At 42.8% G+C, this 71,883-nt stretch overlaps 3 protein-coding genes across 6 annotated transcripts; 1 reads left to right on the top strand and 2 right to left on the bottom strand.

Annotated features, from left to right (window-relative positions):
• Positions 1-41,169: 41,169 nt before the first annotated feature.
• On the bottom strand, positions 41,170-42,264 carry LOC115164993 (tyrosyl-DNA phosphodiesterase 2-like). Its single transcript, XM_029717988.1, has 3 exons — positions 42,054-42,264; positions 41,715-41,885; positions 41,170-41,632 (listed from the first exon to the last, which is right to left on the bottom strand). The coding sequence occupies exons 1-3, from the start codon at positions 42,237-42,239 to the stop codon at positions 41,369-41,371; spliced, it is 621 nt and encodes a 206-aa protein (XP_029573848.1). The 5' UTR covers positions 42,240-42,264; the 3' UTR covers positions 41,170-41,368.
• Positions 42,265-45,334: 3,070 nt separating this feature from the next.
• On the top strand, positions 45,335-64,278 carry kiaa0319 (KIAA0319 ortholog). 4 transcript variants are annotated; one of them, XM_029741351.1, is made up of 18 exons: positions 45,335-45,736; positions 46,718-46,795; positions 47,762-48,414; positions 49,044-49,215; positions 49,383-49,445; positions 49,584-49,676; positions 51,851-51,983; positions 52,376-52,581; positions 52,769-52,934; positions 53,046-53,194; positions 53,486-53,637; positions 53,770-53,908; positions 54,296-54,455; positions 54,546-54,682; positions 54,919-55,041; positions 55,151-55,241; positions 62,507-62,598; positions 62,689-64,278. In XM_029741351.1, the coding sequence occupies exons 2-18, from the start codon at positions 46,744-46,746 to the stop codon at positions 62,844-62,846; spliced, it is 2,739 nt and encodes a 912-aa protein (XP_029597211.1). In that variant the 5' UTR covers positions 45,335-45,736; positions 46,718-46,743; the 3' UTR covers positions 62,847-64,278. The 4 variants fall into 4 exon arrangements, with proteins under 4 accessions (XP_029597211.1, XP_029597201.1, XP_029597192.1 ...); XM_029741341.1 differs by having other exon boundaries at positions 45,347-45,410; positions 62,510-62,598; XM_029741332.1 differs by having other exon boundaries at positions 45,347-45,410.
• A 1,434-nt stretch (positions 64,279-65,712) lies between these two features.
• On the bottom strand, positions 65,713-71,029 carry aldh5a1 (aldehyde dehydrogenase 5 family, member A1 (succinate-semialdehyde dehydrogenase)). The gene is made up of 10 exons (XM_029741369.1): positions 70,576-71,029; positions 69,556-69,639; positions 69,281-69,451; positions 69,029-69,145; positions 68,782-68,925; positions 68,487-68,630; positions 68,164-68,322; positions 67,882-68,045; positions 67,708-67,766; positions 65,713-67,524 (listed from the first exon to the last, which is right to left on the bottom strand). Exons 1-10 carry the CDS (start codon positions 70,855-70,857, stop codon positions 67,313-67,315), a joined length of 1,536 nt encoding a protein of 511 aa, XP_029597229.1. The 5' UTR covers positions 70,858-71,029; the 3' UTR covers positions 65,713-67,312.
• Between the last annotated feature and the right edge of the window lie 854 nt (positions 71,030-71,883).

The raw sequence follows: 71,883 nt of genomic DNA, 5'->3' as shown, positions 1-71,883 counted from the left end.
ATAGGATTCATTTCAGTCCAGTGTTCTACAGACAAAAAACAATCAGATACGGAATATCTTGTTTATTGTCGTAGAACGAGAATTGTGAGTGTGTAGGTTTGTGTGTGTGTGTGTGTGTGTGTGTGTGTGTGTGTGTGTGTGTGTGTGTGTGTGTGTGTGTGTGTGTGTGTGTGTGTGTGTGTGTGTGTGTGTGTGTGTGTGCGCGTGGAAGTTGTTTAATGTCATAGAATGAGAATTTCCTCCGAAACTGCTTAATGATCCTTGAATGGAATTTTCTGCTGGTATATCCTTTTACTTTTTGTCTCAACGAAATGTCTATGTCTCAGGTGAAATTGCCTCCTTATAAAAGGAATGCTTGAAATGAGAGACTCTCTAACTCAAGATGGGATTATATCATAGTCCAGATGGATCTGCTGGCAATCACTTTGGACTGCTTGAGTTCATACTTCTTCACCGGTGTTATAAATGTATTTGTTTTGAACAAGTAATAAATCATTTTTGCAACTTCACCAACAAATAGTTCTAATGAATGCAACAATACATAACATGCCAAGTTAGACTAAACAAGGAAAGCTGAACCTCAAGGAAGTGTGTTGATTTAGCTGATTATGACATTGTGACGGTCTGTAGTATTCAAGTCTACAATGTCCCTTCAAACATAACACCATCCAATCAACAGGAGCTGATTGGGCAGCAGAAGGCAATTCATCTGGGCCACATTCTCACGTGAGAGACGTGTTCTGATGTTACTGATGAGGGTGGGCTCCAAGGGCTCCAAGGGCTCCACTTGAAGAGCTAAATACACAAAGAGGGAGATTGAAAGAGCCATAAAAGAGACAACAATGTGTGGAATTGAAATGGTTAAATAATGGATTACACACTTCCGTAATTGTATCCATAAAGCAAGGGCAATTTTTGTAATCAATCACTTTTTTCGCAACTTTGGTAACCACGTGTCCATTTTGGTCATTTATCCATCTTGATTTCTGGGCATGGAAGGATAGATAGATTCAGGGCATAATGTACAGACAGGGGTATGGTAGGGTACGGGTACAGTGGAGGTAAACCTAGGCATTGAGTGGCGGTAAGAGAGGTTGCATCTCTGGACGCACTAGTTATGCTGGGTGAGGTCACCGCATGTGTGGGAGGTGGGACAAAAGAGGTATCTGAGGCAACATTTGTTGTTGAAGTAGAAGTCCTGGGAGTGCATTCTGACGAAGAACAGCAAAGGTAATCAAATTTTTCTTATAGTAAATCTGAGTTTGGTGAGTGCCAAATTTGGTGGGTGTCAAATTAGCTAGCCGTGATGGCCGGGCTATCTACTCAGAATATTGCAAAATGTGCTTTCACCGAAAAGCTATTTTAAAATCTGACACCGCGATTGCATAAAGGAGTTCTGTATCTATAATTCTTAAAATAATTGTTATGTTTTTTGTGAACGTTTATCGTGAGAAATTTAGTAAATTCACCAGAAGTTTGCGGTGGGTATGCTAGTTCTGAACAACACATGCTAATGTAAAAAGCAGTTTTTTGATATAAATATGAACTTGATTGAACAAAACATGCATGTATTGTATAACATAATGTCCTAGGAGTGTCATCTGATGAAGATCATCAAAGGTTAGTGCTGCATTTAGCTGTGGTTTTGGTTTTTGTGACATATATGCTTGCTTTGAAAATGGCTGTGTGATTATTTTTGGGAGGGTACTCTCCTGACATAATCTAATGTTTTGCTTTCGTTGTAAAGCCTTTTTGAAATTGGACAATGTGGTTAGATAAAGCAGAGTCTTGTCTTTAAAATGGTGTAAAATAGTCATATGTTTGAGAAATGGAAGTTTTTGCATTTTTTAGGTATTTGTAAATCGCGCCACTCTATACCATTGGATATTGGTGAGGCGTTCCGCTAGTCCCTAACAGGTTTAAGGCTAATCTGAAGATGGTGCTGGCTAAAGCTAAAACTAGCGAGTGTAGAGAGTATAGGGATATTGTTATCCACGTCGGTACCAACGATGTTAGGATGAAACAGTCAGAGGTCACCAAGGGCAACATAGCTTCAGCGTGTAAATCAGCTAGAAAGATGTGTCGGCATCGAGTAATTGTCTCTGGCCTCCTCCCAGGTGGGGGGAGTGATGAGCTCTACAGCTGAGTCTCACAACTCAATCGCTGGTTGAAAACTGTTTTCTGCCCTTCCCAAAAGATAGAATTTGTAGATAATTATCCCTCTTTCTAGGACTCACCCACAAACAGGACCAAGCCTTGCCTGTTGAGAAGTGACGGACTCCATCCTAGCTGGAGGGGTGCTCTCATCTTATCTACGAACATAGACAGGACTCTAACTCCCCTAGCTCCACAATGAGATAGGGTGCAGGCCAGGCTGTTAGCCAGCTTAGTGGAGTCTGCCACTAGCACAGTCAGTGTAGTCAGCTCAGCTATCCCCATTGAGACCGTGTCTGTGCCTCGACCTAGCTTGGGCAAAACTAAACATGGCGGTGTTCACCTTAGCAATCTCACTGGAATAAAGACCTCCTCCATTCCTGCCATTATTGAAAGAGATTGTGATACCTCACATCTCAAAATAGGGCTACTTAACGTTAGATCCCTCACTTCCAAGGCAGTTATAGTCAATAAACGAATCACTGATTATAATCTTGATGTGATTGGCCTGACTGAAACATGGCTTAAGCCTGATGAATTTGTCGTGTTAAATGAGGCCTCACCTCCTGGTTACACTAGTGACCATATCCCCCGTGCATCCCGCAAAGGTGGAGGTGTTGCTAACATTTATGATAGGAAATTTCAATTTACAAAAAAAACAACAGTTTTCATCTTTTGAGCTTCTAGTCATGAAATCTATGCAGCCTACTCAATCACCTTTTTATAGCTACTGTTTACAGGTCTCCTGGGCCATATACAGCATTCCTCACTGAGTTCCCTGAATTCCTATCGGACCTTGTAGTCATGGCAGATAATATTCTAATTATTGGTGACTTTAATATTCACATGGAAAAGTCCACAGACCCACTCCAAAAGGCTTTCGGAGCCATCATCGACTCAGTGGGTTTTGTCCAACAAGTCTCCGGACCTACTCACTGCCACAGTCATACTCTGGACCTAGTTTTGTCCCGTGTAGTAAATGTTGTGGATCTTAATGTTTTTCCTCATAATCCTGGACTATCGGACCACCATTTTATTATGTTTGCAATCACAACAAATAATTTGCTCAGACCCCAACCAAGGATCATCAAAAGTTGTGTTATAAATTGTCAGACAACCCAAAGATTCCTAGATGCCCTTCCAGACTCCCTCCGCCTACCCAAGGACGTCAGAGTACAAAAATGTGTTAACCACCTAACTGAGGAAATCAATTTAACCTTGCGCAATACCCTAAATGCAGTCGCACCCCTAAAAACAAAAAACATTTGTCATAAGAAACTAGCTCCCTGGTATACAGAAAATACCCGAGCTCTGAAGCAAGCTTCCAGAAAATTGGAACGGAAATGGCACCACACCAAACTGGAAGTCTTCCGACTAGCTTGGAAAGACAGTACCGTACAGTATCGAAGAGCCCTCACTGCTGCTCTGTCATCCTATTTTTCCAACTTAATTGAGGAAAATAAGAACAATCCAAAATGTATTTTTGATACTGTCGCAAAGCTAACTAAAAAGCAGCATTCCCCAAGAGAGGATGGCTTTCACTTCAGCAGGGATAAATTCATGAACTTCTTTGAGGAAAAGATCATGATCATTAGAAAGCAAATTACGGACTCCTCTTTAAATCTGCGTATTCCTCCAAAGCTCAGTTGTCCTGAGTCTGCACAACTCTGCCAGGACCTAGGATCAAGGGAGACACTCAAGTTTTTTAGTACTATATCTCTTGACACCTTGATGAAAATAATCATGGCCTCTAAACCTTAAAGCTGCATACTGGACCCTATTCCAACTAAACTACTGAAAGAGCTGCTTCCTGTGCTTGGCCCTCCTATGTTGAACATAAGAAACAGCTCTCTATCCACCGGATGTGTACCAAACTCACTAAAAGTGGCAGTAATAAAGCCTCTCTTGAAAAAGCCAACCTTGACCTAGAAAATATACAAAATTATCGGCCTATATCGAATCTCCCATTCCTCTCAAAACAAAAAAGCTGTTGCACAGCAACTCACTGCCTTCCTGAAGACTAACAACGTATACGAAACGCTTCAGTCTGGTTTTAGACCCCATCATAGCACTGAGACTGCACTTGTGAAGGTGGTAAATGACCTTTTAATGGCATCAGACCGAGGCTCTGCATCTGTTCTCGTGCTCCTAGACCTTAGTGCTGCTTTTGATACCATCGATCACCACATTCTTTTGGAGAGATTGGAAACCCAAATTGGTCTACACGGACAAGTTCTGGCCTGGTTTAGATCTTATCTGTCGGAAAGATATCAGTTTGTCTCTGTGGATGGTTTGTCTTCTGACAAATCAACTGTAAATTTCGGTGTTCCTCAAAGTTCCGTTTTAGGTCCACTATTGTTTTCACTATATATTTTACCTCTTGGTGATGTCATTTGGAGACATAATGTTAACCTTCACTGCTATGCGGATGACACACAGCTGTACATTTTGATGAAACATGGTGAAGCCCCAAAATTGCCCTCCCTGGAAGCCTGTGTTTCAGACATAAGGAAGTGGGTGGCTGCAAATGTTCTACTTTTAAACTCGGACAAAACAGAGATGCTTGTTCTAGGTCCCAAGAAACAAAGAGATCTTCTTGATGGTTGTACAGTCGTCTCAAATAAAACTGTGAAGGACGTCAGCGTTACTCTGGACACTGATCTCTCTTTTGACGAACATATCAAGACTGTTTCAAGGACAGCTTTTTTCCATCTACGCAACATTGCAAAATTCAGAAACTTTCTGTCCAAAAATAATGCCGAAAAATTAATCCATGCTTTTGTCACTTCTAGGTTAGACTACTGCAATGCTCTACTTTCCAACTACCCGGATAAAGCACTAAATATACTTCAGTTAGTGCTAAACACGGCTGCTAGAATCTTGACTAGAACCAAAACATTTGATCATATTGTTAGCCTCTCTACACTGGCTTCCTGTTAAGGTTTTCAAGATTTTACTGCTAACCTACAAAGCATTACATGGGCTTGCTCCTACCTATCTTTCCGATTTGGTCCTGCCGTACATACCTACACATACGCTACGGTCACAAGACGCAGGCCTCCTTACTGTCCCTAGAATTTCTAAGCAAACAGCTGGAGGCAGGGCTTTCTCCTATAGAGCTCCATTTTTATGGAATGGTCTGCCTACCCATGTGAGAGATGCAGACTCGGCCTCAACTTTTAAGTCTTTATTGAAGACTCATCTCTTCGGTAGGTACTATGATTGAGTGTAGTCTGGCCCAGGAGTGTGAAGGTGAACGGAAAGGCACTGGAGCAACGAACTGCCCTTGCTGTTTCTGCCTGGCCGGTTCCCCTCTCTTCACTGGGATTCTCTGCCTCTAACCCTATTACAGGGGCTGAGTCACTGGCTTACTGGTGCTCTTCCATGCTGTCCCTAGGAGGGTTGCGTCACTTGAGTGGGTTGAGTCACTGACGTGATCTTCCTGTCCGGGTTGGCGCCCCCCCTTGGGTTGTGTCGTGGCGGAGAACTTAGGCTACACTCGGCCTTGTCTCAGGATGGTAAGTTGGTGGTTGAAGATATCCCTCTAGTGGTGTGGGGGTTGTGCTTTGGCAAAGTGGGTGGGGTTATATCCTGCCTGTTTGGCCCTGTCCGGGGATATCGTCGGATGGAGCCACAGTGTCTCCCGATCCCTCCTGTCTCAGCCTCCAGTATTTATGCTGAAGTAGTTTATGTGTCAGGGGGCTAGGGTCAGTCTGTTATATTTGGAGTATTTCTCCTGTCTTATCCGGTGTCCTGTGTGAATTTAAGTATGCTCTCTCTAATTCTATCTCTTTCTCTCTTTCTTTTTTTCTCTCTCTCTCTCTCTCTCTCTTGGAGGACCTGAGCCTTAGGACCATGCCTCAGGACTACCTGACCTGATGACTCCTTGCTCTACTATACTATTTGCACCTGGCCATGGGGCTGCTCCAGTTGCAACTGTTCTGCCTGTGGCTATGGAACCCTGACCTGTTCACCGGACGTGCTACCTGTCCCAGACCTGCTGTTTTCAACTCTCTAGAGACTGCAGGAGCGGTAGAGATACTCTGAATGATTGGCTATGAAAAGCCAAATGACATTTACTCCTGAGGTGTTGACCTGTTGCACCCTCAACAACCGCTGTGATTATTATTATTTGACCCTGCTGGTCATCTATGAACATTTGAACATCTTGGCCATGTTCTGTTATAATCTCCACCCGGCACAGCCAGAAGAGGACTGGCCACCCCTCATAGCCTGGTTCCTCTCTAGGTTTCTTCCTAGGTTCTGGCCTTTCTAGGGAGTTTTTCCTAGCCACCGTGCTTCTATACCTGCATTGCTTGCTGTTTGGGGTTTTAGGCTGGGTTTCTGTACAGCACTTTGTGACATCAGCTGATGTAAGAAGGGCTTTATGAATAAATGTGATAGCTCAAGCTATATTTCTTTCCTGTAATTTCTCAGACAATTAATGAGTGAACCAAGAATTATATCTGTTTTATACCCTTAGCCTTTTGTACGGTGCACGTTTATCAGGAGTTAAACAGGAAAATAAAACAATGAAGGGCCTGATCCGAGTCAGTGATAGTTGACACAACCCACCAGTCACTCAACTCCAGCTCAGACCAAAAACTTTTTGGTGATTCAAATTAAAAAAATGTATCTTTGTAATAATGCGTAAGCGAGATTTAGGTAGCTTAACGTCTCTTATGCAGGCAACGGGACAATGGTCACTGAACTCATGAGCAAATGTCCTATTATTTTTTCACATTAAAAGAAGAGCTTATTAATAAATATCCTCTGTAGTGGACATCAGGATGAGCTAACTATGTTTTTTTACTGTAATGTTAAATTTAGCATATTTACTATCAACCGAGTCCTAATGACCACAGGTGTACAGATTTTTTGTAAAAAAAAAAAATCGCCCCAAACACTTGTGATATTTCAATAGATTTTTTATTATTATTATTTTTAAATGTTTTAAATGTAACTTTTATTTAATTTTTAATATAATATATATATGTATAAAAACATATAAAAATTGCTGGGTCTCAGGGGGATATTTCCCCTTTTCTGTGAGCAGTAATCTCGATAGCTTGCATACAGTGGGATGAGTACTTTCGCAGAAAAGAAAGGCCTATTCTAAAATAATATAATGTTACATATAAAATGTTGACAAAGATCTGTGCACAAACATAGTTCAAACAAACTACATGGTTCAATCAAACTGTTCTCAAGAAAATTCTTAGAATTGACTCATCATCTTAAAAATCATATTCATTGTCTATACAGATGTCTGTCTCTACCTACAACATGAATGCATTGTGGCTGGCAGGATGTACAAGGAATTTGAATTAATTTGAATGTGTGCAATATCAATGAATATGAACTGCACTTGAGCAGACTTCATGAAGCACATTCTCTGACCATTGACATAATATACTGTAAATTACATCCTATATAGACAAACAAAATACTATAGAATATCCATATTGTTTTTTAAGCTGTAGTAGGCTACTAAATGTGAATGAATAGAGAGGGGTTAGTTTGACAATACAGTAGATGCTCTTAGGTCTCATGTTCTACTCCATGTAAACCCACTACATCATTTCATCGGAACTTGAAGAAAACTAAATTAAACTAAATGTAATATGAATACATGGCTCTTATTAAAAGGTTTTGCGTACATTCTTTATTTTTTATTCTGACTTAATGGACGACTAAGTTCAAAGACACAAACATCAACTGTGAGTTGATAAATGCTTTGGTAGCTTGCTTACAGTAGGATGAGGTTTTTCTTCAGAAAAGTCCTATGCTAAAATAATATAATGTTAAATATAAAATGTGGACAAAGGTCTGTGCACGGACATAGTTCAAACAAACTACATGGTTCAATCAAACTGTTCTCAAGAAAATATTATTTATAATTTCTGCACTTTCATACAATTGATTCATCGTCTCAAGAATCATATTCATTGTCCCTACAGATGTCTGTCTCTACCTACAACATGAATGTTGTTAAAATGGCCTGCTTCAGCCAGTTGATTCTAGCCATCCTTCATGGTTTGCTCTAGTCGGGCAGCTTAGTCTCATATTTAGAGGTCCCCCACTTTTGTTAGTGTCTTATTGTTCAAGGTCACGCCAAATACTTATCACCACATCTCGTTCAGCCTATCAGCAGGATTCCCGGGACATCAGTTTCAGTTGGTCTATGACCCAAGCTCGCTGTGTGGTCAGAAACGTGCTTTCTCCAGCCTGATGAGCACTTCCACAGTTTTCCCTCCTGCTGAACTTTTATTTATGTCTGATGTTTAATTGTGCATCCATCTAAACGAACACATAGTCAATGTCCGTTCTCACTGGACAGGATTCTCAGTTATCTGAACCATGAGTGGTCAGATGTGTGTGTGTGAGTGTGATGTGTGTGTGAATGTGGACATCTTCTGTTACACTCCCCTTAACTTGGACATCCACCTCATCCTTGTTCTGACCGGACATTCTGTAGTGGTTCCTACCGGCCTTAACCCGGCACCTAAGATTTCTTATTATATTCATGGTCTTTCAATTCTCTAAAACCCTACCCCTAATTTTCAAATACATTGTAGCTGGCAGAATGTACTAGGAGTTTAAATTAATTTGAATGTGTGCAATACCAGTGAATATGAACTGCACTTGAGCAAACTTCATGAAGTAAATTTACATAATATACTGTAAATGACATCCTATGTAGACAAACAAAATACTATACTATTTGCACATTGTATTTTAAGCTGTAGTAGGCTACTAAATGTGAGTGATCTGGCTGAAATAAAATATCAGATAACGATGTTGGGCGCAACAGGTGACAAACTGATTGAAAGTCTGCAACAGACTGAACACTGTAAATCATGAATGAATTAGAATGAAGAATCTACCTCATATGAGTTACACTGTGGTTACTGTGTAGAAATGCCTACACTGTGTAGATACACTGTGTAGATACATGGTATCTTTGCAACTTAATGTAAAGTGTCATTAAATGCCCTCTGGCTTGAATATCTTTTAGTTTTGCTGGGCACTATTTCTCAAGCACACCTTGCCATCACTGTCACATTAAAAGGGAGGATTATTGTTCTAGGTGAGTGTGGCACAGGAGAGATCTCCAGCTCAAGGATAAAAACACATCTTGATACTGTTGAGACCAAAGGAGCCAGATTACCTGCGACAGCCCCATTGTTGGCCTCTATCTGGGAGACAGCTCTGGATGTCTATGGGGTGACTGACTGCTCAATGATGGGACCAGTAGATGAAACTCTGTCACCCACGCTATCAGGGCCTACACCCTGCTAATACCATGGATCAGACAGGACTGGGGTGCAGGGGTAGGGGTGAGGGCGAGGTGACAGAGGACCCTCGGGGTGTGCTCTGTAGTCTCCCATCAGAGATGAACAAATCCTCCGCCCTCTGACAAATTACAGCCTTAATATTTACATTTCTTCTCACTTCGGACTCAAAGGATAAGGTCCCCCTACAGTCAGATATGGAGGGGAAAAGAGAAATGGGTTGAGCTTGATATGACATATATGTATTTGTAATAGCAGCAATCATCCTTAAGAGTCTATTGATGCACCCGTGTGTCAATCTAAGTAACATAATAAAAAAATACCTAAAATCCGTCAGTTTAAGCTAGATATATCAGATAGCATTGGCTGCATCTCAATCCACCGCATCGGCCTAGGACGGCCTTCCCCATCTGCGGTGGAAGGTGACCAAGCTACAGCGGTGTTTGTCAGACCATGAGACATCCCGAAAATCGGTCTTCTCACGGAAACATCTGTAGCGTCCATTTGCTCTACGACCCCCGCAAGTGTCACGGGACTTGTCTGAAGGTAATCCATACAAGCGAATGGAAGTATGGAGGTAGTTGTGTGCAAACAAAAATAAGGGGTTAAATGTGTCCCCCCCCCCAAAAAAAATCCCTGAGCTTTCTTATATCTCCTAGATATAGGACAGACACTTCAAAACCTTATTCCTTATTATACATTTTTTGCCTGCCTTTTTTGCACATTGAATGTGTTATTCAATGCGTTTCTATAGTCTATAGTAGTAAAGTAGTAAAGGCCAAATTGTATAAAGGGGTCATAAAAATCTAAATCCAATAGCTAAATGATCCATGGTATCACTATCTTAAAGCAAGTCCATAATATGAATTGTTTTAAGATGGTCATAAATAACACTTTCCCATTGTTCCTCAACTGCAGTGTATGACATACAGTTTTTTTTTTTAGCTCTGAGTCTCTACTTTTATCCAATGTAAAAAAAATACAATTTAAAATTTTGCTACATAAGACTGAATCGAGGCGGTTGGTCACATATTTGGTATTTTATTAGGATCCCCATTAGCTGTTGCAAAAGCAGCAGCTACTCTTCCTGGGGTCCACACAAAACATGAAACAACATAATACAGAACATTAATAGACAAGAACAGCTCAAGGACAGAACTACATTAAAAGAAATTAAAGGCACACGTAGCCTACATATCAATACATAAACACAAACTATCTAGGTCAGGGGTTCTTAAACTTTTTCAGCATGGGACCCAAATGAGAAATTCTGTGTTTTCCTGGGACCCAAGCTTGGGAAAATATGCAACTATACGTAAATATCGGTACATTTCATTGCCCTTATGCCTAAAAAATGCAATATAGACCAAAAACAAATAACAATGAAATACCCATAAATATCTTTTCATGTTTATTTTTTCCCATTAAAAATACTCTTACATACCTGTTTAGGTTGGAACTGTTGCTGTTAAAATACAATAAATAATTTCAATCTGAACTGGAATAAACGGACTGATCACATCACACAGATGTATAACAGAACACACACACACACAGGCTTTTTGATCGTGCAACCCTAAGTAACAGTACAGATGAAAAATTATCTGGCCTACTGTACATCTTACTGTATCAATTATTGTTGATAGAAAGTCTAGGTTGGAACTGTTGCTGTTAAAATACATATTTTTTATTCTGAACTGGAATAAACTCATTGATCACATCACACAGATGTAGACCAGAAAACACACACACAGTCCTAATGAGAGGTGTGTGGCTGGTTGAAGTTTCAACAAGCATGTCTATTCTGGGCTCAGTTTTAGACAGTGCAACACTGAGGTCATGCTCAGCATTGACACTGTTTCTGTACTTGAGAACCCTGACCTGCATAGGTATGTGGGGCCAAACTGGATTAGAACATCTACTGCCTTCTCAGTCAGGCAGGAGACCGCTTCCTGCTGCAGATGAATAACCCAGAACCGTGCGAGTGTTTGCCTCAAAAAGCATCTTGCTTCAATCAGTTTATTCCAGTTCAGAATAAAAAGTATTACTTGTAACTGCAACAGTTCCAACCTAGACTTGTTTTCAACAATCATTTCTACAGTAAAATGTACAGTAGGCTTGTTCCTTTTTCATCTTCATCTGTACTGTTTCTTAGGGTTGCACTATCAGTAGCTAGTTAACTTGCTTTGGCTAACGTTAGCTATTAGCTGTGTTACTTTACAAGGCCAGGGGATTGTTTGAAAGAGAAACTCACATCTACTACTATGAGAGATAGTACTCCCTTATTCTGCTTATGATCACCTGTTATAAAATGACAACAATGTCTTGCTAGTTGACTTATATTTCCATTTTCGAAGCACTGTTTCCTGAAGCATTCTGCCCTGTTCTGAAAGAACTCCCTTGGTTTACCGTAATGTTGTGCCTGGATGTTTTGTCAGGACGTGTCATTTTATTAATTTGTTCGTTTTGAGAAACTCATTACTAAGCACTTCCCCACACAAAATACATTGTGGGCGCTCCTCGTTATTTCTCAAAGTTTGTATGAAAGAGACAAAAAGTCATCACTGTATTTGTGTTTCATGACGATTGAGCTCAGTCAGAACTTGTGGCTAGCATGAGTCCATTTCATGGTAGCGGTGAGTGATGGCGAGTGGGAATAACAAGCCAGTGGCTTGAACGACAGCAATGCAACGTGTGGGTCGTGGAGTGATCTTCAAGAAAACTGCACAAAAAAGATCCGGTAAACCGCGAAGCACACGGGTATCTCCCTCTACCTCACCCACTCGCGTAGCTGCCAAACTGAGCAGAGACCGCTGATTAACAGAGATCGCACTGAACCGAGAGCGCAGTTGCACTTGGACAAATCAATTCCAGTAATTAATGAAATAATTATACATTTACGTCACGCCCCACCATTAACAGGTCTGCGACCCACTTTGGGTCACGACCCATACTTTAAGAAACGCTGATCTAAGTCAAGTAGGGGAGAGGCGTTGTGCCGGGAGGTGTTGCTTTATCTGTTTTTTTAAACCAGGTTTGCTGTTAATTTGAGCAATATGAGATGGAACGGAGTTCCATGCAATAATGGCTCTATATAATACTGTACACTTTCTTGAATTTGGGGACTGTGAAAAAGACCCTGGGGGCATGTCTGGTGGGGTAAGTGTGTGTGTGTCAGAGCTGTGTGTATGTTGACTATGCAAACAATTTGGGATTTTCAACACATGAATGTTTCTTATAAAAAGAAGAAGTGATGCAGTCAGTCTCTCCACAACTCTTAGCCAAGAGACCCTGGCATGCATAGTATTTATATCAGCCCTCTGATTACAATGAAGAGCAAGACATGCTGCTCTGTTCTGGGCCAGCTGCAGCTTAACTAGGTCTTTCCTTGCACCACTGGACCACACGACTGGATAATAATCAAGATTAGACAAAACTAGAGCCTGCAGAACTTGCTTTTTGGAGTGTGGTGCTAAAAAATCAGAGCATCTCTTTATTACGGACAGACCTCTCCCCATCTTTACAACCACTGAATCTATATGTTTCGACCATGACCGTTTACAATCTAAGGTAATGCCAAGTAAATTAATCTCCTCAACTTGTTCAACAGCCACACCATTCATTACCAGATTCAGCTGAGGTCTAGACCTTAGGGAATGATTTGTACGAAATACAATGTTCTTAGTTTTAGAGATGTTCAGGACCAGTTTATTACTGGCCACCCATTCCAAAACAGACTGCAACACTTTGTTAAGGGTTTCAGTGACTTCCTTAGCTGTGGTTGCTGATGTGTATATGGTTTAATCATCAACATACATGGACACACATGCTTTGTTTAATGCCAGTGGCAGGTCATTGGTAAAAATAGAAAAGGGTAGAGGGCCTAGAGAACTGCCCTGCAGTACACCACACTTTACATGTTTAACATTAAAGAAGCATCCATTAAAGAAAACCCTTTGAGTTCTATTAGATAGATTACCATATCGTGGATTAAGAGCTGAGGTTGAAAAGCCATAAGATAAGTTCTCAACAACAGGTTATGGTCAATAATATCAAAGGCTGCACTGAAATCTACCAGTACAGCTCCCACAATCTTATTATTAATTTCTTTCAACCAATCATCAGTAATTTGTGTCTGTGCAGTACATGTTGAGTGCCCTTCTCTATAAGCATGCTAATTTGTTTACAGAGAAATAGCATTGTATTTGGTCAAGCGCCATTTTTTCCAACAGTTTGCTAAGAGCTGGTAGCAAACATATAGGTCTGCTGTTAGAACCATTAAAGACCGCCTTACCACTCTTGGGTAGCGGAATTACTTTGGCCTCCATCCAGGCCTGAGGACAAAGACTTTCCTCTAGGCTCAGATTAAAGATTTGACAGATAGGAGTGGCTATAGAGTCAGCTACCATCCTCAGTAGCTTTCCATCTAAATTGTCAATGCAGGAGGTTTGTCATTATTGATCGATAACAATTTTTCCACCTCTCCCACACTAACATTACAAAATTCCAACTTGCAATGCTTTTCTTTCATTCTTTTTTTTTATACATGAATATGATGGCTCACTGTTCGTTGTTGGCATTTTCTGCCTAAGTCTGCCCACTTGCCAATTAAGTAATCATTAAAATAACTGGCAACATCAAATGGTTTTGTGATGAATAAGCCATCTGATTTGATGAAAGATGGAGTTGAATTTGTCTTTCTGCCCATAATTTCATTTAAAGTACATTTAAAGTAGTTTTTTACATCGTTCTTTATATCATTGATCTTGGCTACATAATACAGTTTCTTCTTCTTTTTTGTTGGGTTTAGTCACATAATTTCTCAATTTGTAGTAAGTCAGCCAGTCAGATGTGCAGCCAGACTTATTAGCCACTCCTTTTGCCCCATCTTTTTCAACCATACAGTTTTTACATTCTTCACCAATCCATGGAGCCTTAACAGTTCTAACAGTCAGTTTCTTAACAGGTGCATGTTTATCAATACTTGGAAGAAGCCATTTCCTAAATTCATCAAGTGCAGCGTCTGGATGCTCCCTATTAATCACATCAGACCAACAAACACCATCCACATAAAAGTCACAGCAAAACATTTTGTATGATCTCTTATACACTATTTTAGGCCCAGCTGTTAGAACTTTGGCTTACCTGGATATAGCCTCTATATTGTGACCACTGCATCCAATGGGTACGGATACAGCTTTAGAACAAAGTTCTACAGTATTAGTAAAAATGTGATCGATACATGTGGATGATCTTGTTCCTGTAGTGTTTGTAAACACCCTGGTAGGTTGATTAATAACCTGAACCAGATTACAGGCACTGGTTACGGTAAGAATCTTCCTCTTGAGCGGACAACTTGATTAAAACCAGTCAATATTCAGGTCCCCAAGACAGTAGACCTCTGTGTTTACATCACATACATTATCAATCATGTCACACATATTATTTAGATGCTGACTGTTCATACTTGGTGGCCTATAGCAACACCCCAAAAAAAAGGCTTTAGATGTGCCAAGTTTACCTGCAACCACAGCACTTCAGTAACACTTGACAGAAGATCTTCTCTATGCATTACAGGGATATAGCTGTGAATATATACAGCAACACCTCCCCCATAAGCATTTCTGTCTCTTCTATAGATGTTCTATCCTTGCATTGCTACTGCTGTATTATCAAATGAATTATCTAAGCGAGTCTCAGAAATGGCTAACATATAAATGCTATCTGATGTTAGCAAGTTATTGATTTCATGAACCGTATTTCTAAGGCTACATATATTAATATGGGCTATTTTCAGCCCTTTCCTGGGTAGCTTATCAGAGATATACATAATACTGAAAGGAGCAAACAAAGCAAGATAAAAAAATATATATACATTCAGCAGTTCATTAATCAATTGGCGTGTGTGTGCACTGCGGGGTTGAAGCTACAAACCCATAGGCTTGGCTCTCTCATCCCTTCCAGGCTTCTGGGAGGGAGGGTGGACAATGAGTCTGTCATAGTGAATGTAAGCAATGTCCCCATGCGCTCTGGCAGCTTTCATGGCTGTGATAAGTTATTTTCTCTTCTAGTATCCCCCCCCAAACAGCTTAGACTTTTAGAGGTTTTGAACACATATGTTTCATATCCGATTGGGGTATGTCCATTTATAATTGACTGATGGGCAGGATTAATTAATTAAATTCATGAATAAAGGGTTTTGGTCAGCCTCATAGGTAATTCATATGGTTAATCAATCAGTCAAGTCTAATGAGTTTTTATATAGTATAAGGTGTCAGATTCCAGTTAATGTTTTATGTTCACACCATACTACAGTATAATCTGATGTCACCTGCTATACACAGATCACATAAATGTGCATATAGCGGAACATGCATTTCAGTGTGTCATTCTCAAAACCTCCAGTACCATAACCTCTGGAAGCATGATCAATGCCTCATGTAGTAACCCATCCATTGTAGGATTACATGATACAGAATGGACCTACAGTATTCTTGAAATATTTCCCTGTCTTGTCATAAACTGCATAACTTGGTGCATATACAGTACAATTGAGTCAAGGCCAGGAGTCAGGTTCCCCAAAAGCATGAACTCTTTTCAATTTAAATTCCACAGTAAAAAGTACCTTACTGTAGAAATTACAGTATTTAATTTGTGCTCTTTAGAAGTCATACGATGGCACTTCCCATTCACTCTTTATATTGTTGTAAATATACCCGAGGCTCATCCCTTCGGTAAATCTACCCTGGATTTAAATGAATTCTCCCACCACAGAAGCCCCTTAAGGCATTTTGTGACTACGTAGCTGTCATTGATGAACTCCCAAAGTTCCAGAGGCAGGTTTTCAGCTCAAGCCCACAAAATTGTGTGTGACAAACTCCTGTAAGCAACTTCTGAAAAAATAAACCAACCAACAGATAAACAGATTAAGTTCATGTCTACGTCTGACAAGCAGTCAAAGGTTAATAATGGTGGTGTATATATGGCAACAATTGTAGCCTTGCGTAATTCATGCAGGGTTTATTTTACCTTATCTGGATAGGAGCTTTGCATGCCTTTCCATATTTTTTGAATTCATTACAGGCCCATTAGTGGGCAAACCCATCGGGAGGAGCGACATCAGGGCCCATTCAGTGTGGGTGCCTTTTGTTCCTCCAAATGCTAAGCGCTTAAACCAGCAAGCTGTCACCACTGTGGACCCTTTCCATGGGGGGATAGGCGGAGGTCAGACAATGAATTAAAAGCAAGGGAGACAGGAGCCAGACAAGATCACGTAGGAGGTGAAGACACTCAGGAGGTCTCGGGCAATCTTTCTTAATGTGACGAGGAAATTGGCAACAACAAAATTGGCAACGGTAAAATTCTCTGTCCTCGGCGCATGGAAGAGGCTGCTGGGATTTTTTAAATAATGAACAACAGGAAAGTCCAGTAGACCTACTTTGTCATACAAACTACAGTTAAAGGTAGACTCGGCTAAATGATGTTGCCACGAGCTGCACCACAGATACTGAGATGCAAGACTTCGCTCTCACACAGTCATTCAAAAATAAATGGCTTGCAGGTGTTGGGTCACTTAGTTATATAGCCCGTGTACTGTATTGTACAAGTTATCGTTACTCATTGTGTCTTTATTCCTTGCATTATTTTTTTTCTATTTATCTTTTTTTTAAATCTCTGCGTTGTTGGGAAGGGCCTATAAGTAAGCATTTCACTGTTAGTTTACACCTGTTGTTAACAAAGAATGTGACAAATAACATTTGATTGATTTAGTTGGGTTGTTTTATTTAAAAACTGCTGGGTTATTGATGTTGGGTCAGCCACTCAATAGGAGCTTCGTCTTTGTTTCTGCCAGCATGTATTTGGAAGGACAACATGTACAGCATTTCAGCAGAAGCAAAGCCACTGACCTTCATCCCCCCTGTCCAACTGCCTGGTCATAGCCTCCCATCCAGTGATTTGTCAGTCACTTTGGTCTAACGCACAGAAACAACACAATATGCAGTATGTTTAAGTCACAATCCAGAAAAGCCCTGACACATTACAAACACCATGCCTAACAAATTGATTAAACTGTTATTTTCAATGAACAAATCTTTTGTTTTTGAAGGCGTAGAGAAAAGCTATATCAAAATGATTTCCATATGTTTATTAATGCCTGGAGTGCAGATGTGCAGGAAGCGATGGTGTTGTTTTATCTGCTACTGGCATGGCTTCTGTTTTATTGCCCTGGAGCGCTTATTTAAATGAGGCCTCTGTAGTATCATTAAAGTTGTGTGTGTATTTCTCTGTGTGTGTGTGTGTGTGTGTGTGTTAGAGTAATGTGTGTGTGTGTGTGACAGAGAGGGAGAGAGAAAGAGCGAGAGCCTCTAATGTCATCACATTATTGCCTTCTGAACATAAAACCTTTCACTGAGAGCCTCCAGCTGTAAAATGATTCATTTGTTTCATCTGCTGAGGGGGAGCTTGACAGGCCGACAGGACTATAGCAGGAGCCCTGTGATTTACTATCAGAATGGAAACATGCCACGAACATATTAGGTCACACAACGGAACTTAAAAATATAGAATTTCATATCAGGAGAATTGTATTAAAAAACTAGTAGGCTGGCCCTGAGGACATAAATGTATCTGCTGGAATTAATTTCTATCATGTGTGGTGTGGTTCAGTTGAATACTAAAAAAGCATACAATGAAACCCATTATTATAAAAATTGGCATTATCCAACTCAATTCTACAAACCATTAATGTCATGTCCAATATCAAACCCTCACACTTACCCCAAAAAACAAGGTTGGATCTGAGAACATTATGATAGCAGGATGTTGTAAGGGTAGCGAAGTGTCCTTGGACCACAAATGTAATCTTGTAGTTCCTGTGGCATAGAAGCATTTATAGATAGTATGTAGTAATAGCCTGCACTTGCATGACACACAGCCAGTCTGATGCCTACATATGATGACTGTAATGCATCACATCACAGACCATGCCTATGAAACCACCCACTGTGAGACAGTTGACCCTTTCCTGTCCTCTCCCTGTACCGCACTAAAGTATACGACATCCTGTCATTGACATGGCTGTATTTCATCACATATACCACATATCCCATATTTGTGTGAATCACATTCCATTTAACAGGCTTGACCATCTATAGAATGGTCCATTCAGGAGGCAGGAATATGGGCAGAAGTTAGGTTAGGTTTTGCTAGTTCTATTTCCTCAGCTTTCTTTCGTTTTAAAGGGTGGTTGCATGAATTTATGTTATAAATCTTGTAAGATTGTAAAAGCTGACAATCACTCACTGCCTGCCTGCCTCTCTCTCTCTCTCTCTCTCCCTCCCTCTGTAGTTTGGAATGTGCTGGCATTGAGGAGTAAATTAAAACAGCAAACACAATGGGAGTAACGTCATCGTGTAAAACGAGTCGGTAATTACCTTCTCTGTTCACCAGCGGAAAGCCGTTTGGAGGGACATAAATTATTCCAACTCTGCTTCAGCTTTCATTTACCACTCATTGTTAAAGGAAGAGAATGGTTGACTATAGAGTTAAGTGCATTCTGCTGATTTCCAATGTAAAACTCAGTAGAGAGTGAATTAAAGAGTAATCTATGATGGTGGTGATAATGCTTTACTTGGCAGGGTAGTACTATTGCCTACTTAGGGCTATGAACAAAACAATACATCCTTAGACTTACTTTAAATTTCTCTCAATAAGATTAAATTAGACATTGACAAATAATAGTACAATTATTTTAATTCAAATTAGATGTTCAACGCCATTGGACTTTATTTGAATTAAACAAACATCCCGTTGAAAAGCATGGTGCATAGTTATTCCCCCTGCTTGAATAATACTTACATCTCCAGTTGGTATTCTCATCCTTCCCTCACGTCAACAGAATCAGATTAAAAACTTTAAAAAACGAATGGAATTCTAAAGTATTTCAATTAAAAGTTCGACAAAATGCCATGTATTTAAGTATTTGTTGTTGTAGTGGGGACAGTAACACTAGAACTTTCATAAACATTATTCTTTAAGGAATTTTAATATATTCTTTCATTTTTGTATTTAGCTCACATAACATAATTCATACATTATGGTGTCTAATAGAATAAACGTGGCAAAAACAAATGTGTGTCGATTAAAAGAGCTGGACATAATGACATCACATACACACAAGAGGTTGATGGGTTTCCAATACTCTTTTAGGCAAATTCCACGTTAAAGTTTCGCAATTACTTTGGCCAATTTTTTTAAACAGTCTTAACATTCTCTAAACTGTAAATGCAATTCTCACATCTGTTTTATAGGACATCACAACTCTATTGCATGTATGCAAAATGTAGTAACTCACCCAAAACATTTAATTCATGCTTCAAAACCTAGTTATTGTGTCAGTAAATTGGCCAATGTCACAAAAATGAAACGTTTTTTTTGTCATCTGGTCAAAATGTTTAGATGTTTTTTCACCATGGCAGTCAACCCTGGAAATGTGTGTTATATACAAATGTCAGTTTTGTTCTACTTTTTTGTTGACACTGACTGCTTACTGTACTATACCAAAAGGTCAGCTTACTGTACAAGAAGGCCAGCTTACTGTACTATACCAGAAGGCCAGCTTACTGTACTATACCAGAAGGCCAGCTTACTGTACAAGAAGGCCAGCTTACTGTACTATACCAGAAGGCCAGCTTACTGTACAAGAAGGCCAGCTTACTGTACTAAACCAGAAGGCCAGCTTAATGTTCAAGAAGGCCAGCTTACTGTACTATACCAGAAGGCCAGCTTACTGTACAAGAAGGCCAGCTTACTGTACTATACCAGAAGGCCAGCTTACTGTACTATACCAGAAGGCCAGCTTACTGTACTATACCAGAAGGCCAGCTTACTGTACAAGAAGGCCAGCTTACTGTACTATAGAAGAAGGCCAGCTTACTGTACTATACCAGAAGGACAGCTTACTGTACTATACAAGAATGCCAGTTTTGTCTAGCTGAATGCTATTGTGTATCATACTGAGTTTTGATATACCGATTTGAACAGTAGGTAAAAGTTTACTGGGAAAAGTCAATACTGTACAACACAGAAAAAGGATATGCACATTTGTATGTATACAGTACATGCATTTTTATAGCAATGTGTTACATGAACACAGAAAATTCACATTTGCATGTTCATTTTTACACATTTCTTACGTGTAAAGTCATATATAGTGAACAGAAAATTTGGCACAAAATGACATCAATGCAACAACAACAAAAAATTCAACCCGCAACGTAGAAAAAAATTTGTGGTAGTTCTGTAAAAAACAATAAATTGTACCTCCTCACAGTACGTAACACTACACATTCCCATCTTCTTGGTGGACATCCTGTCGCTCTTGTTGGTCTGGCCAGAGATTTTGTCAACGCCACATCTGATTTTTCCCAACGTCACATCTGATTTTTCCCTTGCGATGCACTGGGGGAAAATCTCCTTGCGTGGCGCAACCATCCCCTGCAATGATCGCTTGTGATGTCCTCACAAGCAGCATTCATGGCATCTAACAGAGACATCTGATCTTGTGCCCGATAGTCATACTTTCCACCTCCATGCTGAACAAAAACTCTATCGGATTTAGGAATGGGGAGGATGGTGGAAGGAACTCCATTGTTATCCTTTCATGCACAGCAAACCATTCCCTAACAATGTTGGTTCGGTGGAAGCTGACATTATCCCACACAATTAAATAATTTGGCAAATCTGGTCTAACTAAACCTCTTTCGTGTTCTGGTATTAGGTCTCTGTAGAGTGTATTTAGGAAGGCCAGGAGAAGTTGGATGTTATAGGGCCCAATGGGTGGAATGTGTGTGCTCACACCATTCTCAGAAATGGCAGCACACATTGTAATTATGCCCCCACGTTGCCCTGGTGTGCCAATTGTGGCTCGGTGTCCAATGAGATTGCGGCCACGTCTCCTGCCTTTGGCCAGGCTGAACCCAGCCTCGTCCACAAAAACAAGGATGTGGGTCATTTAATGTCCTTCCAGCTCCATTATTCTGTACATAGTAACACAGAAACAAAATATAAAAGTTAGTTTTACATAGCCTATTCTAGAATCAGACACTTTAGTAAAGTAGAAATGTTTTCTGTTCTTATGGGTATCTACAACTTCAAGAAGTATATACAGGCATCATTGAAGTACAGTAGAACTCCCTGTACAATATACCATGTGCACACCAATGGTTTACCTGGACATACTGGTACCGCAGCTCCTACCTGGACATACTGGTACCGTAGCTCCTACCTGGACATACTGGTAGCGCAGCTCCTACCTGGACTACTGGTACCGCAGCTCCTACCTGGACATACTGGTACCGCAGCTCCTACCTGGACATACTGGTACCGCAGCTCCTACCTGGACATACTGGTACCGCAGCTCCTACCTGGACATACTGGTACCGCAGCTCCTACCTGGACATACTGGTACCGGAGCTCCTACCTGGACATACTGGTACCGCAGCTCCTACCTGGACATACTGGTACCGCAGCTCCTACCTGGACATACTGGTACCGCAGCTCCTACCTGGACATACTGGTACCGCAGCTCCTACCTGGACATACTGGTACCGCAAATCCTACCTGGACATACTGGTACCGCAGCTCCTACCTGGACATACTGGTACCGCAGCTCCTACCTGGACATACTGGTACCGCAGCTCCTACCTGGACATACTGGTACCGCAGCTCCTACCTGGACATACTGGTACCGCAGCTCCTACCTGGACTACTGGTACCGCAGCTCCTACCTGGACATACTGGTACCGCAGCTCCTACCTGGACATACTGGTACCGCAGCTCCTACCTGGACATACTGGTACCACAGCTCCTACCTGGACATACTGGTACCACAGCTCCTACCTGGACATACTGGTACCACAGCTCCTACCTGGACATACGGGTACCGCAGCTCCTACCTGGACATACTGGTACCGCAGCTGCTACCTGGACATACGGGTACCGCAGCTGCTACCTGGACATACGGGTACCGCAGCTCCTACCTGGACATACTGGTACCACAGCTCCTACCTGGACATACTGGTACCACAGCTCCTACCTGGACATACTGGTACCACAGCTCCTACCTGGACATACTGGTACCACAGCTCCTACCTGGACAGACTGGTACAACAGCTCCTACCTGGACATACTGGTACCACAGCTCCTACCTGGACATACTGGTCCCGCAGCTCCTTCACTCTGTCACTATTCCTCTCAAATGCACCTTGTAGAGTTGTTTCATAGTCATTAGATTTTTTTCAAAACTCTGTCTATAGTGGAAATGCTGACACAATTGATATTTGCAAAGATATTGTTGTCATTTATGATTACACTTTGGATCTCTCTTAGCCTGATGGAATTGTTGGCTATGACCATGTTGCACATTTCTTGTTCTTGCTGATGGCTGAATACTGCTGCTCTGCCACCAGCATGAGGCCGTTGTGCAGTCTTATATATGACATGTAGAATTCACAAATAGATCATGTTACAGATATTATATTGTATTGAAATTGTGCTGTATATTCCTCATACATATCTTATGGTACATTGTGATTTTCAGACTTGCATTTACCTTTACAATAGTTGCTGTATTGTTGTGAATGAAACGCTGTAACAAAAGTAAAAGAACGAGTACATGCTTACCTGTTTTCCCTACAGAATGTTTGCAGAAGTGATGACACTGTGGACCTGTTAACATTAGGCTGTACTCTCCGACCAGCCTCTTCCATTGTAAGACTGTGGTTTATGACATGGTCCACAATTGTGGCTCTGATTTCATCAGGGACTCTTATTCTTTGCCTTCTACCTCTTCCTCTATTATGTCTTCCCCCTAACACCACCACCACACATTCTTACACATCTTCTTATTGCTCTTCCACCAGCATGTAGCTGCTGTTCAGTGTTGTGATGTTCCTCCATGTTCAGAAATGGTAGTGATTGTTCTGTGGGAAAGCTCCATATATATGCTTCCAAACTTGATTGGTTGATTGGTAAGATTGTGATTCCTATTTCATTACTATGTCACCTGGCAGGTAATTTGCCAATTTAGCAGACATCGAATACATTCCATGTCATAGATATTTATGGAATATACATGTATGTCTGACAGATTTTGATCATTTAATGGATAACTTTGCATGTGATGGCTCACATGATGAAAGAATCAACTCATCCGTTTTATCAGCAAGCTATGGACATGTATTTATTGTGCAAATTGTAGACAATTGTACTTCCTCTTTGCACACGTGTGCCAAAACATGTGTAATTTGCTTAAATGAATAAGAAATTCAAATCTGGTGTGAACAAGAAACTAATTGTTCAGAGATTTGAACTTATTGTTTAGAAAAAAATAATTCTCAATCGAGAATTGAGCCAAAGCGATTGAGAAAAACTCTAATACATTCGTGACAGCCTGTTTGCCCTCCTACCTATCTGTTTATTTCTCAGGTAGCCTGCAAAAGCCAGCATGGATAGAATATAATAATAGACTAATATTTGCCATATTATCATAATTGTCATGTGACAACGTATCGCCGCGGTCCGTGCCATGTTGAAACTTGCACTCCTGTAGATCTGAATGAATTGGATGGTGAAATTTGCCAGCCAACCAAAAAAGCAAGTCAAAGCAATTCAGGCATTCTTCTGCACATACAGTTAAAGTTTGAAGTTTACATACACTTAGGTTGGAGTCATTAAAACTCATTTTTCAACCACTCCACAAATTTCTTGTTAACAAACTATAGTTTTGGCAAGTCGATTAGGACATGTACTTTGTGCATGACGCAAGTCATTTTTCCAACAATTGTTTACAGACAGATTATTTCACTTATAATTCACTGTATCACAAATCCAGTAGGTCAGAAGTTTACATACACTAAGTTGACTGTGCCTTTAAATAGCTTGGAAAATTCCAGAAAATTATGTCATGGCATAAGAAGCTTCTGATAGGCTACTGGATATCATTTCAGTCAATTGGAGGTGTACCTGGATGTATTTCAAGGCCTACCTTCAAACTCAGTGCCTCTTAGCTTGACATCATGGAAAAATCAAAAGAAATCAGCCAAGACCTCAGGAAAAAAATTGTAGACCTCCGCAAGTCTGGTTCATCCTTGGGAGTCATTTCCAAACGCCTGAAGGTACCACGTTCATCTGTACAAACAATAGTACGCAAGTATAAACACCATGGGACCACGCAGCCGTCATTCCACTCAGGAAGGAGATGCGTTCTGTCTCCTAGAGATGAACACACTTTGGTGCAAAAAGTGCAAATCAATTCCAGAACAACAGCAAAGGACCTTGTGAAGATGCTGGAGGAAACAGGTACCAAAGTATCTATATCCACAGTAAAACGAGTCCTATATCGACATAACCTGAAAGGCCGCTCAGCAAGGAAGAAGCCACTGCTCCAAAACTACCATAAAAAAGTCAGACTACGGTTTGCAACTGCACATGGGGACAAAGATTGTACTTTTTGGAGAAATGTCCTCTGGTCTGATGAAACAAAAATAGAATTGTTTGGCCATAATGACCATCGTTATGTTTGGAGGAAAAAGGGGGAGGCTTGCAAGCTGAAGAACACCATCCCAACCGTGAAGCACGGGGGTGGCAGTATCATGTTGTGGGGGTGCTTTGCTGCAGGAGGGACTTGTGCACTTCACAAAATAGATGGCATCATGAGCAAGGGAAAATTATGTGGATATAATGAAGCAACATCTCAAGACATCAGTCAGGAAGTTAAAACTTGGTCGCAAATGGGTCTTCCAAATGGACAATGACCCCAAGCATACTTCCAAAGTTGTGGCAAAATGGCTTAAGGACAACAAAGTCAAGGTATTGGAGTGGCCATCACAAAGCCCTGACCTCAATCCCATAGAACATTTGTGGGCAGAACTGAAAAAGCGTGTGCGAGCAAGGAGGCCTACAAATCTGACTCCGTTACACCAGCTCTGTCAGGAGGATTGGGCCAGAATTCTCCCAACTTATTGTGGGAAGCTTGTGGAAGGCTACCCGAAACGTTTGACCCAAGTTAAACAATTTAAAGGCAATGCTACCAAATACTAATTGAGTGTATGTAAACTTCTGACCCACTGGGAATGTGATGAAAGAAATAAAAGCTGAAATAAATAATTTTCTCTACTATTATTCTGACATTTCACATTCTTAAAATAAAGTGTTGATCCTAACTGACCTATGACAGGGAATTGTTACTAGGATTAAATGTCAGGAATTGTGAAAAACTGAGTTTAAATGTATTTGGCTAAGGTGTATGTAAACTTCCGACTTCAACTGTATATCACTCCAGTGTAAATTGCTAAATTGTCATTACTTCGCCACTATTGGTCTATTTATTGCCTTATCTCGTTACTTCATTTGCACACACTTATACAGATTTTTCTATTGTGTTATTGATTGTACGATTGTTTATCCCATGTGGAACTCTATGTTGTCTTTGTCGCACTGCTTTGCTTTATCTTGGCCAGGTCGCAGTTGTAAATGAGAACTTGTTCTCAACTGGCCTACCTGATTAAATAAAGGTGAAATAAAATAAATAAAATAAAAAAGTCAGGACAATCCTTATCCTGCAAAGAAACCTTATTTTAATCATAAAAATATATATATTTAGCAAGCATTAGACTTTTAGAATTAAATGTGGACTGGAGCTTTATAGTTGCACGGTGACATCAAGTGCCCTGCATACTTTCGAAAATGTCTCCTATATCTGCCATTTCTATTTTTTTGCGATATTGCTTTTGTCTAATAAACCTGGGTCAATGGAAACCTGCCTAGTAGTAAATGATTTCTATAGCTTCCAAAATATTTTTTACAACAGTGGGGAAGTGTCAAGATGGATGCGCAGTGGCTTCAAAATGACATCCCCTGCCAGTCATCTAGTGTATATATAAATCATTGCTGCAGATGGTTGCAGTTGTTTTGCAAGGACCACAGGAGTTTAGACCTGCCATTCATTGGGCGCGTTCGAGTGGATAACTTTTGCCACTTTTTGCCATTGTTGGTCATCGCCTTCCAAAGTGTGTTGCATTATGGGGATAAATATTGTCCAACTTGCATGACGACTGATTGAACTTTACAAAAAACATGCGATCAAAGGTCATGAAATTTTGACTGCAGTCGACTGCAAGTTTCTGCAGTTGCTCTTCACCAACTTCGTCCTGCAGCCATCGCCTGCATTGTGGGAGGCTCAATTGTCAACCAATCATTAGGGTGTTTTTTGTTTGACCAAAGAAGTGACTGAAACAGGAACCAACTTTGTGTGATTCATGTATACATGTGATATTTGAGGCTCTTTCTAACCAATTACATTTACATTACATTTAAGTCATTTAGCAGACGCTCTTATCCAGAGCGACTTACAAATTGGTGCATTCACCTTATGATATCCAGTGGAACAACCACTTTACAATAGTGCATCTAATTATTTTAAGGGGGGGGGGGGGGGTTAGAAGGATTACTTTATCCTATCCCAGGTATTCCTTAAAGAGGTGGGGTTTCAGGTGTCTCCGGAAGGTGGTGATTGACTCCGCTGTCCTGGCGTCGTGAGGGAGCTTGTTCCACCATTGGGGTGCCAGAGCAGCGAACAGTTTTGACTGGGCTGAGTGGGAACTGTGCTTCCTCAGAGGTAGGGAGGCGAGCAGGCCAGAGGTGGATGAACGCAGTGCCCTTGTTTGGATGTAGGGCCTGATCAGAGCCTGAAGGTACGGAGGTGCTGTTCCCCTCACAGCTCCGTAGGCAAGCACCAAATTAATTGTACAATATATATATAAAAATAGTACAATATATTTACAGTTTGTGAGTGTGCGATACTGGTGTTGGAAACATGTTCATTTCGACATCACACTGAGCCATGTTCCACTCAGCCTTTCTGTTGGAAAACCACATCAGTGTCCGACTTTCAGCTGTTGCAGATGCACCTCACTCGATTTCACTCCTCGACTTGCATCTGCAGTCGGTTGCTTCAGCCTTCCCACTCAAACGAGCCCATTAGCATTAGCATGAGTCTGCACGTAAATGACTTACTGGCATCTTTCTCGAAGTCAAAGGGTCTTGAGCTATTAGCAAAACTCCAGGTGGCTGAGTTAATGCCTGAGACTGCAGTTTGAATTGTCATTGTTCCGTGATGTTAAGGTAGCAAACAGACCCCAGAGCAGAAGCACTTGGTGGAAACATTTTAATCAAGAAGAATGTTGTGATTTTGATTCCTGCTGCATATTTTGCTGTTATGCCGAGGATTTTTCAGACAATGAAAGTACGTTGACCTTTTCAGAGAACATGAGGTTGGTTCAGCATTTGGCTCCAAATGAATGATTGGAATACTTGACTTTTATCACAGCAAAAATGTGGAATATTCATGAAAGGTTACTGGTTCAAGTACCTGAGCTAACAAATCTGTTGATGTGCTCTTGAGCAAGGCACCTAAGCCTAATTTGCTCCAGAGGTGCTGTACTACTATGGCTGACCATGTAAAACAACACATTTCACTGCACCTATCTGGTGTATGTGACAATAAAACATCTTCAGACAATGGCTTGACTTGACTGTGAGGTTCTCTGAGGGGATTTTGACTTTGAGCGACTTTAACTTTGAGAAACGTAAAGATTTGGCAGCCATGTAGTGGACGCAGACACACACGCAAAAACACAGTAACACACAAACATACATAGAAATGTAATTATGTCAACATGTGCTTCAAACACTCAAAGTGTCATCTGTGAATGAAAGCGCTCTTCCAAGGCAGGCCTGTCTCTTCCTACATCCTTTCCCGTCTCGGTCTCATTGATGGCATGTCAGCTCGAGCAGGGTGAGAGGCTACCAACTTCTCAATCACAGACGTAGGGCCCAATTTCATCAAAGCTGACTCAGCAATGTGTATGGGATATCTTTGATGACACAACTACACAACTCATTTATCTGCAAGGGGAGTCTATTGGCTATGTTTACATTGCCCAAAACCCATCTAGTATTGTGTTTGACTTCAGGAATAATTTAGTATCCCACTGGGCACAAACTGGTTGAATCAACTTTGTTTCAGCGTAATTTGTCACCGTATTGTGACGGGGTATCTGCATGGAAATACATTTGATTTGAAAAAGTAATCAACGTAAACTATTTTTTGATGGTATAATTTCAACCATAGGATTATGTCATCATGCTAACCAATTTTAAACATAGACAAACCTTGTCTAAAATATGTTGAATTTTTACCGTTCAAATAGAATCTACAAGTTAATAGTAATATGTTGGATTAATGTCTCCATCTCTACCAAAAATAAAAGTTAAAGAATAGGAATAAATCAAATGAAACTGTATATATGGTGCATTTAAAGTTTGATGTGATTTAGTCCTATTTTTTTACTTAGAATTTTGGTTGAAATGGAGATGTGAATCCAACATATCAGTTATTAATTTGTAGACAAACTGGAATTAAAGCCAGACTCAGTGGCACAGATGGAGCTATCCAAGCAGAAGATAATCTACTTCAAAAGTTTATATTTGGTTATGTTGACAACCAAACACAATTCAATACGGCTTTTGCAAGATGGTTAATAGCCTATTAAAGATCCACTCTCAAACTTTTGTATAATTTCAGCCAGTAGTTTTGAAAGTGGTGCTCACAAGCAAAAAATGTTCTCCGTTTTTTGTGTACTACGTCATCCCCTTTGTGTACTATGTCATCCATTTTCTGTGATACTTTAGGAATTTTGCAATTTGTGTGATATCATATGATTTTTGCTATTCATGATATGCTACGAATCCAATTTGTGCAATATGTAAAATAAATGTTTTGCTCAAGATCCCGGAGGTCATCTTTAACTTGTGGACAAGTAAAAAAGATTATATGTTAGATTCACGTCTCCATCTCAACCAAAAATAAAAGTTGAAGAATAGGATTAAGCCAGTGACTCAGATGGAATTATCCAAGAAGTAGATACATCTCCTTTAAATGTTGATATTTTGTTGTGTTGTCAACCAAACACAATTCAATATTACTTTTGTAAAACAGTAAATAGCCTAATGTTAAGGCTATCTTACAAACAAATGTAACAGTATTTATTCAACCTTAAAATGAGTAACACATCCATGGCCACATTTTGAGGTTACTGTAGCAATAAATGTCTTCTTATGTAATCATAGAAAGTATGAATGTTCAGGGTCGCAGGTCTGTGGAAATCTTCACATTGCTATAATAATCTACACCTAATCTCAAATGGCATTGTTCACTTGCACCATGTACTTTAATGTAATCTCAACTAACTGCAATCCAGGTATTTTGGTTGAGCTATTAGATGAAGCACAGTGATAACATATTAAGTTGTTGTATATATAAACAAAATATCTGACATTGTATTCCAATTTTAACTTTGGTGTGCTTTTAAATGGTTGAAAGCATAGTTATAACACATTGGGAATTAAACATATTTTTGGCTGTCTTTTTGAGTGGGTGAAAATAGGTTGGTATCTCATTGTTCAAAGTATCTACCAAATATTACCCAATTCTCCACATTGAAATGACTAGGATAGGATAGGCCTACAGTACTACTATATATATATATATATATACTATGCTGCAGTACAGGATTTAGAGCCACAGAGAGACACAACACTGAATAGAGCCTAGGATTGAATGCTCATCAGTGAGAGTAAAAAAATGACTTGCATTTACACATGAGAGAGGAAAATTAGACACACTTGTATACCTGAAAACCAGCATCCCTAAAACAAATAAGAAATCCTTCAACATTCATAATCAATTGATGTCAAATCAAATGAAAGTTTATTGGTCGCATCCAGTTTCGCATGTCTTGAATGCAATTTTATATTTGACCTCTCTGTATCGCTACCCTTGCATGTCATTTGAACTGCCAACTTGAGTCCTTGGATTTTTGTATGGTAACATTATGCAGGAGGGCATCCTTTATTTGTCATCCAGCCTTTTGGCATAAATCTAAACCTTCAGATGTCCTAAGTCAGCTGTTTTAGTGTAAATGTGAATGGATCCATCATTGTTTCTGTTCCATTAACAGTCAGAGATTAAAACAAAGCTCTTGGGTTTAACTCAAACCCTGCGATATAGTCATTGTTGCTTTTTATTCGGTATCCATTTCAGCACTGCGTTCAGCAAGCCGTCTCCCTCAGGCCATGTCACTGAGGCCAAACTCAAGGAGAAATCCATCTCTCTCTCTCTCTCTCTCTCTCTCTCTCTCTCTCTCTCCTCTCATCCTCTCTCTCATCTCGCTCTCTCTCTCATCTCTCTCTCTCCTCGTCTCTCTCTCTCTCTCCTCTCTCTCTCTCTCTCTCTCCTCTCTCTCTCTCTCGTCTCCTCTCTCTCTCTCCTCTCTCTCTCTCTCTCTCTCTCTCTCCTCTCTCTCTCTCTCTCTCTCTCTCTCTCTCTCTCTCTCTCTCACACACAGTCAATGTCTCTATTTAGAAACTGAATTACTGTGAGGAATCAGTGCCAAAGGGCAGGACGCAATGGTGTGTCGATACTAGCACTGGGAAGTAGAAACACAGAGGTAGTGTGTGTGTGTATTAGAGTAATGTTATAGATGGAGACATCAGCAAATTAAGAGAGTGTGCCATGCTGCAGAATAGAAATGGGGAAGAAATAGATAATAGAAATGGGATCATATGGAGACTGATAGAAAATATAAAGGGGATCATATGGAGACTGATAGAAAATATAAAGGGGATCATATGGAGACTGATAGAAAATATAAAGGGGATCATATGGAGACTGATAGAAAATATAAAGGGGATAATATGGAGACTGATAGAAAATGGAAAGGGGATCATATGGAGACTGATAGAAAATAGAAAGGGGATAATATGGAGACTGATAGAAAATATAAAGGGGATCATATGGAGACTGATAGAAAATATAAAGGGGATCATATGGATACTGATAGAAGATAGAAAGGGGATCATATGGATACTGATAGAAAATAGAAAGGGGATCATATGGAGACGGAGAGAAAATAGAAAGGGGATCATATGGAGACTGATGGAAAATAGAAAGGGGATCATATGGATACTGATAGAAAATAGAAAGGGGATCATATGGAGACTGATAGAAAATATAAAGGGGATCATATGGAGACTGATAGAAAATATAAAGGGGATCATATGGATACTGATAGAAGATAGAAAGGGGATCATATGGATACTGATAGAAAATAGAAAGGGGATCATATGGAGACGGATAGAAAATAGAAAGGGGATCATATGGATACTGATAGAAAATAGAAAGGGGATCATATGGAGACGGATAGAAAATAGAAAGGGGATCATATGGATACTGATGGAAAATAGAAAGGGGATCATATGGAGACGGATAGAAAATAGAAAGGGGATCATATGGAGACGGATAGAAAATAGAAAGGGGATCATATGGAGACTGATGGAAAATAGAACGGGGATCATATGGAGACTGATGGAAAATAGAACGGGGATCCTATGGAGACTGATGGAAAATAGAAAGGGGATCATATGGAGAAGGATAGAAAATGGAAAGGGGATCATATGGAGACGGATACAAAATGGAAAGGGGATAATGTGTAGACTGATAGAAAATAGAAAATGGAGCACATGGAGACTGATAGAAAATAGAAAGGGGATCATATGGAGAAGGATAGAAAATGGAAAGGGGATAATGTGTATACTGATAGAAAATAGAAAATGGAGCACATGGAGACGGATAGAAAATCCCTACCAGAGATAAAGGAAAAGAGAGGGTTGAGAAGTTCAGGTAACGATTTAATCTAATGTAATGTAGAAGTGAGGTCAAAGGTCATAGGTGAGGTATGGGAGTGGGTTTGATGGAAAGGTGGAAGGTGTGTGTGTGTGTGTGTGTGTGTGTGTGTGTGTGTGTGTGTGTGTGTGCTGGGGGAGGGGTAGAGAGAAATTAAATTGGTGTATGTGTAAGAGAGTTTACCTGTATGTGTGTGTGTTTGTGTGCATGCGAGCGCAAGTCTGCATTATGTGTGTGTGTGTTTGTGTTCTGTCTGTGTGTATGTGCACCTGTCTGTGTATGTACAATGTGTATGACTCTTTCTCCAATACCTTGGACTGGAGCATGTCAGCAATGCTCTATCAAATCAAATCCAATCAAATTGTTTGTCACATGCGCCGAATACAGCAAGTATAGACTTTACGGTGAAATGCTTACTTACGAGCCCTTTCCCAGCAACGCGGTTAAAAAGTAAGAAAACTAACAAATAGATCAAAATTAAATAGTAACACAATAAAATAACACAATAAAATAACAAGAACAAGGCTATATACAGGTTATATACAAAGAGTACTAGTACCGAGTCAATGTATTGGGGTACGAGGTAGTTTGGGTGATTGAGGTAATATGTACATGTAGGTTTGGTTAGGTGATTGATTGAGGTAATATGTACATGTAGGTAGGGGCTGAAAAGCAGAAAGTCCGGGTAGCCGTTTACTGTGACTTGGGTGGCTGGAGTCTTTGACAATTTTTAGGACCTTCCTCTGACACCACCTATTATAGAGGTCTTGGATGGCAGGGAGCTCGGCCCCAGTGATGTACTGGTGTGGTGTGGTGTCACCCACCTCATGTCACACTGTCCCCTTCCCCCTACCTCACCGGGTGTCGCTATGCATTGATCCAACTCTGCCTGTCAGAAGGCTGAGAGAGCTATGGACAGGTGAGTGCTTGACCACTGACAGGTCTATACAGTCACAAGTGTCCATTATCGATAGGAACTGTTCAGTAGAGGGTCTGTGACAGCTGTTGATGGGGACAAAGTGATAGGTGAATCAATGAGAGAGATTGGGCTATAATCACCATCTGGAGTGGGGAATATTCACACACACATCACATGCACACACGCAGGCAGGCAGGCAGGCAGGCAGGCACACAAACACACACATTTTATCTGATAAAAACTGCATTCTATAGTGAATCTCCATGATTCCACAACCATACATATACTAACACAAAAAACAACACTAACGTACATCCAAATACATTCATAATGTGTACCAACCCATGTACACACACGCTCAAATGCACACACGCGCGTGCGTGTGTGTGCACACGTACACACATACATACAGTATATGCTGCTTAGCAGTGCTGTTTAAATCTTAACTACAAGGCTGGCTGGAATTGCTTTCTTGTCCTGGGGGGAGATTGTTTTGTCCAGGAGAGGGCTGTTTGCATTGTTCCCTTATTCTGCACAGCCATTCTCCATCTGATCAGCAGCTCTGATACAGAGGCGATGAATGAATGCTCACCACTACTGAACATTCATCCTGAACACTGGGAGGGGAAAGCCAGAGGAGAACCAGTGAGAACCAGATGAAACCAGTGAGAACCATTCATGGGCTAAAGAGTAGCAGAACCTTTCAGCTAAGGAGCAAATGGCATAGATGTTAAAAGAGATAATGAACATTTCTTGTTCATTTAGAAAATAATGTATTTTGCATAGGCAGCAATAGGAGTTTGCCAATAGGAAAGACCCATTCAAAGAATATGTTAAAGGGGATTTATCTGTTCTAGGGTCACGTTCAATAATCATCTTATTTTTGCAGCGCATGTGAAATCAATCTGCAATTTGCTTTGCAGAAACGTTAAACAATAGGAGGTCCCTCCAAGAGCCAAATAATCAAATCAGTGTTGTCTCACCGTGGCTCTAATAACGGTCTCACTGAGCCTGGATGTCATTTCACAGTGCCTCAATAAGGGAGAAGATTAAAGCCTGTGATAATGATGATGATAATAACTAGATGCATCTTTTAGCCAGCCGCTTTCAGGGAGCAATCCTGCCTCCTGGCAAAAAAGAATACAGGTACACTGGGAAACAGGGGAAGGGAGGGGAAGAAGCAGGGCGGGGTGACAAATCACGAAAACAATTCCTGGCCAGGAAATGAGCGTTTAGCCTTGCTAGTCAACCCACCGGAGGAATGGATGCATGTGGATATTCACAGGAGGATGCGATGCAGTTATAGCAGAAGAATCTGTCCGAATTTCTCAAAGTGTTGCGTTTGTGTAGTTGACTAGATCATTTGATGGATAAGAACTGAGGGATGTTAGTATGACTGATGATTGCAGAATCTCATCTCAAAGAAGAAACACATGGGAACATTTTCCCTGTTTGCGTTTTATATCGAGGACAGTATGCTGTGCATGCCTTTTCAAATCCTTCACTCAACTCAACATCAATCTAGACAGTGAGTTGGAGGTGCCACCAGTGTCAACCAGCCAGACAGTCACCATGGTGCATGCATCTGGTGAACATCACGAGTCACGGCGTCGGCAGCTGGAAATGCCAGGCGGGCGTTGGGCAGGGGGTCAACCCCATAGTGGTGGTGTTCAGCAACTGTGTCCCAACCCCCGACACAAGCCTGAGGCAGAACCAACCAACACAGCAGGTTTTAGAGGGAGGGAAACGGGTCTCACCCGAGTCTCATATGGTTCTGCTCACCGTCGGAATCTATAGCAGAACAACACAAACAGGGCCCCTAACCAGGGTTTCCAAACGGCATTGCAGTGTGACACAAATAGTAAAAGCTCCAATACATTTCCTCAATAATTACCATCAAACAGCCAACAACAACTCCCATCTCCAACATCTGATTGACATGTATTTGCCTGTGTTGTCATGAGGAAAGACAAAATGAAAGATGCAGCAAAGCCGTAATTACCGATGATCAGGCAGGAAAGAGACACAGGAGTCTCAACTGATCCCTCAGGTTTTAGATTTGTGCTTGGCCCTGTCCGGCGTGATAAATTACCCAACTGACAAACTCAATCAGAAACCTATTCAATCACAAGCCTGTTACCAGATTCAGATTCACATGAAATTAAAAACGATTGATGTCTGCACACAAAGAATAGCCCGCAATTACAAACAACATTGTTCATTTTTGATAAAATGTTATGTGACGTAGGAGCTCCAGTCCGCCCACACTAGTCGCCACTCAACTCCATCATAAACCGTGGAGTTGAGTTTAATCGGCTAGTTATACCGTGCATTTGGCGAATAGTAAAATCTCATTAATCAAATGTTCAGGGCAGAGCAATATGACAGCTGTTGCCTCTGTTATCATTAGTTCAGGAATTAACACAGAGGTCCCTCCAAGGACAGGGCCATATAAATATAAATCCTCGGTTTCTCTCATGTTATCCTGCTCTCCTCTACCTCTTCTCTGCCCTCAGCTCTTCACTCCTTTATCACCTCTATCTTCCTCCTCTTTCTTTCCTCTGCTCTCCTCGTTGCTCTCTCATCTTGTTCTCTCCTCTTATCTCCCCTCTTCTAGACTCTCTCTTCCCGTTCTCACTCAGGCAGTTCAGCTAACACTGTCCATGGTGCTGAAATCAACCTTGCCGCCCATCTCAATGCACTGCTCCCTAAGCGTGTGCGTGTGTGAAAGTGCGTCTGTGCGTGTGTGTGTATGTGTGTGTACTCTCTGTCCGTGTCTGTAAATTGCCATGTCTTCGTGACTATACTTACAGTACTATATTATGCAACATGGGACAATAACACAATTCAATGAATGATAATGAGAATCCATTGAATGAACCCAGTTTACCCTTGTCATAAGGATAGTAAAGACACCACACACTGTTAGCTAAATGTTCGGATTAGGAAAACATTTCATACACATTTTGGTGGGACATATAAGGTACTATGACAGCTCATATATATAACTCTGTATTGGTTGTAAAGTAAGAAAGGTCTCACTAAAGAATATATTCTTATATACTCTTTGTTTTAAAGGGACTTCCTGGATAAAGAATCAAATAAATCCAATCAAATACAGCAGGAAGTTGAATACAGTGTACTTCAGCTAGGGGATGTGTCTATTGTCCCTGTTCTCAGCGTTTATGGAAGGTGAACATCGCCTGACAAACCATCAGGAACTCATTATCATTGAAATCCCAAATACATTTACATAACGTGTCGCTAAGCTAGGGCGATCTCATTTTAAGATGGATTGCATAATCCTATCCATTATACTGTCCACCCTAATCTAATGATCTTGTACCTGGGTCGTCTGGATTAGCTCAAATCAAATCAAAATGCAACATGATGTCCAGAGAGGTATCCTTAAATGTCCCCAGAGGGTCAGACTGTTTACCAACTCAGGCCACATACTGGAATACCCTGTACAAGAAAAAGGTGACTGTCTTTGCAATCATGGCCATTTAATCATTTTTATCTCGAAATTGACTAAATCACTTCTCACCTGACCTCTGTCTTCACTGTTCAAACCAATGTGTAGTCTAACTTTCTTATGGAGTTCAATCCATTCATTTCAAAATGAGCCCACCAAGTCAAACAAATACCACTATTTATTCAAGATAGTTGAATGTTTTATTTAATGATGACAGCCTTGGTAATGACATCAGGCTTGGTAACAGGCAGATGGTTCAGTGGCATCATATTACAAATCGTTCTCATTTATGGTGATTTACCTAAAAATAAGGAAATATGGGCAGCCATTTGTCCACGGTATATTTGGCTGCTGGTGCCATTGGCTGGCAGCATGGGTCCGATATCAACTTGCTAATGTAAGGATCACAATGGAAATAAGTTGCAAACTTGTTTGTGGTGATCTTAAACGTTGTGTATCCACTTACACAGCTCAGTTGTGTTTTCAAATTGTCAAATAAATAAAACCAAATCAAAATGTGCTGCCTTATAGCCACCAGATAAGTTTTAGCTAGCTGAGAACTAGAACTAAAGTAATGACACTGCCCTGTACTGATAAAATCCAAAGTTGCTTATCCGTCTACGACTAGTTGACCTCTGCTACACCTTTGGCACAGAGAGAGAGATGAAATACCAACTACAGGTATCTTTGGCGGAAGGCTTAAATCAAATCCCACATTTCATATAAAATCCTTACCTAAGCTTTAGGGTGTCTGGGGGTGTGTTGCAATGCTATCTACTTTCTGATCTTTCAGTCTGCCCTAACCCCCTCTCTTCAAAGTTGTTATCTTGGCACCTCTAAACGATTATCCTTATTGACAGGTCCTGCTTATCAGGCCAAAATATGTCAGCTGGAAGATTAGACCTGTCTTCAACAGCTGATGGTAAGGACATGTGCAATGATCTACTGGGTATGTCTTAACATGTCAAGGTAGGCATGACAAGGAAGTGTAGGCAAGCAATCTCCGGCGATAGGATAGATATGTATGGTAGACTGAGGATAACATCAAAGGGGCCAGCTACCCCAACAAAAAGCCTGGGGGGGCCTCTGAAATGAGATGTGTGTGTGAAGTTGTTTCAGCATTTCTGCTGCTGGCAACAATTTGCCCTTTGTTGATCCTTCTAGCTCTGACCACACACACATCTACAGTTCCAAAACATTTCCTGCCCCATTCGGCCAGTGTTTTGCCACTGCCACTCCACTATGGTAGAGGGAAAAGCAAGGCCACTGTTCCTCCTGCAGCTAGCCAGTGGTGCAAGCTAATACGACCCCTTTATGACCCCAGTTCATTTCACACATATGCTCTCTGACACGGACTGAGCTCCAATAGGGGGGTTGAAAAGTCCCTTAATAACCTCTTAGGGTCTTCTATCACCTCTTTTGAAACTTAAATGTGATTACTATCGATCAGATACTTTTACACAGCATTCCCCCCCGAGAACAATATTACAGTCATATTAGTATGATTGATCGTGCATCAAAGCGGGTCAGAGAAGGTCACACTTTCTTACAGTGTGCCCTAGGGCCATTACCTTCTGGTTACAGCCTAGACTGCATGGTTTCACTCAATTGTACAGTAAGAACAGAGAAAGGTGTGCCACCTCTTATCATGTCTATGTTAACAAATAAAACTCAGAATTCATCACAACTGTATCGGTTTCTCGAGTCCAAAAACACATCAGACATATTTATTGACCCTTGTTAGCTTTAAGGGTACAGAAATGTGCTCTACATGCACACACTGAATGAGAGGCTGCCAGTGGTAGGAGAGGAAGTGCTTATGTAACCCCTTCCTGTGTACCCTTCCTGTGAATCAGCTACCCCCGGCCAAATCAGTAGGCTGGGTCAGAGAGGTTAACCAATGGGGCACCAAGCTGCTGAGACAGGCACTTTAAAAACAAGAAAAACTTTGACAGGTTCGGTGAAAGGGGACAGAAGGGAGGTTATGGTTTTCAGTTACTGCACAGCGGAGATTGGGAGCGATTGATTATGAAAATCAGTTGGCGCGAGGGAGGAGAAAAGAGAAAAAGGGAGAGAGGAGAGGAGGAGGAAGAGGATGTGGACGACAATAAAAGGACAAAGAGGTGGTGACAGAGACATATTATAGGCATTTGTTTCTTCATTAGAGGCCTGTCTTTAGACTGCTGCAGTGGACAGGAATTAGAACTACATTTGTCCACAGCACTACATGAAGGAGGGAGGGAGTTGTAGTGTATAGGAGAAAGCCTCCGCACACTGCTGAATACTGGAAGGAACAGTACAGTGCCTCATGAGACTGACCTTGAGAATGATGTTAAAGTCACAGTGAATATCAATACATGATATACATATTACCAATGTTAACCATTCTAAGGCCCTAGTCTCTGATACAGTAGAAAAGCAAATTGACCATGTTTTTGCTTTGTTGTTTGACCCCCTATATTAATATTCAGCAAGAAGATTGCATGACAATTAATATGTGAATCATATTCCACACTATGTTTAATTGGAAGTAGACAGAAAGTGGACATAGATATTTTTATGGATAAGCATGATAATTGCATGAATAATGACACTGTCAAAATTGATAATTGGATGTTCTACTACAGGGCTGTATGTCTCTTTGGTCAGGTTACAACCTTGAAAATAAAACAAATAGACCTGATCATTTCAACCAGCTTTAGTCTTCATTCCAAGAGACAGTATCATCACACCACATGTCTAACAACACACAGAGGATTTGCACCTTTTCCAGGTCATCCTCTGTACCCCCCCAAAGCAAAACAAATAAACCTATTCTTGGCTACTGTCCCAGAATGCACTGGGCTGATTGACTGACAGGCTCTTTACTTAGGATGTTAATGGAGAAGGCGCTAGTGCATTTATATACATGTAAGCTAACCCGCTCGCTGAAGCCACGCCAGTAATAAATAATTCCTCACGTTGACAGGTTGCCATCTCTCATAATTTCCGGCAGACTGTGCCGACATATTTGCATTCGGCTCGGATTAAACAGCTGAGAAAATGAGCTCCCAATCAATTTTCCAAAGGAAAACACTGGGGTCCTGTTCACCCATTTCTCCCCCTACAGAAGATACTGCCATCCATCTAAAACAGACAAGAAGGTGCACTGGTCCTAGGGGAGATAACTCAGGATACAACCTGTGCAGGAACAGAAAGCCACAGCAAACCGCACACACAAACACACACACACACACACACCAATGACTGTATATAAACGCACGCATTCATACACACACAATCGTGAGTGCGCGCACACACACATGCGCGCATACGCACACAGTCATACACATAATAGCACCCAAAGATGCCTACACACACTTACTCAAAAGCACAGACTCACACACTTTGTGAAGAAAGTCACCCTAACGCACACGCTAACACAAGAAATATATGATCAGCGATATAAAGAAATTATCTATGGTTGTCAAAACAAATCATTAGCCTTGCGACCAACCCCTCCCTAAAAATGCATGAGTCAGCTGCTACGTTTGCATACCCATTGATGCACATTATTGATAGCAAAATGTTCAAGGCATTTCAATGAGGGAGCATTCATTCTTGAGGTTATCAGTAATAGAGAACGCCAAGAGAGGAGAAAAACATTAAAGAAACAGTCAAGACAGAACATCTATTAGATACCGTCAGTCTCAACCAGACCATCGGCTCAGGAAACAGCATACATGTGGTCATGTAGTCACAAAAACAACTTGAAGTCTGTTTTGTCTGTATTTTCTCCTGTATGATTTGGCAGCTTAATGCCAGGATGGATACCATTGACAAAGCAACGGTTTCATGAATGAATGCACCATGGTTTCTCTCTCACAGTGAGGGTGGCTCTGTTGGGTTGGTGCTATCAGGGCTAGACAGGTGTTATTCATAGGGCTGGCTTTATCCCTAATGCGATAAAGGAGTTTATTTTTGGAGGTCATTTCCTCCACTCAGTGTCTGGCGTAGTGAGTGGATCTGGGATATGGCCAGAGCTACCTCTAGTGGAGAGAAATTACAACTAACTTCATTCATTTGGAGTTGGAAAATGTTTGGTATGGGGTTCTTCTGTGCTATTTTTACTGAATGGTTGGGTAAGGCTGTTAATACACAACACGTTCACTTTGTGAGTGCAAAATGGTAGAGATCTGTTACAGTAACAGCAAGTTAATAAACTGTTCTCTAAAACAATACAGCCTTGCAAATGAAAATGACATAGAAAGTCATATCAAAGTGTAATAATTACAAATACAAATAATTGTCTGGAACAAAATGAGTTTATTGTGAAATTGGCTTGATGCTGCTGTGATGTTTAAAACACTGATAGAAAATAATCAGATACTGTAACCTGGAGGGTAGCCAATAAAGTTTCTGCTTCCAAGTCCAGAGACAGTATGAATGTGGCCTTGAATAGGGTACATAACCTGTTGGCACAGACAAATATTTGGCTGGATAAATTAAAACTGTGCCTTGGAACAGCAGCAGTTGCCAAACATAGAAATTGAAGCCATTAATCACTATTGCTGTGCCCATAATCCTGTCTTTCCTAGGCCGAAATCTCAAAATCTCCCAATGTACATAAAGAAGATGGGCAAAGACTTCTATGCTGTTCCAGGTTGACATGACATGGACAGCTAACTGTTCCCTTTGTATCATTCAGGTGTTGCTTGACTGAGTGGTTTTATGACGAAGGTTCAGAGGAGACCCCAGTGGTCGCTGGTAAAGCGTTGACAGTCATTCAACCTCTCCAGGCCCACCAGGGTGATGCCATCTGGGCTGACCTTTGACCCCTTGCCGGCCTGCCTCAGGAAGATGCGGTCGAAGCGCAGGCGTGTGGGGAAAGGGAGGTCATTGTTGTCATTGGTGACACAGTCCCAGGTGTACCGGCAGTCTTCCGGCTGGCCCAGGGACTCCCATACGTCACAGATGCTCTCGGGTAGACCGCCCTGGTTCTTCACCTGGAAACACCCACAGACACGTTGCAGACATACACGCATGATGTACATGTCAAACACATCACTCCCTCTCTCCCTGTCTCACCTCCCAGTCCCTGAGGTTGGTGTCTCCCCCAAAGATGACGCTGTTGTCCTGGGGCTGCTCCCTCATTGTCTTCCACTCCGTCCTCAGCTGGTTCTGGCGTTCCAGGGATTTGGGCTTCATGCTCTGCATGTGGGACGTCATCACACACAGCGGATGACCAAGGAAAGAAACCTGGTCCACAACAGAGAGAGCAGAGAGACACTGAGTAAGGGCAGAATCGTAACTTGAGATCTGCATGTGTAACTTGAATATCTGTGCACATTTTCTATTACTTAATGAAATTTGATGGAATGAGAGACGACAGGAAAAAATAAAGCAAGGTACAGAGAGAGTTCTTACATGGGCCATAAGCAGGTTTCTCCTCATCTCTGTGGTAAGGTCATTCACTATGCTACTCTCCAGAAGTTGAACTCTGGACTTCCTCAGCAGTATGGCAGTGAAATAGCTTCTGTCACTACCTGGGATGGACCGTATCACCATAACACAGGAAGGATAACCATAAACACAGTACATAATTACAGTCATATAATCCACAATAGCATTGATGTAATACTGAGAGATTGATTATTAAAAAAAATATTATTAAAGAAAAACAGATTTTTATGTTATTGCTTATCCGGCAACACATGATATGGCTTCAGAACCTGCTGTAAAACCTGGTAAATTGGTGAAATAACCTCTTGCAGTAGCACAATGTCAGGATGGTACCTTTGATAAGGGAATTATATAATAAAGGTAAATGAATAAAGAATCCAACCCTGTCACGTAACCAATTAATAATTAGTAGTTATGTAGCAGGTATAATGAATAATTAAAGTACTAATCGAAAGGCCCATTAGGTCTAGTAGAGGCCCGGGACAAAATTAAATGTGTGTGGGTGTGTTTTAGTGGGCCTAAGATAACAACAAGTAGACTGTGATTGACCCGACAGCTGAGGAACTTTGAGTAACTTAGAGAAGGAAGGGAGTGACCCTCAAGGTCTCTCTAATCAAGGCTTATTGATTGTTAATTATTATCATTGGGATAGAAAATTCCACTGACAACCTTCAAGGGAGAAAGAACATGAGAAATCAACACAACGCTATTTCACTGCTTAAGATGTTGTTTAATGAATCGTAAACATATAATTTTGTTCTGTGACTTGACCAGGCAGTTAATGAAGAAAAATAACATTGTTTTTGATGGATAATAAAGGTTCATATGTGCAGTTTTAAAAGGGAGGGTAATTATTTATATCCGTTACAAAAGTGAATGAGAAAATTGTGCCGAAGATGAATCTAGGACAGACCTCAAAAGCAATGGGCCAAAATCTCATTAACTGTGACGACTCTCTCCCTCCTATTGGTCACAGCTTCTCTCCACACAGTGGGGGGGGGGGGTTACGGGAATGACACACAAACTTCTCATCCTAAAATCTATATGATGAAATGTGTTGTGTGTTGATGTGACTCACTTGATCAGGTAGTCCAGTAGCCTTGAGAGACGTTCCTTGATATCGTTCAGGTCCAGGCCATCTATGTTCCAGGTCAGAAGGGAACGTTTGTTTGGATCTCCTTTTTTCTTAGGTTTGTCCTCATCTGGAGATGACTGTGATGACTGATCTGGCTGTTTAGGTAATAACTGTTGTGGAGATGACTGATCTGACTGTTCTAGTGATGACTGTTGTGGAGATGACTGATCTGGTGATGACTGGTGTGGAGATGACGGATCTGGCTGATCTGGTGAAGACTGTTGTGGAGATGACTGATCTGTGGATAACCGGGTTGGAGGACCCTGATCTGGGTGTGATTGGGCTTGAGGTGGCTGGTCCTTTGACTGGGTTAGGGAGAGATGGTCTATAGGTGGTTGTGCTAGGTTAGGGTGCACTGGATTGGGTTTCTCTGGTTGGGCTTGATTGGGTAGCGCTGAAGGGAGCGTGGCTGGGTTTTGATGCCCTGTAGGTGGTTGGGCAGGGTTACATTGTGCTGGTTTGGGTGTCTCTGGTTTGGGTTGCTCTGGGATAGGTTGCTCTGGTTTGGGTGTCTCTGGTTTGGGTGTCTCTGGTTTGGGTGTCTCTGGTTTGGGTTGCTCTGGGATAGGTTGCTCTGGTTTGGGTGTCTCTGGTTTGGGTTGCTCCGGGATAGTTTGCTCTGGTGTAGGTTTCTCTCGATTAGATTGCCCTAAGGGTGGGTCAGCTTGCACTGATGGGGATTGGGCTGGGTTAGATTCCTCTGATTGTGGTTGAACCAGGACAGACTGCAATGGGGCAGATTTGTCCATCTCTCCCTCCTTGTCCTCCATCTTCTCGGCACTCCTCTTTTTCTTTCCTCTCTTCTTCTTTCTCCCCTTGGAATTTCCAGGGGCTGTAACCTGTTGGAGGGAGTCACTCGTCTGATTCTTATTGCCATCTGCTGGCCTGTTTATGTAGGTGTCATAAGAGGATCTGTACCAACTCTGTTGATAGTCCTGATTTAAAATCACATAAATATATGGATTAAAACAAGTATCAGACATTAAGTCAATCTGGAAAATTTCAAGAACTTTGAAAGTTTCTTCAAGTGCAGTCGCAAAAACCATGAAGCGCTATGATGAAACTGGCTCTCATGAGGACCGCCACAGGAAAGGAAGACCCAGAGTTACCTCTGCTGCAGAGGATAATTTTATTAGAGTTACAAGCCTCAGAAATTGCAGCCCAAATAAATGCTTCACAGTGTTCAAGTAACAGACACATCTCAACATCAACTGTTCAGAGGAGACTGTGTGAATCAGGCATTCATGATCGAATTGCTGCAAAGAAACCACTACTAAAGGACAACAATAATAAGAAGAGACTTGCTTTGGCTAAGAAACACGAACAATGGACATTAGACAGGTGGAAATCTGTCCTTTGGTTTGATGAGTCCAAATTTGAGACTTTTGGTTCCAACCACTGTGTCTTTGTGAGACGCAGAGTAGGTGAACAGATGAGCTCCACGTGTGTGGTTCCCACCGTGAAGCATGGAGGAGCAGGTGTGATGGTGTGGGGGTGCTTTGCTGGAGACACTGTCTGTGATTTATTTAGAATTCAAGGCACACTTAACCAGCATGGCTACCACAGCATTCTGCGGCGATATGCCATCCCATCTGGTTTGTGGGACTATCATTTGTTTTTCAACAGGACAATGACCCAAAACACACCTCCAGGCTGTGTAAGGGCTATTTGAACAAGGAGAGTGATGGAGTGCTGCATCAGATGACCTGGCACCCACAATCACCCGACCTCAACCCAATTGAGATGGTTTGGGATGAGTTGGACCGCAGAGTGAAGGAAAAGCAGCCAACAAGTGATCAGCATATGTGGGAACTCCTTCAAGACTGTTGGAAAAGCATTCCTCATGAAGCTGGTTGAGAGAATGCCAAGAGTGTGCAAAGCTGTCATCAAGGCAAAGGGTGGCTACTTTGAAAAATCTCAAATGTAAAATATATTTTGATTTGTTTAACACTTTTTTGGTTACTACACAATTCCATGTGTTATTTCATAGTTTTGAAGTCTTCACTATAATTCTACAATGTTGAAAATAGTAAAAAAAAAGAAAAACCCTTGAATGAGTAGGTGTGTCCAGACTTTTGACTGGTACTGTATATTGAAGATATATCGTCCCCCTCCCCTGATATATCCCGCTGGCGACAATCCCTCCACTTGCATGGAAGGCAAGACACCGAGGCCAGGCAGTGATGGTGAGTAGCATGACATGACCATCCTTTCCCCGAATATCAGTGCGCACTAAGTTTGCTCAGCTGCGGATCAAATTGCTTCTCGAGACACACCACCACCCAGCCGGCTGCGCCCAAAAGAGCTACAAATGATGTCTACTGGGAACAGCGGAGAAGGATGGTACAGTAGCTGGCGTGAACAAGACAGTGGCAACCCAGCCGAGCAAAGCGTATTTCGACTGCAGTGTCTGAGCGCCGGGAAATTACACCCCCTAATCTGTTTTATCGATTGGAACAACGACGCTCACCTCTAACGCTATTTGGATACATTTTTGCGCCCTTTATCCTTGGTGAGTGTCTCACGTGTAGCTACATCTTTCGCAAGTGCTGTATGAGGTGTGATGAATAGTTGAACTGCTCGGTAGTATCTATTTAAATTCGATATCCTGTTGTAGTAGGCTACACATTCAAACCATGTTATCCCCTCAACAACCGTGAGGTTAGTAGGCTAATGACGTTAGCTTCTAGAATACTGTAGCAGACCCCAGTCTAGAAAAAAAGTTGGTTGCGTCAATATCAAAGGCCTCATCAAACCCTTTCTCTCGCCGAGGGTAGTCGCTGTCCTTGGTGGTGAAACAGCGTTTTATAATTAGGGGATTGGGAGAAAGTAAAGGAAATCAGCTTGTTGACTTTATTGGATGTAGTGTTTTAGTGCGACCACACATTACCAATATGTTAGGTTTACTCATGATTCATTGATTGATTAGTTATTTAGAGCCTTCTATGGTGTCAGCTTATTCAGTGACTTTCTCAGCATGGTATACAAAAGCCCAGATAATGGGATCAATCCTGAGTTCAAATACAGTGCTTTGTCCTGAGTTCAAATACAGTGACTAACAGTGACCCTTGATCTGTAGCCCTATATTAGAATAACACTTTATTCTAACCACTACCCTTAACAATTAGCTGAAACATAAATATGATAATTGTTTACTTACACAGTAAGCAGACGCAACAGACCAGTAAGCACACAGCAGGGTGACAGTAGTAACAGGTTCCCACCAGTAGAGTCCACCATGGGAGGTATGGGCAGAGAGCAGTGCTGTGTCATCCTTGCCAAGGTGGCATGTGGCATTACACTGAGTCACACACCATCCACTCAACATGAGGCAGGAGGATACTGACGGTCATTCTCTGTGGGTAGGAGAATCCATGTAGCTTTTGTGAGTATCAAAGTGGTCATTGGTAGATACAGTAGGTGATGTGATTATTTGTATTATTATTATTATCTGGGACAATGTGTAATGTTTCTGATTTCTTCTGTGTTCCAGGTTTAGATCAGTCTGTCTGGTGCATCATGCAGACAGGAGCTCACCTGCTTCTCTGTCTCCTCCTGCACTATGTGGAAGGTTAGGGGACATCTTTAAAGTGACATTCTTGTGACTGTGCCTCATGTTAAATGAATATTTTTGCTGTGTGTTCTATGTTGTATTGTAGTATTCATAAAGTTAACAAACAGCAGTCATGTTTGGATGGCAGGCAGGCTCAGGGTAGGCAGAAGTCAATAATCCAGAGGTGGGGCAAAGGTACAGGTCGGCAGGCAGGGTCAGGGTCAGGCAGACGGGCTCAGTCAGGACAGGCAAGGGTCAAAACCAGGAGGGTGAGAAAAAGAGAGACTGGGAAAAGCAGGCACTGAGGCAAACCGCTGGTTGACTTGACAAACCAGACGAACAGAGAACACAGATATAAATACACAGGGGATCATGGGGAAGATGGGCGACACTTGAAGGGGGGTGGAGACAATCACAAAGACAGGTGAAACAGATCAGGGTGTGACACCCATGTTGTTAAAAAGACAATGGTTTCACTGAGAGATGCTTTTCCTGGGTTAAAATGAACAATTAGTAACAGGATAATGAACCCAAATGTGCCCTTTAAGTACCTCCAAAAGCTTATTGATTCATTCTAAAAGTGGCAGTATATTTGGGTGATGTTTACCAGGATCAGAGCAGCAGAAGAATTACGCTTGCTGTTATAGAGTCCATTTGTTCATTATCGTACACTCGCCACTGTGTTGTGTTCAGTGACACAAAGAAAGCAGCTGATGCCTTTTCCCTCAGTTATCAGATGATATTGTTGAGAGCTAAGATGTGAGTATACCTAGGCTCACAGTATCAGTGAAGTGATCGCTGAATAATTAATGCTACTTTTCCTCTGTTTAATGGTTCCATCTGGTTAATGCCTTAGTGGAGCATGTTGGAAGGCGACTCTTCCCACTGTGAAACAAGCTGATTTTTATTGCTGACTTTTACTGAATGTAAGCAAAGTATAAGCAAAAGCTGTTTGACCATATATCTCTGTGCTCTGTACCATAGCTGCAGAGGTGTCACAGTGCTGGCAGGTTGCGACCTACTCAGAGGCTGTGGTCTCCCCGGCCCTGAGGAGCAGCAATATCTTGCGGGTGCCGGTCGTGTCATCTCTGGCGCAGTGTGCCGGGGCGTGTTGTGATCTGCCCGGTTGTAACCTGGCCTGGCTGTTTGAGCGTCGCTGCTACATCCTCAGCTGCCAGCAGAGGGAGAACTGCCAGCCCAGACAGAGACCTGGAGCTGATTCCTATATGGCCTTCCTGCAGAGAGGATCCGCCCAGACCCTGCTGCTCCAGTCTCTGGTCAGGGGGGAGCCCTACCCCAGTCGCTGGAGGCCCCGCCCCTCTGGGGACGTGGAAGCCCTGAAGGACCTAGCCCTGTTAGATGGGACCCCGATGGATATTGATGACCCAGGTGGGATGGGTTTGGAATACCCTGAGAGGAAACTTGGCCCTGAGGATAACGGTGGGGATCTTCTAGATTGGCCTGCAGCATCGGAAGAGAGGGATGGTTTCAACCGATCGGAAAGTGAAGGCAGGCTAGTGGGGCTGGGATTTGCAACAGAAGGGGCTGAAAGCAGCCTGCCCAGTCCTGGGGCGACTGTCAACCAGGGGGCACCCCCCAGTGACCCCACGTCTGGCGCTACACCTGAAAACAACCAAGTAAGTTTCAGATGGAACAATGGGCAGGAATCATGACGCAACAAGAAATGATGGCATGGAAAGGGTTTCAGGCAGTATGAGGACCACATGTTTGCCAGGACATGGTGGAAATGATACTGGGTTACATAGATGTTTTATGTTCCATTGATCCAATACAGTGATAGATTTAGCTCACAATTAGTGGACAAACTGGCCATGAAAAAGCAGTCTGTCTAAATTAAGGCAGATAGTTGGAAATATCTCCTGTAAAGACAGCTGGGACATTTTAAATAGGGTTACTTCCCTGAGGTATGATAAACGGTCACCCAGCTGACAGTCTGCATATATATGTGTGTGTGTGTGTGTGTGTGTGTGTGTGTGTTATTACAGTGGCATTTTGCTGACTCAATTGCTCTGTAGTCACATTCACTCAGCGCGTCTGACCTTCACGTATCCTTTGAGGATAGGACATACTGTAATCCACATAGCTTCTCTTGCTAATGTAGGCTTGTCAGCCATTCCCAGGAGGGGGATTCGGAGGGTGATTTGGAGAGAGGGTTAATTTGGGAATTTGCAATACAGATTCTTTATTAACAAGTCTTGTTTTATTAATATAAATAGTCATGTATTTGCTGTTGTTTTCATTGAAGGATAGTGAACTACAGAACACATCCTTGGCCAGCTCAAGGCCAACATTCACACCCAAATCACAGAATGACAGTGTTCACTCCTCCCAACCGAGCCAAATAAGGACTTCCCATCCTACTAAAGCCCCATCTCATCTGTCCAGTACTGTACCCCTGACCACATCCACACAGACAGGTATTGCAATGTGTTTTTGTTCATTGGATTTTTTTTTTAACCTTTATTGGTGATTGTAGGTAGTCTTTCATATTCTTTGTTCCCCCTGTTACATAACCTGTTTCTATCTCATATTTTCTTGTTTTATTCTCAATCTCTTGTTTCTGTATAATCTGACAATCCTGTAGAGCGAACGTTGCCCAGTAACACAGTGGCACTGGTAGCCTCCGTCGGCCCAGAGCCCCAAACTGGTACAGTCACAAAAGTCACAAACACAATGGTTTTTACAAGCATGATCTGAAGTTTTTCTCCTGGATTAATTAGAAAGGGCACACAGCAGTCACACATTGCTGACAGTCCTAATGGACGGACTATCTCTTACCTTACAGCGGCGAGAAGGAACCAGACCCCCAAAGCCGTCACCCTCCCAGTAACCCAGGTCGTGTCACTGCCAACCAGCTCAACCATCATCAACGGCAGCCGTATGTATGAAATAGTTGGCTTTGGATGGTGACTAACCTTACCATAATTGTACTATTTACTTTTAGAGTAGGCCTACTAAAGATAAATATATATCAGATGAAGGATCAGTCACAGCTCCGATGTACCATAAAACAGACTGATATGAATACAAATACTACACACTGACTGTGTGTGGTTAATGTGAAAGTGTATTTTCAAACTAATAGATGCTGCAAACCTAAACTTAAAAGCAAATGTTGTTAGTGCTTGTGTGTGTATGTGTGATTGGCTACGTGGCTGGGTGCAAATGCATATGAGTAAATATCAATGACTCTAGACTTCTTCTGGCTGGGAGGGATATTGAAGAAGCGTTTGGATTTGGAGTTCTACTCGTTCCATCTGGCTGGCTGCTCTCTTCTGTCCTTTGTTGATAGACGCCTTATCTGATGTACGGGCAGAGCCCCCTTCCATCTGGCTGGCTGTTGTCTTCAGTCTGCTGCTGCCGAGGGCGGGTTTCGCCCCGTCGCAGCTTGAAGATCACTTTAGGCCTCTGCAGCGTGCTCCATTTCTTTTCCAGGTCCTTTCTTTTTATTTATGTATTTTTTTTACTTCCAATCTTTTAATTTCTTTCTTTGTTATGTTGTTCAGCTGCTTCTCTGTCAGTGGGCAGGAAATGTGGCCAGGCACCTGACTGGCACTGCCTTCCACATGCTGCACAGCACTCTGGGACACGACTGGACACTGTGAGGCCCGCTGGGATAGCTTAGGACATGACACAGCCATCTGAGATGAGCCTAGACAACCAACCTTCCTCAGGATCATCCCGATTTCATTGGGGTTGATGGGGTCAACAAGCAGGACTCATATAGGACTTTAGCCTTTTGGGGCTTTGACGGGTGGTGCAGTTCACCAGTAGCCAAGAGATGGAGCTGTGACTAGGCTTTTGCCCTTGGAGACCAGCGATTTTGACATGTAGGCCACTGTCACGTTGGACCCAGTGATTCACCTCTGACTTAGATATATGAAATGTGGGGAAAATGCTGATTTCAGTTTACAAGCAGAATTTAAACTATTTCTTATAGCTACAATACATACTGTTTGCTTGACATAGAAAGACTGTGAGGACTTGTGGGTTATACCTAATGAACATTAGAACATATTTTAACAGAATGGCTTTCAGGCCAAGCTAGCCTACTTTAACATAACCTTGGGGTAGCACTTTAAAATAAACAATGTCAAATACTGAAAAAAAGAGATGCTAGAACAAAACTTCCCAATGAAAGAGGGCAACAGGGAAGCGTGTATATTCTACTTCTAAATGCCTTATAAATGAACAATTACTGTATTATTGTAAACAAAATAAGCTATCTGTTTCAGATATCGTGTAATTGAATAATTTGCATATAATACTATATAGCTGGGGTGGCAGGTAGCCTAGTGGTTAAGAGCGTTGGGCCAGTAACCGAATCCCAGAGCCGACTAGGTGAAAAATTTGTCGATGTGCCCTTGTGCAAGGCACTTAACCCTAATTGCTCCTGTATTTCGCTCTGGATAAGAGTGTCTGCTAAATTACTAAAATGTAAATGTAAGACCATTAAATTGAGAAATGGTTTTTGCATCAGTGTGTTCTTTCATTTCCAAATTTGTAACAACCTCAATAAATAATTTGTTTTAGCTGTTGGGTTCATGTATTATCTAAATATTTATCATCATGACAGTCCCCCAAAAATGAGAAATGGAAAGGAGAAATGTTCCCCTGTGGACGTCGAGATGCTGCTGGACATGGTGTTGATGAATCAGTAGAGGGCAGTCTTCCTCTTGTCACCAGAGCAGTAGTATCAGACACATGAATGAACATTACAGATCAAGGAGTTTAGTCTAATATCAAAATACTGGACTAAGAGCATTTAGGGCATGTACACTCAAATGCTCCAACATTTATTGATGTGAAACAAAAACAATGTTCCAATCGAGGACGAAGATCTATTTTGGGTTGAAACATTGTCTTACTGCTGTATTTAAATAACGTTAGCCAGTATTTAAATCTGTTGATGAATTTGAGTCTGCAGGTCCTATCCAATTATTTGACTGCGAATTCTATCAAGCACCCACCTAATGAGATATCATGCGCATCCATTTACAGAATAGATTTGGCCTATATTATGACTATCTTGTGTTTGATGGTCCCTCACAGAGAGTACTGATGATGGAGTGATCATCAGCCACCACTGGGAGCAGGTTGGAGGTCCATCCATAGAGCTTGGAGCTTTCTCGGACACACAGATTCTCAACCTATCCAACCTTGCCCCTGGGGAGTACACGTTCAGGTATGGATAGGACCTCTGTGGCCTAAACTTAGGGTCCAAATCAATTTCATCCCAGTCAATTCAAGCCTGAAATTCAAATAGTGAATGAAATAAATAAATAAAATAGTTTGGGTATGCTGCTCTACCATGGAACAAAGGTCAGACTGCACTGATAGTTACAGTGCACGGTCTCTATTAATCATAGTTGGTGTTTAACAGGAATACAGGACCAAAGGTTTTCTGCCTTTAGATAGTTATATCTTCCCTATAAAAAACCTTAGCTGACATTCTTTTTAAATGAAGCCTCATGGAAACGTGACATAGATACTGTGTAAGCCATTACCATCAATGTTTCCCCCACCACTACAATACAAGCGTACAAGAGTAGCTGGATTCATCTTGATTTTTTCCAGGTTGACCATTACAGATTCTGCCGGGTTGTCAGACTCCACCACGGCTACAGTGAAGGTCCTTCAGTCAGTGGAGAATGACCAAATGCCCTACCCCAGCCATGTCACTCCCACCTCCAGCCCTGGCCTTGCTGCTACCCTGGCCCACAGGCAGGATGACCCTACTGCAACTACCTCCTCTGTCAGTGCCTCTGTCACTCAGAAGACAGGTAAATGACATAAAGACAGTATTAAGATTATAACAGAGTATCAGATATGTTCTACAACATTGGATTGTCCTCAGGCAGTTTACTTCAGGCATTCCTTTACCTTAGTCCACCTAGTAGTAAACCCAAGGGTACCAAAACATGAATAGGACATGTTTCAAGAAATTACCTGTTTTGCTCTGTCCCATAGAGATCAAAAGCACCCCCATAGCTGAGGTCAAGGAGTCAAACGGAGCCCCTGTGGCTATAGTGGGTCCTAACAGGCAGCTGACCCTCCCAGTGATCAGCGTCACCTTGGACGGAAGCAGCAGCACCGATGACCACGCCGTCACCAGCTACCACTGGGACACCATCAGGTACCAACGCTGTTCATATAGGTCAAAGGTTGAGTCCAGAAAAGTCTATAAAGATATGAAGAACAAGCTGAAGAGCCTTCTCACAATGTCATGTTCTGTGTTGTTTTGTAGAGGTCCTCCAGGGTCAAGGACAGAGGGTGTGGACAAGCCCATAGCCATAGTAACGGGCCTCAGAGCGGGCCGCTATACATTTAGTCTGACTGTGAGTGACCAGGAAGGGCTGAAAGACAAGGCCTTGCTCACAGTCAGGGTTCAAGAGGGTAAGAAAACATAGGTTGGCATTTATTGGGATGACTCATGTACTGGAGGCAGCTCTGCAGAGTGGTCCCTAGCTGGCACAGCCACAGAGCAATAAAATGTGATTTTAAACCTTAACCACACTGCTAACCCTAATGCCTAACCCTAACAATAATTCATGACAAACATCAACCTGCTAAGAAAACACACAATGCTTCAAACACAGCAAAACTGTTCAAAACAAGATGAGACATCATCACCCAGGCTGGTTGAACATGATGGTATTCATCTACAGCCTGTCCATCCTCCCTCAGCCAGAAGCCTTCCACCTGTAGCACATGCCAGCGGCAGCCACACCCTCACCCTGCCCAACAACTCCCTGGTGCTCAGAGGCTCAGTGAGGGATGGTGACCCAGCCAAGGTGCACTTCCTCTGGGTCCGAGACAGTCAAAGCCCTGCTGCTGGGGTGAGTGAGAGGAATCTTGATACTTAGGTATATGGTAAATATAGTTTGAACTTGTAATATGCTGTTAGCTAAACTGGTAGGAAGTAGGAACTACTTTAAGGTAGGAACTAGTCTGTCCTGTCGTTCCCCCAGGACGTGCTGTATGGTTCAGAGCAGCAGGCCTCCCTGTACCTGGCCAACTTGGTGGAGGGGACCTATCTGTTCCAGCTGCGTGTCACAGACACCCAGGGACGCAGCAGCACCGCCACAGCCACCGTGGAAGTGCAGCCAGGTAGATGTGTGTGTGTTCTCAGACTGTGTTTCCCCATCTCACAGCAGACGGGGCAAACAAGTATGTCGTCCTCTCAGGACCGATGAATGAACATAGCTCACCACAGTTGCTCTCTCCATCGCCAAAGAACCGGCGAATGAGGTTCTCTGTCCAAAAGGGGTCACAGACACACTCCTTGGTGATTGGGTCCCACGGCCCGAGCAGCGGAGCAAGCACACTGTGTGGGGGGTGGGATGAACACCAATACACAAACAGGATCAGCATACACCACAGCAGAGGACAAAGACAGACCATGACGAGCATTAGGAGGAAGAGCTGAACGGCACGTACAGCATATGTGTGTTCTGTCAGAGTGTGTATGTTCTCAGACAGTGTGTGTGTCCACAGACCCTGGTGGTCGTGAGGAGGTGGAGGTGGAGATGTTGGTGGCGCTGGCCCAGGTGAGTGTGTCACAGAAGGACACAGTGCTCAGACAGTTGGCCGCACTGCTCCACGTACTGGACAATGACATCCACCTCAGGGGCCTATGGGGACACTCAGATATCAGGTACTGCCCAACGCAGCAAACACATACAAAGCACACGTTTTTTTTTACACATTGTTCATGTGTATTCTGTGTGTGTTTGTGTGTGTGTAGCACAGTGCTGAGGTTCTCAGTGCAGGGCCCTGAGGGGCCAGTCCTTAGTCCTAAACTGGCCAGTGTGCTGCGTGGTCAGCTGCTAAGGGAGAAGATTGACTATCTGCTCTTCAGAGTCCGTCGAGTGGATACAGTCAGTGAGTACCACAACACAGAACACCACATCTTACCTTATCTTACCATATTATATCAAAGCCTGTTACAATGTTATAACAACATTATAGACCATATTTGATTATATTACATGAGAGGTTAAATTAGACTAGATGACATCTCATCACTTGGTGACTAAGAAAGCTGTCTGTCTTTGTCCTCTGCTGTGGTGTATGCTGATCCTGTTTGTGTATTGGTGTTCATCCCACCCCCCACACAGTGTGCTTGCTCCGCTGCTCGGGCCGTGGGACGTGTAACCCAATCACCAAGGAGTGTGTCTGTGACCCCTTTTGGACAGAGAACCTCATTCGCCGGTTCTTTGGCGATGGAGAGAGCAACTGTGGTGAGCTATGTTCATTCATCGGTCCTGAGAGGACGACATACTTGTTTGCCCCGTCTGCTGTGAGATGCTACATTCACAGTGCCAGTCCTTTCTCTATTCTGTTTGGCAGAGTGGCGGGTTCTCTACTTCATCCTGTCCTTCTTCATGGTCATTGTCTTCATCGTGACAGTCACCTGGACGTGTGTCTACTGTTGCAAAAGGTGACCTTTCCTTTCTTGTTCAGACACACAGCAATGTCCTATATAGATTTTATGATTAGCTGTTTGTTAAAGGCCCAGTGCAGTGAAACATGTGATTTCCTGTGTTTTATTTATATATATATATATATATGTGTATATACACTGCTCAAAAAAATAAAGGGAACACTTAAACAACACATCCTAGATCTGAATGAAATAAATAAGTTTATTAAATACTTTTTCCTTTACATAGTTGAATGTGCTGACAACAAAATCACACAAAAAGAATCAATGTAAATCCAATTTATCAACCCATGGAGGTCTGGATTTGGAGTCACACTCAAAATTAAAGTGGAAAACCACACTACAGGCTGATCCAACTTTGATGTAATGTCCTTAAAACAAGTCAAAATGAGGCTCAGTAGTGTGTGTGGCCTCCACGTGCCTGTATGACCTCCCTACAACGCCTGGGCATGCTCCTGATGAGGTGGCGGATGGTCTCCTGAGGGATCTCCTCCCAGACCTGGACTAAAGCATCCGCCAACTCCTGGACAGTCTGTGGTGCAACGTGGCGTTGGTGGATGGAGCGAGACATGATGTCCCAGATGTGCTCAATTGGATTCAGGTCTGGGGAACGGGCGGGCCAGTCCATAGCATCAATGCCTTCCTCTTGCAGGTACTGCTGACACACTCCAGCCACATGAGGTCTAGCATTGTCTTGCATTAGGAGGAACCCAGGGCCAACCGCACCAGCATATGGTCTCACAAGGGGTCTGAGGATCTCATCTCGGTACCTAATGGCAGTCAGGCTACCTCTGGCGAACACATGGAGGGCTGTGCGGCCCCCCAAAGAAATGCCACCCCACACCATGACTGACCCACTGCCAAACCGGTCATGCTGGAGGATGTTGCAGGCAGCAGAACGTTCTCCACGGCATCTCCAGACTCTGTCACGTCTGTCACGTGCTCAGTGTGAACCTGCTTTCATCTGTGAAGAGCACAGGGCGCCAGTGGCGAATTTGCCAATCTTGGTGTTCTCTGGCAAATGCCAAATGTCCTGCATGGTGTTGGGCTGTAAGCACAACCCCCACCTGTGGACGTCGGGCCCTCATACCACCCTCATGGAGTCTGTTTCTGACCATTGAGCAGACATATGCACATTTGTGGCCTGCTGGAGGTCATTTTGCAGGGCTCTGGCAGTGCTCCTCCTGCTCCTCCTTGCACAAAGGTGGAGGTAGTGGTCCTGCTGCTGGGTTGTTGCCCTCCTACGGCCTCCTCCACGTCTCCTGATGTACTGGCCTGTCTCCTGGTAGCGCCTCCATGCTCTGGACACTACGCTGACAGACACAGCAAACCTTCTTACCACAGCTCGCATTGATGTGCCATCCTGGATGAGCTGTACTACCTGAGCCACTTGTGTGGGTTGTAGACTCCGTCTCATGCTACCACTAAAGTGAAAGCACCGCCAGCATTCAAAAGTGACCAAAACATCAGCCAGGAAGCATAGGAACTGAGAAGTGGTCTGTGGTCTCCACCTGCACAACCACTCCTTTATTGGGGGTGTCTTGCTTATTGCCTATAATTTCCACCTGTTGTCTATTCCATTTGCACAACAGCATGTGAAATGTATTGTCAATCAGTGTTGCTTCCTAAGTGGACAGTTTGATTTCACAGAAGTGTGATTGACTTGGAGTTACATTGTGTTGTTTAAGTGTTCCCTTTATTTTTTTGAGCAGTATATATAGTACCAGTCAAAAGTTTGGACACACCTACTCATTCAAGGGTTTTCTTTATTTTTACTATTTTCTACATTGTAGAATAATAGTGAAGACATCAAAACTATGAAATAACACATATGGAATCATGTAGTAACCAAAAAAGTGTTTAATAAATCAAAATATATTTTCAGAGATTCTTCAAAGTAGCCACTCTTTGCCTTGATTACAGCTTTGCACACTCTCGGCATTCTCTCAACCAGCTTCACCTGGATTGCTTTTCCAACAGTCTTGAAGGAGTTCCCACATATGCTGAGCACTTGTTGACTGCTTTTACTTCACTCTGCGGTCCAACTCATCCCAAACCATCTCAATTTGGTTGCGGTCGGGTGATTGTGGAGGCCAGGTCATCTGATGCAGCACTCCATCACTCTCCGTCTTGGTCAAATAGCCCTTACACAGCCTGGAGGTGTGTTGGGTCATTGTCCTGTTGAAAAACAAATGATAGTCCCACTAAGTGCAAACCAGATGGAATGGCGAATCGCTGCAGAATGCTGTGGTAGCCATGCTGGTTAAGTGTGCCTTGAATTAGAAATAAATCACAGACAGTGTCCCCAGCAAAGCACCCCCACACCATCACACCTCCTCCTCCATGCTTCACGGTGGGAACCACACATGCGGAGATCATCTGTTCACCTACTCTGCGTCTCACAAAGACACAGCAGTTGGAAACAAAATCTCAAATTTGGACTCATCAGACACAAGGACAGATTTCCACTGGTCTAATGTCCATTGCTTGTTTTTTATTTTTATTTTTTATTTCACCTTTATTTAACCAGGTAGGCCAGTTGAGAAGTTTTCATTAACAACTGTGACCTGGCCAAGATAAAGCAAAGCAGTGTGACAAAAACAACAGTTACATAAATAAACGTACAGTCAATAACACAATAGAACAATCTATGTACAGTGTGTGCAAATGTAGAAGATTAGGGAGGTAAGGCAATAAATAGGCCATAGAGGCGAAATAATTACTTAGCATTAGCATTACTTAGCATTATTTAGCATTAACACTGGAGTGATAGATGTGCAGATGATGATGTGCAAGTAGAGATACTGGGGTGCAAAAGAGCAAGAAGATAAATAGCAATATGGGGATGAGGTAGTTGGGTGTGCTATGTACAGATTGGCTGTGTACAGGTACAGTCAATAATCGGTAAGCTGCTCTGACAGCTGATGCTTAAAGTTAGAGAGGGAGATATAAGTCTCCAGCTTCAGTGATTTTTGCAATTCGTTACAGTCATTGGCAGCAGAGAACTGTAAGGAAAGGCGGCCAAAGGAAGTGTTGGCTTTGGGGATGTGTGTGCTACGGGTGAATGTTGCTATGGTGACCAGTGAGCTGAGATAAGGCGGGGCTTTACCTAGCAAAGACTTATAAATGACCTTGAGCCAGTGGGGTTGGCGACAAATATGTAGCGAGGGCCAGCCAACGAGAGCATACAGGTCGCAGGGGTGGGTAGTATATGGGGCTTTGGTGACAAAACGGATGGCACTGTGATAGACTACATCCAGTTTGCTGAGTAGAGTGTTGGAAACTATTTTGTAAATGACATCGCCAAAGTCAAGGATTGGTAGGATAGTCAGTTTTACGAGGCTATTTTTGGCAGCATGAGTGGAGGCTTTGTTGTGAAATAGGAAGCGGATTCTAGATTTAATTTTGGATTGGAGATGCTTAATGTGAGTCTGGAAGGAGAGTTTACAGTCTAACCAGACACCTAATATTTGTAGTTGTCCACATATTCTAAGTTAGAACCATCCCGAGTAGTGATGCTAGTTGGGCGGGCGGGTAGCAATCGGTTGAAGAGCATGCATTTAGTTTTACTAGCATTTAAAAGCAGTTGGAGGCCACGGAAGGAGTGTTGTATGGCATTGAAGCTCATTTAGAGGTTTGTAAACACAGTGTCCAAAGAAGGGCGAGATGTATACAGAATGGTGTCGTCTGCGTAGAGGTGGATCAGAGAATCACCAGCAGCAAGAGCGACATCATTGATATATACAGAGAAAAGAGTCGGCCTGAGAATTGAACCCTGTTGTACCCCCATAGAGACTGCCAGAGGTTCGAACAACAGGCCCTCCGATTTGACACACTGAACTCTATCTGAGAAGTAGTTGGTGAACCAGGCGAGGCAGTCATATGAGAAACCAAGGCTATTGAGTCTGCCGATAAGAATGTGGTGATTGACAGAGTCGAAAGCCATGGCCAGGTCGATGAAGACGGCTGCACAGTACTGTCTTTTATCGATGCCGATTATGATATCGTTTAGGACCTTGAGCGTGGCTGAGGTGCACCCATGACCAGCTAGGGAACCAGATTGCATAGTAGAGAAGGTACGGTGGGATTCGAAATGGTCGGTGATCTGTTTGTTAACTTGGATTATGGAGGCTTCCGATGTTAACATGCTTGAAACCAAGGCTTTTACGGTTACAGAAGTCAACAAATGAGAGCGCAAATGAGAGCGCCTGGGGAATGGGAGTGGTGCTGGGGGCTGCAGGGCCTGGGTTAACCTTTACATCACCAGAGGAACAGAGGAGGAGTAGGATGAAGGCACGGCTAAAGGCTATAAGAACTGGTCATCCAGTGCATTCAGAACAGAGAGTGAAAGGAGCAGATTTCTGGGCGTGGAAGAATAGATTCAAGACATAATGTTTTGACAAGGGTATGGTAGGATGTGAGTACAGTGGATGTAAACCTAGGCATTGAGTGACAATGAGAGAGGTTTTGTCTCTAGAGGCACCTGTTAAGCCAGGTGAGGTCACCGCATGTGTGGGGGGTGGGACAAAAGGGCTATCTAAGGCATATTGGGCAGGGCTGGGGGCTCTACAGTGAAATAGGACAATCACTAACCAAAACAGCAATAGACAGGGTATATTGACATTAGGGAGAGGCATGTGTAGCCGAGTGATCATAGGGCCCAATGCGTAGCAATAGGTGAGTCAGGGAGCCGATTCAGTAGTCGCTACTACTCTAGGCGAGCTGGAGACACGGCGATTCAGACAGCTAGCGGGCCGGGGCTAGCAGATGGGCCTTCAGCGACGTCGCAATGGAAGAGCCTGTTGAAACCACCTCGGACGATTACATCGGCAGACCAGTCGTGATGGATTGGCGGGGCTCCGTGTCAGCAGTAAAGGGTCCAGGCCAATTGGCAAAAGCGGTATTGTAGCTCAAGAATTAGCTGGTGGATCTCTTCGGCAAGCCGGGAGATGGGCCTAGCTCAAGGCTAACTGGTGCTTGCTTTGGGACAGAGACGTTAGCCAGGAGTAGCCACTCGGATTGCAACTAGCTAGCTGCGATGATCCGGTGTAAAGGTTCAGAGCTTGCAGTAGGAATCCGGAGATGTGGTACAGAAAAAGCAGTCCAATATGCTCTGGGTTGATATTGCACTGTACAGACTGGCAGGTATTGACCGAGCTGAGGCTGGCTGATGTCCGAGTTAACGGTGAAGACCGCTAGCAGTGGCTAACTGACTACTAGCTAGTAGCTAGTTAGCTGGCTAACTTCTGATGGGGGTTCCGGTTCTAAAGTATAAAAATAGCAGATCCGTACCACATTGGGTGAGGCGGGTTGCAGGAGAGTATATTCAGTCCGCAGATGGAAAGTGAGATTAAAATATATACTAAATATATACAAGAGAAAACAATATATAAAACTATGTTTACACGGGATGGGACAAGAGAAAACACAAGCCCAACTGCTACGCCATCTTGGAAAATCAAGGTGTGTCCAATACCATGTTTCTTGGCCCAAGCAAGTCTCTTTTTCTTATTGGTGTCCTTTAGTAGTGGTTTCTTTGCAGCAATTTGACCACGAAGGCCTGATTCACACAGTCTCCTCTGAACAGTTGATGTTAAAATGTGTCTGTTACTTGAACTCTGTGACGCATTTATTTGGGCTGAAATTTCTGAGGCTGGTAACTCTAATGAACTTATCCTCTGCAGCAGAGGTAACTCTGGGTCTTCTTTTCCTGTGGTGGTCCTCATGAGAGCCAGTTTCATCAAACCGTTTGATGGTTTTTGTGACTGCACTTGATGAAACTTTCAAAGTTCTTGAAATTTTCCAGATTGACTTAATGTCTTAAAGTAATGATGGACTGTCGTTTCTCTTTGCTTATTTGAGCTGTTCTTGCCATAATATGGACTTGGTATTTTACCAAATATGGCTATCTTCTGTATACCACCCTTACCTTGTCACAACACAACTGATTGGCTCAAACGCATTAAGAAGTTAAGAAATTCCACAAACTAACTTTGAACAAGGCACACCTGTTAATTGAAATGCATTCCAGGTGACTACCTCATGAAGCTGATTCAAGAGTGTGCAAAGCTGTCATCAAGCAAAGGGTGGCTACTTTGAAGAATCTGAAATATATTTTGATTTATATTGATATTGAGATTTTTGTTTCCAACTGCTGTGTCTTTGTGAGGCGCAGAGTAGGTGAACGGATGATCTCCGCATGTGTGGTTCCCACCGTGAAGCATGGAGGAGGAGGTGTGATGGTGTGGGGGTGCTTTGCTGGGGACACTGTCTGTGATTTATTTCTAATTCAAGGCACACTTAACCAGCATGGCTACCACAGCATTCTGCAGCGATACGCCATTCCATCTGGTTTGCACTCAGTCCCACTATCATTTGTTTTTCAACAGGACAATGACCCGACACACCTCCAGGCCGTGTAAGGGCTATTTGACCAAGACGACGAGTGATGGAGTGCTGCATCAGATGACCTGGTCTCCACAATCACCCGACCTCAACCAAATTGAGATGGTTTGGGATGAGTTGGACCGCAGAATGAAGTAAAAGCAGCCAACAAGTGCTCAGCATATGTGGGAACTCCTTCAAGACTGTTGGAAAAGCAATCCAGGTGAAGCTGGTTGAGAGAATGCCGAGAGTGTGCAAAGGCAAAGAGTGGCTACTTTGAAGAATCTCAAATTGAAAATATATTTTGATTTGTTTAACACTTTTTTGGTTACTACATGATTCCATATGTGTTATTTCACAGTTTTGCTGTCTTCACTATTATTCTACAATGTATAAAATAGTAAAAATAAAGAAAAACCCTTGAATAAGTAGGCGTGTCCAAACTTTTGACTGGTACTGTATATATACAGTATATCCACACTGAGGTTGGAATAATACTGTGAAATTGTGAAAATTATGATAATGCCATTTTAGTGTAAGAGCTGTTTGAAAAGACTGCCTGAAATTTCTGCCTGTTTTGGTTGGATGGGGTTTCGGCCTGCCTGGTGACATCACCTGGTGGTAAATTAGTTAATAGACCAATAAGAAAGAGAGCTCCAAACCTCTCTGCCAATAACAGTGAGTTTTCAGTTTTCTCCTCCCCAGTTAGAAAATCTTGCTTGAGAAATGGCTATTAGCTAAGAAGCTATTTTTGTATCTTTTAGACTATTTGAATTGAAAACGATCACAGTAAGGTACTTGTTACCTGGAAATGATTTGATATTGAGATTTCGTTTAAAGGCTGCATTGGAATTTTAGTAGAAATGTGTTTTGTTTAGGAGGAGGCGCACTAAGGTCGGGAAGAAAACCAAGTACACTATACTGGACAACATGGACGAACAGGAGAAAATGGAGCTGAGGCCCAAATACAGTAAGTGTCTTATTTTTCATTCAACACATTTCAAACATTTCCTGTGTTTGGTGACCCTGCCATGATCTACCCGGTCTGTCCCCATCTCAGACATCAAACACAGGAGCACAGAGCACAACTCCAGCCTCATGATGTCCGAGTCAGAGCTGGACAGTGATCAGGACACCATCTTCAGCCGAGACCGACCGGTCCGGAGCAGAAACCGGACCAATGCTCAGGCTGCCCGCAACGGGAACACCTACGGATGAGCAGGAATGCACAGAACTGGGGTGGTTATTGTACAATATGAGTGAAACCCACTCTTGGGATTATGGCCGGGGTGCACAGCTCGAGTGCCATAGTGTCTGCTTGTTTTCGGTCTCGTCTTCTATTCAAATACTGGTTTCGACCAGATGTGTACTTTCTATGACATTCATTGGACAACTCAGCACCAGGGAGATGTGAAAATCCAAAGGCCGTAGGCAACTAGAGTTGGGCATCCCTGAATTCTGGGAACTAACAGTTGCATTGAGTTTACATGCATACAGACTGTTTGAATAATTCGACACTAAGGATGAAGGTGCTCTTTGTGAGAAAGAAGCACAATGAGGTTCTGTGGCCTCACATACTTCTACAGATAACCAGATTGGTGAATGTACATACAACTATGCATACTAGTCTACCGACTACTACTGACCTTTAACTTTGCCTTGTTATCCAATAATGTTTTTTTACTGTCATTATTTTATAGGAAATGGAGACAAGCCCAACCCTGGTTGAGCATCTGACACCTCTCCTGTAAATGATTTGACAAATTGGATTTGTCAAAATGGCTTGATGGAAAAGTCTCATAATTCTTATGTTTAGTACCCAAAGTCCATCTTGTGATGCTACTCGTGAATCATTTAATCAGAATTTAACTCAATTTATGTGATCTCTCTCTGAGTGTCTTGGACTTTGACACAATACAACACAGCATTTTATTGTATTTGAACTACTGTTTTGAGTTAGCACACTTGTCCTCCAAACTAGTTGTATAGTTTTGGTATCTTCCTCCTTTTAAAGCTTCTTTATGCTAAATAAGCATAATGGGTCTTATAAATGGGTCCGAAGAAACATAACCAGGCATTTCATGGGACAAGCCATAAAGGTGCCAAAATGCACTATAAGCCTGTGGCTAACAGAGACCCTATTATATCCAAGTACTTGGTAATGCATCCTTTCGTCCTGCCCTTTGTAAGATCTATTATCTAACTTGAACATGGTGGGTAACATACTTTCAATCATTAATTCCTTTGCGTAATGATGGATTCCCCCTCCCCCCTCCAGTGTCAGAGAATGTCTGATTACATGAGTATAGTGCAAAATAATTAGGACACAGTTTAAGGGTTAAGAAGAGGACAGATGAAATTGATCATTAACATTACTTTACAGGACAGGTAGCCATTGATGGAATGGATCAAATACTTGACATTAAAGCAACATAAGCATGTCCAATGGTTGCTTTACATTTTCTTTTTCCCCGTAAGGGACTGGGGAGATATTTCCCCAATATGGACAGAAACACTAACTGCCATGTTATATTCATGGATTTTTCCCATTACACCACACAATTTTTGGTATTTGCTTTGTTTACTAATTACAGCTACCAATGTTTTTACAGATAATATTGCCAAAATTAAACAAATGCATCAAATCAATGAACAGTGTTCTGAATTCTGTCATTTTCTTTCCTGTCCAAAATGAGTAGTAAGATGTAAGGCAGTTTTTCCCAACCCCGGTCCTCCGGTTCCCTCGACAGCACAGCGTTTCCCAATCCCGGTCCTCCAGTTCCCTCGACAGCACAGCGTTTCCCAACCCCGGTCCTCCAGTTCCCTCGACAGCACAGCGTTTCCCAACCCCGGTCCTCCAGGTTCCCTCGACAGCACAGCGTTTCCCAAACCCGGTCCTCCAGGTTCCCTCGACAGCACAGCGTTTCCCAACCCCGGTCCTCCGGTTCCCTCGACAGCACAGCGTTTCCCAACCCCGGTCCTCCGGTTCCCTCGGCAGCACAGCGTTTCCCAACCCCGGTCCTCCGGTCCCCTCGGCAGCACAGCGTTTCCCAACCCCGGTCCTCCGGTCCCCTCGGCAGCACAGCGTTTCCCAACCCCGGTCCTCCGGTTCCCTCGGCAGCACAGCGTTTCCCAACCCCGGTCCTCCGGTTCCCTCGGCAGCACAGCGTTTCCCAACCCCGGTCCTCCGGTTCCCTCGGCAGCACAGCGTTTCCCAACCCCGGTCCTCCGGTTCCCTCGGCAGCACAGCGTTTCCCAACCCCGGTCCTCCGGTTCCCTCGGCAGCACAGCGTTTCCCAACCCCGGTCCTCCGGTTCCCTCGGCAGCACAGAGTTTCCCAAGCCCAGTCCTCCAGTACCTCCACAGCACAGTGTTTCCCAACCCTGGTCCTCCAGTTCCCTCCACAGCACAGCGTTTCCCAACCCCGGTCCTCCGGTTCCCTCCACAGCACAGCGTTTCTCAACCCCGGATCTCCAGTTCCCTCGGCAGCACAGTGTTTCCCAACCCCGGTCCTCCAGTACCTCCACAGCACAGTGTTTCCCAACCCCGGTCCTCCGGTTCCCTCGGCAGCACAGTGTTTCCCAACCCCGGTCCTCCGGTTCCCTCCACAGCACAGCGTTTCTCAACCCCGGATCTCCAGTTCCCTCCACAGCACAGCGTTTCCCAACCCCGGTCCTCCGGTTCCCTCCACAGCACAGCGTTTCTCAACCCCGGATCTCCAGTTCCCTCGGCAGCACAGTGTTTCCCAACCCCGGTCCTCCGGTTCCCTCCACAGCACAGCGTTTCCCAACCCCGGTCCTCCAGTACCTCCACAGCACAGTGTTTCCCAACCCCGGTCCTCCGGTTCCCTCGGCAGCACAGTGTTTCCCAACCCTGGTCCTCCAGTACCTCCACAGCACACATTTTTATTCCAACGCTGGACAAGCATACCTGATTCAACTTCTCAACTAATCATCAAGCCCTCAATGTGTTGAATGAGGTTTGTCCAAGGCTACAACAAGTGTGTACTGTTGGGTGTACTCGAGGACCAGGGTTGGTAAACACTGATCTAACGTAAATCAATTGATATTGTTTGACAAACAACAAAGTAACACAGTCATTTATTTTACATTTTCTGAAGTACTCCATTAATATTTACAATAGTTAGAAATATTTTTTTTACAATGAGTGTCACAACCAGAAAACAGAATTGGTAACATTCAAACAGCACTTAGGGGACAATGTTTGGCAAGAGACATTACTTCAGTTTCAGAGAACACTATAACATCTAGATTGCAGGTTCAGATACAGCACATAGGTGGTACAGACTGTCTGAATAGCAACGGCAGCTCTACTGTATAATATATTGTACGTGGGAAGACTAGTTACCAACGACAACATAACCTGTACTAATGTGGTGGCATGGTCTACAATAGTTTAGTAGTTTGTTAGGACAGTTAAAAAAAGATATTTACAGAGGATGTTACACAGTACATTTGATTCTAACTGCTTAGCCCAACAAGGCTATTCCTCAATGGTTACCAAAATAGTGTCATTCATAATTTCACCACACTATTATCAAGTGACATATCTAATACAGCTGGCATTTGGATACAGCCAAGCTCCCTTTTCTAGAAAATAGCCGAATTATAAATAATCTTCCTATTAAAAACAGATTAAGTCTCTTGTGCGTATTAATAATCTCACTATTTGCAATTGATGTGCTTATTAAATCTACCCAACTCTATGCTAGGCTTCAAGTTATATAGTGCTTCTCATTAAAGGGCCCAATCCTACATTGAGAACACACGTTTGTTCATTTGTATCTCAACATATAATTCAGCCCTAAAGGTCCAGATCGTTATGGGATCCCACAGGTTGGAGACATCTACGGGGTTATGTCCAAATACTATTGTGGCTTCCTATCCTCTTTTTTAAGGGGCTACCCTTAAAAAGTTCCAATGCAGCCGTTTTTATCTCAAAATCAAAATAATATCTTGGTAACAAGTAAGTACCTTACTGTGATTTTGAACATTTTCATTGAAAACAAAAGGAACAAAAATAGCTTCTGAGCAATGAGCAATTTCTCAAACAAGAATTTTGCTAAGATTGGCTGGGAGTGGCCTGAGTGAGGGGAAAACTGAAAATGAGTGGTTATTGGCAGAGAGGTTTGGAACTCTTTCTTATTGGTCTATTAACCAATTTACCATCTGGTGATGTCACCAGGCAGGCAAAAACTTCAGGCGGTCTTTCCAAACAGCTCTTAAACTAAAAAGGGCATGATCACCTTTTTCACAATATTCTTTCAACCTCAGTGTGGAAATATATTAAAAAAAACAGGAAATTCATGTTTTAGACTGCACTAGGTCTTTAACTCTCCTTTTAACTAACCTGGATAACTGGTTTGTCACCATATTGCTTTCCCTTCACCAGTTCTTATAGACCAGTGGTCAGAGAGGACAAGGAGAAGAAACCATGTAGAGCACGGAACATGGATTTCTCGGCAGAGTGATGAAGGCTCTCAATGAGGATCAGAATCACAATAATTTGTGAAGGAATCATATTTGATGATTGTTATCCATTGTTGTTATGTTAAATATGAGTAAGTAACTGTTACTAGAGCCTAAGAATCCTCCTTTTTCCCCAAAATCACCGCTTCCTACTTGGGGAAGTCCAGGAGTTGGGGGGGGGGGTGTAGTGTTCCCTCAGGGGGTTAGCCCTCCAAAGCACATGTACTTGACGTCCAGGTACTCCTCGATGCCATACTTGGAGCCCTCACGGCCCAGGCCTGATTGTTTGACCCCGCCGAAGGAGGCCTCTGGGGTGGAGAGGAGACCCTCGTTCACCCCCACCATGCCTACCTCCAGATTCTCCGCCACCCGCCAGATCTGACTGACGTCCTGGGAGAAGAAGTACCCTGGGGAGAGCAGAGCGTAGTTGAATGAAACTCATCAACTCAGATTTTGAGATAGACTTTCTATTGACATGAAATAGAGTAATAGAATCAGTAAATCAGACTGGCTCTGTCAAATAATTATTATTATAGGTTTGAGGGGTTTTCAGACATGACAGCAAGGTGCATACAAAGTGTTTAGCTTACCTGCTAAACCCACATGAGATGCATTAGCAATGGCAAGTGCTTCCGCCTCTGTGCTAAACCTGTCATAAGGAAGAGACAAACAACTTGAGCTAGCTTCCATTTTAGCTTCCATTTTAGCATCCATCCACTCTTCAGTTGTGATTGAGTTGTCTGATCTCTCCTAGCGCCACTGACCTGATGACTGGCAGGAGAGGACCGAAGGTTTCCTCTCTGGTACACAGCATGTCTGTGGTGACATCAGCCAGCAGAGTGGGCTGATGGAACGAGCCGTCAAGACGCTTTCCCCCCCTTAGCACCTTGGCCCCCCGCGACACTGCATCCATTACCTGGTGCTCCACCTGGGAGAGATATAGGATTTAAGGTTGTGTAACATATCAGAATATAAACAATATCATGCAGATAAGTTACAGTATAGTTATAATACAAACACCCACTTGACATAAGGAACCAGGTTACCTTCTCAGAGGCACGGACATTGATGAGAGGTCCCTGGGTGGTGTTTGGGTCAGAGCCATGGCCCAGACGGAGCTCTGCGTCCATGGCCTTCCCCAACTTCTCTATGAAGCGATCGTGGATCCTACTCTGGACCAGGAAGCGGTTGGAGCAGACACATGTCTACGGGGGTCAAAGGGCACATTGAGGGACATGGAGGTTAGGCCACGACTTAAGACACCCCGTTTTAGAATGACAAGCAACATTTCGATATGGTGCATTTCACAGTTTCCCCCAGTACAGTAGACACAAAATGATTTGTTTTGAGATAACTTCTATTTCAGTACCTGTCCTGAGTTCCTGAACTTCGAGTTCATGGCTCCCGCCACAGCCTTGTCCACATCCGCACTGTCAAACACAATGAAGGGGGCATGGCCACCCAGCTCCATTGAAACCCTCTTGACGGTGTCAGCGGCATGCTTCAAGAGAATCTGAGGATGAGCGAGGAGTTACCATGAAGATCACAGGCCTTTTCATGGAAAAATGATCCATCTACAAGATTTAAGACTAACATGAAATGTATATTGCATTTTCAGGATTGATTAAGCTAACTCTGAAGCCATTCTAGATCAGTGTCCATACCTTGCCAGTGGCAGTGGATCCAGTGAAGGAGACCTTCCCCACCAGGGGGTCTGTGCAGAGGACCGTCCCAACAGAGGGGGTCTTCTCTCTGGAGCAGGGAACCACGTTAAACACCCCCGCAGGGATCCCGGCCTGACTCGCCAGCTTTACACACACAAAAAGTAAACATATGAATTAGACAAATGAAGTGTCTCACTGTCGGGGACCCAGCCACAGTGAGTCTTGTTGTGGAAACGGAAGCACCGACCTCAGCAAGCGCCAGGGCAGAGAGGGGTGTGTCCTCGGCAGGTTTCACCACGACGGTGCAGCCCGCGGCCAGGGCAGCACCCGCTTTCCTGGTGATCATAGCACTGGGGAAGTTCCACTGTGGAGGGGGGAGGGGGAATAGGCTAGATTAGGTGTTCAGCAGGAAGTGAAAAGCATGACATAATTTTAGCTCTCCAGGACCTAAGTTGGACATCCCTGACATATAGTAGGTGGATGAAGCATTACAGCTCACCGGAGTGATGATGGAGGCCACACCCACAGGCTGTTTGAGCAGAAGGATCTTACGGTCCTTGGCAGCCGAGGGCACAACATCCCCGTAGACACGGCGCGCCTCCTCAGAGAACCATTCCAGGAAGCCAGCAGCGTAAGCAATCTCCCCCAGGGACTCCTTCATGGGCTTGCCCTAAGAGGTGCAGAACACACAAGTGGTTTACAACTCAGAACGAAATACAAATCATTACACGGACAGGGCAGCACCCCTGTTGCATCCAGCAAGACAATACTCACACACTCAAAGGTGATCAGCTTAGCAAGGTCCTCCTTGTTCAACGTCAACAGATCATACCATTTCCGTAGAAGGACGCTTCTTTCCTAAGGAAGAAAACAACATTAAATCAGATCATGGAATCAGTAAGTTGCATGATCCACAAGAATCTGGAGGACCCTGCCTGGTTTTACTAGCGCTCCCTGGAACTAGCAGCTCCTGATAACAGAGATGGAACTTGATGCAACAATGTGTGCTGTGTATTGAAAGTGTATGAGGTGTTGATGGTGAGTGGTGCCTCTGGCTGTTGCCTTTCCACTCACTCAGTCCCTCTCATGCCAAAGCATTGCTTCACATGCATGGCAGCAGATCATTTATTTGCAAGACGAAAATGGGACAGAGAGTCGGAAAGGGGGGGTAAAAAGAAGGGGAGGGGGTGTTTGTTGGCTGCATGGACAGAAAACCAGTACAATGAGGCCATCTTTACCAGATCAAAGACAAAACTGGAGTGAACAGGAATGTCCCCAAACTACAGTATAAGATGGAGTCAGATTTGATATTCTCTCAAGGCTGTGAGTGATGTACGTGTGATGTACGCTAAGTGATGTATTAATATGGCAGTGAGTGAGTTGGCTTAATAATTGCATAATCACTCACAGACATTAAAAAAAAACAGCCCTGCAACCTGGAGTGGTTACTTTGCGGGCCAAGTAGTTATTTGGCCAGGCTATTATAGAGCGTACACTACAGTACAGGCCCCAAAACAATGAGCCCTAGGGTATAGGCTATGATACTTGTAATAGATATGCAATTGTGCACTTTGACTGTCTCTATTAGGTTATTCTATTCTGCCTAACATGCATGCCAGTCACAATAGTTAGGGGAAGCAGCTGTCACACTGTTGATTTCATGCAGCTAGGAAATGTGGGGAAAGCGGTGGTACTGATGAAGATGGAAAAAAATATCAAGATGTTATTCACAGAATTGCGGATCGTCAACTGTCAAGTCAACGGTATTTCAGCATAATTAAAGTAGAGGCATACCTTCGCTGTGTGTTGCTTCCAGAAGTAGAATGCCTTGTAGGCTGCGTCGACAGCTAGTTTAGCTTCTGCTGGACCGCAGTCTGCGACTTTCGCAATCTGTTCCCCCGTCGCTGGGTCCAGCACTGGGAAGGTAGAGGGAGCGTTGATCCATTGCCCGTTCACATAGCCCTGCGTTCGGAGAAGCTGAGCGGAAATATCGAGGCTGTATTGCCGATGCATGACCAACGGTAGGCCGACCTGGCGGGGTAGACACCGACTTCTTAGGAGACAGAAACTACCCATAGCACGAGAATAGCTTTGTCCACAAGAGGTTTCAAGTGGAATGCTGTCTCGCTCTATCAGTCAAAGCAAAACTGCTGCAGTGACTGGTGAATTTCAATAAGGTTGTCGTCCGTGGATAGATACGAGTTTGAACCAGTCTTGAAGGCGGTCGCATTAAACACGTGATCATGCATGCGCACACACACAATACATTGCTGACTAAACCCTAACTCTTGTGCTCCATCGCTCAGAATAGATACAATGTAACACAAGTGTCATTATCGAAATCAACTAAATGTGCAGCTACATGTATTCTTCGTGTTGACTACAAGTGCTACAATACGTTACAATGCAAAGACCATATCTTAGATAATATGCTAGTTTTAGTTATGAAATAAGCGAATGTATCGATAGCTTGTTACAACGTCCATCTTTCCTATCGCCATTGATGTGTTTAGTTGGCCGATCCACACGCTTGGATATCTTCTCTTGCGTACAATAAGAGCCCGCAAACTATAACCAGCTTCCCTGAAATGTAGGCATGTGTATGTTGCATCATTAGTAATACATTAGTCTTAAGTCTATCAACGTTCAGTCACAAGCCGACTTTAAAGGCGAAGCTGACTAATCTATAAATCGCATTGTATTAACTACTCAATGGGCTTGTTCGACATTTCAGCAGACTGACGACTAATGATCTACAAATCACCTTGCATCATAAATAATGAGTCATTAATAGTCAGTCATAATTTACCAATGATACATTTAAGCAATACGGCTAGAGGGGGTGTGGTATATGGCCAATATACCGCAGCTAACAGCTGTTCTTACGCGCAACGAGGAGTGCCTGGACACAGTCCTTAGCCGTGGTATATTGGCAATATACCATAAACCACCGAGGTGCCTTATTGCTATTATAAACTGATTACCAACACAATTAGAGCAGTGAAAACAAACATATACGGTCTGATATACCACAGCTGTCAGCCAAATCAGCATTCAGGGATCGAACCACCCAGTTTATAGTACTGTTTTCATCCTCTTGAA

The sequence above is a fragment of the Salmo trutta genome, chromosome 3, assembly GCF_901001165.1.
Source record: "Salmo trutta chromosome 3, fSalTru1.1, whole genome shotgun sequence".
In the NCBI taxonomy this organism is placed as follows: Eukaryota; Metazoa; Chordata; class Actinopteri; order Salmoniformes; family Salmonidae; genus Salmo; species Salmo trutta.
This window is presented reverse-complemented; position numbering and strand designations above follow the sequence as displayed.

What these genes read in the sequence shown, in the direction of transcription:
- LOC115164993 (XM_029717988.1), bottom strand. Translation starts at nt 42,239, where the DNA reads ATGACTGTAATTATGTACTGTGTTTATGGTTATCCTTCCTGTGTTATG. An exon ending in GAAACCTGCTTATGGCCCAT is followed by an intron (nt 41,886 to 42,053) that starts GTAAGAACTCTC and finishes GTTGTGGACCAG; the next exon opens with GTTTCTTTCCTTGGTCATCC. An exon ending in CCAACCTCAGGGACTGGGAG is followed by an intron (nt 41,633 to 41,714) that starts GTGAGACAGGGA and finishes GGGTGTTTCCAG; the next exon opens with GTGAAGAACCAGGGCGGTCT.
- kiaa0319 (XM_029741332.1), top strand. Translation starts at nt 45,377, where the DNA reads ATGGAAGGCAAGACACCGAGGCCAGGCAGTGATG. An exon ending in TACCACTGGGACACCATCAG is followed by an intron (nt 52,935 to 53,045) that starts GTACCAACGCTG and finishes GTTGTTTTGTAG; the next exon opens with AGGTCCTCCAGGGTCAAGGA. An exon ending in GGAGCTGAGGCCCAAATACA is followed by an intron (nt 62,599 to 62,688) that starts GTAAGTGTCTTA and finishes TCCCCATCTCAG; the next exon opens with ACATCAAACACAGGAGCACA.
- aldh5a1 (XM_029741369.1), bottom strand. Translation starts at nt 70,857, where the DNA reads ATGGGTAGTTTCTGTCTCCTAAGAAGTCGGTGTCTACCCCGCCAGGTC. An exon ending in ATGTCCGTGCCTCTGAGAAG is followed by an intron (nt 68,046 to 68,163) that starts GTAACCTGGTTC and finishes TATCTCTCCCAG; the next exon opens with GTGGAGCACCAGGTAATGGA. An exon ending in ATCTCATGTGGGTTTAGCAG is followed by an intron (nt 67,525 to 67,707) that starts GTAAGCTAAACA and finishes TGCTCTCCCCAG; the next exon opens with GGTACTTCTTCTCCCAGGAC.